This window comes from Phocoena sinus, chromosome 19 (assembly GCF_008692025.1).
Source record: "Phocoena sinus isolate mPhoSin1 chromosome 19, mPhoSin1.pri, whole genome shotgun sequence".
Lineage (NCBI taxonomy): Eukaryota > Metazoa > Chordata > Mammalia > Artiodactyla > Phocoenidae > Phocoena > Phocoena sinus.
In genome coordinates this window covers 26267033-26338246 of record NC_045781.1, presented here as the reverse complement: position 1 = coordinate 26338246, position 71214 = coordinate 26267033, and the positions used below count along the sequence as shown (strand labels likewise).

The 71214-nt window shown below is 48.0% G+C and overlaps 1 protein-coding gene and 1 long non-coding RNA gene across 2 annotated transcripts; one reads left to right on the top strand and one right to left on the bottom strand.

The window, feature by feature from the left end:
• Window positions 1-34335: 34335 nt before the first annotated feature.
• Window positions 34336-38942, bottom strand: LOC116744487. The gene is made up of 2 exons (XR_004347062.1): window positions 38520-38942; window positions 34336-34562 (listed from the first exon to the last, which is right to left on the bottom strand). It is a non-coding gene; the product is annotated as an uncharacterized LOC116744487 (long non-coding RNA).
• SALL1 (spalt like transcription factor 1) lies at window positions 37731-54706 on the top strand. The gene is made up of 4 exons (XM_032614302.1): window positions 37731-37775; window positions 39410-39502; window positions 48540-51976; window positions 53126-54706. The coding sequence occupies exons 2-4, from the start codon at window positions 39427-39429 to the stop codon at window positions 53564-53566; spliced, it is 3954 nt and encodes a 1317-aa protein (XP_032470193.1). The 5' UTR covers window positions 37731-37775; window positions 39410-39426; the 3' UTR covers window positions 53567-54706.
• The last annotated feature ends 16508 nt before the right edge of the window (window positions 54707-71214 follow it).

Sequence of the window (71214 nt, the reverse complement as noted above, 5' to 3'; positions counted from 1 at the left end):
GAAAAGAATTCGAACATCCTCAAGGGAACACAGGGTTCTGTTACTCTGCAGACCCATGGATGACATTGAAGGCACTTGAAAAGCGCACAGTTGTATTGGGAGCACATCTGGCATCTACAGGTGAAGAGGAAGAAATTAGACATATGGACCCTTTGGGATTGCAGGTGGACCTTGCAGGGGCGGGCAGAGGCCAAGTTTTCTGGCCATGCAGAGCACTCCTGACTGAAAGTCAGATGACTTAGGGAGGGTTCCCTCAAAGCCCAGCCTGAGACAGGGATCTGATTGCATGGGCTCTGTTGAGGGAGTGCTTGGCGTGGGGGAAAGAAGCAGGAGGGAGAAAGGAAAGGGGCTGAGCAAGGTTATGGTCTGGAGCTGGGTCTAAGCATGGCCTGTGGAGGTGAGGACTCTGAACGCTTTACTCTCTCTTAGGGCTATCTGCCCCTGAAAGGGCCTGCTGTCCACTGGCCATGAGCTGCTCAGGGAAGGTTGGGTGTAACTCTCCAGGGAAGGTGGCAGCTCTGAGCCATTGGCAGCCAAAACTCTCAGTAGCTGGGGAGGGGCTGCCCTGACGCAGAAGTGGGAACCTGGACCAGAACCCCACATCACCCCCCATGCAGAGCTGAGGTGTGCATTACTGAAGTACTCTCTGTGGCAGTACTTTATCACTAATGCTAGAATTGCTGGCTTACGGTGATAATAAAAGGAGACCACTTTTAATTGGTGTTCGTTTTTAAATTCTCTGTAGTCAATGCACCCCCTGGTTGCACCCACCCCACCCTTGGTATACCCCTGCACACCCGGGCTTCCTGAGCAGAGAGGAAGCCAGGGGTTCCTTTGCAGAAATGGCCAGGAGGTGTCCCATGGTGCTTCATGAAGTTCAGGACTCTGTTTTTTCCACCACTCGCAAATCTGCTCCCCCGGATATCCACAAGGGTGGTTTGAGGCCTTGTCCTCAAAGAAGGTGTCCAGCATCCTCACCTCCAACCTCTCCTTCAATAAGAGAACAGAATTTCTATCCACAGGAAGAATATTTCAAATCACACCCAATCTGACCATGCCTCACTCTTACTTATGGAAGTCATGAAATCCAAAACTCTAATTCGAAAACATACAGGTACCCCTATGTTCATAGCAGCACTATTCCCAATAGCCAAGACATGGAAACAACCTAAATGCCCATTGACCGATGAATGGATAAAAAAGCTATGGTATATATATAGAATGGAATATTACAGCTGTTAAAAAGAATGAAATAATGCCACTTGCAGCATCATGGATGGACCTAGAGATTATCGTACTAAGCAAAGGAAGCCAGAAAGAGAAAGACAAATACCGTATGATATCACTTATATGTGGAATCTAAACTACGACACAAATGAACTGAACTACCGAAGAGAAACAGACTCACAGACATAGAGAACAGACTTGTGGTTGCCAAGAGGGGCTGGGAGGAGGGAAGGATTGAGAGTTTGGGCTTAGTAGATGCAAACTATTATACACGGAATGGATAAACCACAAGGTCCTACTGGATAGCTCAGGGAAGTAGATTCAATATCCTGTGATAAACCATAATGGAAAAGAATATATATATACATATATATGTTTAACTGAGTCACTTTGCTGTACAGCAGAAATTAATACAACGTTGTAAATCAACTGTACTTCAATAAAAGAAAAAAGTCATGAAATCAAATAGCCCCATTTCTGACCTCTAAGAAATGGGGCTTGAGAGGGCGACATTCTGATGTCAGTATTCAGTGAGTTCAAAAACAGTGTCCACATGGCTCAAGGATGATCTGGATCAGAAGACACACACACCTGAAAGATATATTCTTACAAACATCAACCTCGGACGGACGATCCCTTCCTCTCAGGACGGAAAATTCTGACATCCCCGTGGTGGTGTCGCTTCCTCTGTGGACGCATCTCAGACTAACTCAGTGCCAAGTCAAACTGCGGCTGCCTTGATTAAAAAGAGGGTTCCTAGGAAGGGAGAGGGATGAGGGCTGCCTTCCACACTGTGCCAATGAGCCCCACTTCAACACAGACATGCATTCAGAGACAATGGGCTACCGGAAAGTCGTTCCTGTGTGGCAGAGGGAGCTCAGAGTCTTGACAGAGCAGGAATCAGATAAAGGAACGCAGATACAATATGTTTGAAAGGCCAGTGGAGCTTTATGCAAACATACTTTATGAAATGGCATGAGACTCCCCTTTAATACAAAAGCTGTATCTGTAGCAAACTACTGGTCTCTTATACACTGTCCAGAAGAAATTATAATCTGAAAGGAAAAGCATCTAATATTTTAGTTTTCCTGCCCCACCCAACATTGACACAAAAGACATCCTCATCACACAAGCTCCATAATTCTACTTGAACTTGGACCCTCTTATCATGCAAGCTTACCTAGTGTTCCAAAAATGAGGGTCTGGAAGAGAAAACTGCATCATTTCTTACAAAAATGGCTTACAAAAATGATTTTTTTTTTTATCAACCAGTACAAGTCATCTCTTAATGTTGGTGTGTTATTTCCTGAAATTGCATATAATGGGTTTAGAAAAGTTTGGGGGGAAAAAAAGAGTTTTGAAGTTTACTAAATGCCCACCATCTCCATAACCACTCAAATCAGGCTATTTTTTGTAATTCCTTTAAATTAAATATCTTTGATAATAAATCCAAATTAGAGGACAATAAATTATAACTTCTCGTCTGACCAGTGACTAATTACATATATTATAATGAACTTCAGTTTCCAACAGAAGGTATTTATCTCAATAATCAGCCCATATACATTAGCATATCTTAAAGGGATTTGTAAAACAGTCTTTACCATTTGAAGAGCCAGCTAAGCTTCCTCCCCTGGTCTATTGAAAGGGTACAGAGTCAGAGGAGATAGAATTACTTTAAAAAGAAGTTTGGACTAAATATAAGCTGAGAAACTCAGATTATAGCCATAAAACCCTGACTTAAAAATATTTATCCTAGGGCTTCCCTGGTGGCACAGTGGTTGAGAGTCCGCCTGCCAATGCAGGGGCACGGGTTCGTGGCCCGGTCCGGGAAGATCCCACATGCCGCGGAGCGGCTGGGCCCGTGAGCCATGGCCGCTGAGCCTGCGCGTCTGCAGCCTGTGCTCCCCAACAGGAGAGGCCACAGCAGTGAGAGGCCCACGTACCGTAAAAAAAAAAAAAAAAAAAAACAAACATATTTATCCTAAAAAAACCCTATGACTGTCACTAAAGAGCCTTCAGGTTCTAAAAATCTACAATTTCCACAAATCTGTTCAAAAGATCTTTAACCCGGCTAGGCTCTTGTGAGTGCAGCCTTCAACATTTTGGCTTGAACTTTACTGAACTTTATTGAAAAAAGACTGTCCGATTTTTCAGGAAGCCTCTGATCATTCTCTATAAAAATCGACAAGAAGAACCCACTTTGGTGGTGGCAGGATGGATACCACTGATTTCAGTCCTATGCCAGCTCTTCCATTCATTTTAGAAACTTAATTACTTCCCTGGCCTATAGTCGACTGAGATCTTGGGATTATAAATAAGGCCAGGAGAGCCTGCACTGGTTTTCTGAAGCCCAGTGGTCTGACGGCTTTTTTGTAAGTTTCAAAGTTTTGCATTCTGGAGTTGCTATGGAGTTCAGGGGTGCAGTCTAAATGCTCAGGAAAAGGTCCCCGTGGCGCTCCCCCTCCCTGCCTGCAGCTTGCGCTCCTTAGAGACATGCAAACCTCCTCTTAGGGCTTTTTCTCTGATGCTCAGGAGTCTCTGGGGTGAGCAGTTAAGCCTTTTGATACAGCTGGTAATCCCAGCTCTGGCCATTATCGCTGCATTTTCCAACTATCCCTGGGTAATTGTCCAAGGGACTTAGACAAGTCGGACCAGCCAAAGGCACCATGAAGGTCAAACCACAATAGAGCAGGCCCTGATTTTATCCGGGAGATTGATGCTCAAATCACCTTGATTTCGATTTGGCACCGGGGTTATAAAACGCACTTGCAATCACCGATAACACGTAAGCTCAGGCCCAAGAGTAGAACACTGTATTTTACACCCTCTGTGGAGTTTTCCCTAATGCAACCATAAATCAGCCCACAAAGCGGGGCGTTTGGTCCATGCTTATAGACACAACAGCCAGAAACCCTGTGCGCATGGGGAGGGAGACATCTTGGGAACTTGGGAAGGGCTTGGACCATTTAGCTTATGTCAGGGCCACCCAGGTGTGAACTTCAAGGGGGGACAGAGCACAGTGGGGGCTTTAGGGGAAGCCACACAGGATCACCCAGTGAGAAGAATATGCACGTGTCCCCAGGTGCACAAACAGATTTCTGAGCGCTTCAGCAGAGATTCAAAATCTTGACGTGGGAGAAAGAAATACGAAATAGAAAGCAAAGTCTTGCTAACATAAACGTGTGTAACAAAGAGGGAGAGAAAGTAAGCAGAAAATCACCGTTTGCAACACTTTTGGCAGTAGCTACAGTATCCTTCCTACAGTGTCTTTCCCGCCTGCCTCCATGAAAGGCTGACATCAAATTCATATTTTTTTAAAAGAAAGCAAGGCCTTTAAATACTTAAAAACTCGCAGCAGCAGTCAGCATAGTTTATATAACCGTTTCATGAAGTGCCCGGAGTGGGAGGTTTTACTAGTCTTGGGATGTTGAATTCAGTATCAGAAAAAGAAAGAAGCAGCTGGTACCTCCAGGCCCATCATCCCCTTGGCATGGTGGCCTCTGGCTGAAGTTCAGCCCCCAATTCTGCTTATGGAAACTGCTCTGCTCCCCCAATCTTCCAACCCTCCCTAATCTCCCCCCACCAACAAACCACTTGTGGGAGTCCAAGCCAGCAGGCGGCTGGCCTTGCTTGGTAGGGGGGCAGCAGGAATGAGGTGGGAAGCAGGGGGGAGGTAGGGCATGGTGGGGCAGAGTCCAACATGCTTGGTTGGGAGCTACAGAGGAAGAAAAGACAAAATCTAGGTCAGAAAAAAGAGAGAGAGAGTAATTACTTACATTATTTTTTCCCAACATTTTTTTATTCTTCCAGAGCTTCCAAACTTCTCCACACACCTAAAGCAAGTAAGAAAACAACTAATGAAAATGATTCCTCTGCTTGGGGTGACACAGATCACCCGTTCTCCCCCAAATAAAACAGAAATCAACAGGCTGAATTTGTGGAAAATTTTACTCTACCTCATGCAGCTGGAGTTTCCTTCTGCTTAAAGAAAATCTGCTTCAAATCCTTCACATGTCTTAAGCCTTTTGTAAAGTCTCACATTCGTAGTTCTGAATGTCTTTTTTTTTTTTTTTTTTTTGCGGTACGCGGGCCTCTCACTGTTGTGGCCTTTCCTCCGCAGGAGCACAGGCTCCGGACGCGCAGGTTTCGGACGCGCAGGCTCAGCGGCCATGGCTCACGGGCCCAGCCGCTCCGCGGCATGTGGGGTCTTCCCGTACTGGGGCACGAACCCGTGTCGCCTGCATCGGCAGGCGGACTCTCAACCACTGCGCCACCAAGGAAGCCCAGGGAAGCCCTGAATGTCTTTTAAGAGTGAGCACGATTTAGGCTTGAAGTTGAAGAAACTGGAGAAACCCATCCCTGGTTGTAAGTAAACTTACTTTTAAGTAACCCAATAGGGTAGTGTTTCCCGAGCAAAAAGACTGTTTCTTTCATTTTTTTTCTTCTGGCGAATTTAGTATTTTTTTTTAATTGAAGTATAGTTGATTTACGATATCATGTTAGTTTCAGGTGTACAATGCAGGGATTCAGTTATAAATATATATTCCTTTTCAGATTCTTTTCCCTTGTAAGTCATTACAAAATATTGAGTATAGTTCTCTGTGCTATGCAGTACGTCCTTGTTGGTTATCTATTTTATATGTAGTAGTTTGTGTACGTTAATCCAACCTCCTTATTATACTAAGGTAATCATACTAAGTGAAGTAAGCCAGAGAAAGACAAATATCATATGATATCACTTATATGTGGAATCCTAAAAAAACGATTCAAATGAACTTATTTCCAAAACAGAAAGAGATGCACAGACATAGAAAACAAAGGGGAAAGGGGTTTGGGGGGAGGGATAAATTAGGAAGCGTGTTTCCTAACAGACTATCATTCTATGTTTTCCTTTTTCCTTTCATTAAAGTAGAAAACACACACACACACCACGTTTTTAAAAAAGAATTTTTAAACCATGCTTTCTCTGTGAAATCTTATCAAGTAAGAGAGTAAGTTACCAAATGAAAAATTGCATTGAGTTTTAAAAGGGAAAAATCCCACCAATTCTCAAAGCTCAGAGTCTTGAAGGTAATTTACGTTTCTGGTATCTGGCTTCATTGTATACATATTAAGCTCTCCAACAGTTGTATACAGTTTAAACGGACACAAAACAAAATGAAAAGATAAGAATAAAAGGAAACTCCCTGCTGCACTTTGCCCCAGGTCACTGTGTCAATTTGAAATAACAGAATGGAAAGAAACAAAGTAGAAATCACATTCTCCTTCCCAAAAGGGGGAGGCTGTGCTGGGTGATTAGAGAGAGAAACCCAAACCCCTGGCTGTGCAGGTGCCCATCACCCTCCTGCACAAGGTGAAAGGTTTGCGCGCATGTGCAGAACGGGCCACCCCAAAGCCAGGAACAATCTTCTCACCGAGGGTCCCTTGGCCAAGTGGACACACATGGGGCTCTTCCTTCTGCTTCCAGGCCAGAGAGACCTTTCTGGATGGTGCCCCCCAGATTGAAAAGAGAATTCGGAGGAGCCCTATGCTGCTTCCTCCTGGGAGTCTGGACAGCTACACGATTCCCCAGCCGAGGGCCAGGAGGCTGACCTGCTTATAAAAGGTGTCACCTAGACCTGGAGGGGCTGTGTGCATCCTCGAGGCGGTGGGGGGTAGGAAGGTGGGAGGTGGGAAGGAGGCCGGGGCTTGTGTGGGACCATCCTGGAGACCCAATGCAGGCTGGGTTTTAACTCTGTGTCCTTCATTTTCTCATCAACTTCTCTGGGTGGTTGGGAGACCTGATCTAAGCTCATCTGTCACTGCTATGGTGAGCTGTGAGGCCTTGTGTGTTAACCTCTCCGGGCCTCAGTTTCCTCTCCGGGAAAGGCGGTGATGTCCCTGGGCTTCAGGGCCGGCCTGGGCATCCACTAAGCTCGGCCCCCTGCAAGTTCTGTGACAGGGAGGCGAGACCTCTGGCCAGCATCTCTACACACAAATGAGGGAAAAAATAGTTCCTATTGGTGCCATTGAGACTAGGCGGCTGACTGAGATAATGCTTGTAAAATACTTAGGCTGGTGCCAGGCACACAATAAAGCCCAAAGTAAAACAAGTTTGTTTGCATGTGTGTTTGTTTAAAAAAAAAATTATCCTTAAAAAAGGAGGTGGGGAGGAACTCAGCCAATCTGAGTGTCACAAAAGCATGCCTCCCATGAGACACTCTAATACGTTCAGAAGGCACACCAAGCCCGAATGAACTCGATTCATGCCAGCTGTGCGCTCGTAAAGGTTACCAGGTTACCACATCAAAAGGGGGCAGGAAGGGCCTCCCTGGTGGCGCAGTGGTTGAGAGTCCGCCTACCGATACAGGGGACACGGGTTAGTGCCCCGGTCCGGGAAGATCCCACATGCCGCGGAGCGGCTGGGCCCGTGAGCCATGGCCGCTGAGCCTGCGCTCCGCAACGGGAGAGGCCGCAGCAGTGAGAGGCCCGCGTACAGCAAAAAAAAAAAAAGGTGGGGGGCAGGAAATGCACGCAGAATTTTTAGTCATCCTTTCTGGGGGTTGAGACCTCAAAGTGTTGGGGATCAGAAAAGGCAACTTTTCAAGAGAGCTTTACAAGATATCAGGTAAGTGGCAACATGGCAGAGCTCACCAACAGCCGGGGGTACGCGAGGCTCGCCATGAACTCCTGGTGACAGACTACATCACATGTCGGTTCCAAAAGCGTTGGGTGGTGAGCCAGGGAGGTAGCGGTGAATTCGCGGATGATGAAGACCCTGGTGATGTGGAACCAGTGTTTCTAACACAATATATTGCTGTGCATATCGACTTCATATCTCAGCCTAACCAAATGAACAGACTTGATCTTATAAGTGGACATTGGGACGCTGGAAAATTTTACCTTTGCATCAAAGAGTTAATCCAGTATTCTTTACAGATATTATATTTAGGCTCTTATATTCTTAGTAGTGATGCAAAGGTCTGATGGGGATGAGAACTTGGGGGATTTAAAGAGCTGAGGGGGGGCCCCGTGCATGTCACATACCTCTGGTTCTGCCTTCTAGCGTTTGCTTCCTCAGGCGCATGCTTTTTCTGGATCTCTCAGGATGTGCGTGCGTGCGTGTGTGTGTGTGTGTGTGTGTGTGTGTGTGTGTGTGTGTCTTGCTCTCGCGCTCTCCTCTCTGGCATCCTCCCGCCCCCTCCCCTGTCTCTCTCTGTCCGCACCCCCACAGACAGTGTCCCTGATAATTATAGTTTATTGATTCTCCTGGTGTCTGCTGCCCCTGGCACTGTGTTCTTCATCTTAGTTGGGGCACCATCTCGTCATCCATCACAGCCTGCATTTCTTGGGAGGCAAAGTGCTGCGGGTTCCAATCCAGAGCGAGAGCTGCTGCCTAGACCAAGGCCAGGGAGCCTCTCAGAGGTGGGCTTCACCCCTCCCCCAGCTCCCTACCCCTCCCCTCGGCTAAGGCCCTGGGGGCTTAGTCAGGAGGGCAGCTGAAATCATCAGGAGAGCAGTAAACGTGTATTGACACTTACCACAGGCCAGGCACGCTGTAAGTGCTGTTCACCGGCCGTCTCCACATCCTTCTTCTCTTCACTACAAAGGAGGCTCAGAGAGGTGCAGGGCTCACCTGAAGTCACACAGCTGCTAAGCGTCACAGCTGGGATCTGCGCCCTGAGCCTGCACACACAGATCCCCAGCTAGCTCCTAAAAGGCGTAAGACCAATGAGGGGGGTGAAGCAGATGGTGTGAGCTGAAGGGAAAATGCCGCAAGACGCTGGTTAAAAAAAAAAAAAAAAAAAAGTCCCCTGAGACTCGCATGACTGACAGATTCCCCACCCATTGCCACCCAGAAGGAGAGGGTCCCCAGCCAGCTCGAGCTGGTGCCCCAGCTGCTGTCGGAGACGACCTGGCTCCCAGGCTGTTTACTTCTCAGCCATAAACAGGAAGGCCATAAAAGGGGCCCCTTTGGGTCAACCACTCAGGGGTTTCTCTCTCCTCCTCTTCCTTTTCCTCCTCCCCCAGAACGTGTCCCCAGGCAGAGGGAGTGTTTCCTTTAGAAGGCTGCTACCTCCCAAGTGCTTTGTCCCTTTGCTTCGCCTGTCTCCCCTGGGCTGGAAATTCCCACTGTGAAAGTCTGTGCTTGGTGAATAGGGGTAGTCCTGGAACCCACCCCCGAGAGCCCCAGGACACAAGGTGACAGTGACAGATATGCAAGGACCCCCCCCTCCAGTCTCCACTGCACCACCTACTTGTTGAAACTAATGGATAAGTAGAAATGACACATTTCCTGAAGAGAGAAAACTGCCATTCTAAAAGAAAACTGGGGAGAAAGCCTAGGATATTGAGAGGTGAGGAGAAAAGCCACGAAGGAAAAACTAGCCAACATGTTTCAAAGAACATTCTCTGTCCCATTCTTTGCCAAGAGATTCTGGGAAAAGAAGAAGGGATTCCACAGCCAAGCAGGGTGCCATGTTGCCCTCTCGGAAGTGCACGGCGCTCGTGGTTTATTAAAGTTCTAAGAAATCGCTCAAAGGGCCTCGTTTCATCGTGTGACTCGGTTTTCCAAACACCTTGGCCTCCAAGCTTCTATTTCCACTGATGGTCTGTTTATTCTTACGGCATGTCACGTTCCCCTCTGTGCCTTGGGAACCTGGTGGTTAATGCGTGAGGTCAGATGTTCTGGAAGCATACTGGTCTCATCTGACCTTGACTTTTCTTGTCAGAGCCTTAGTGTTAAGAGTCACGTGGACATGACCTTCCTTCTTAACTGCTCATTGTTTCATTCCACAAGAACGTGCTGAGTCTCACAGACAAACAGCGGAAAAAGAGACAAGGCAGATGGAAATACCTTGGGCTCATCAGGGATTTATGAAGGACCTTTGAGTCCAAGCAGATCCCCTGTTTCCAGGAAGCCCCTTCTCTCTTTGACTCAATGACCCTCGGCCATATCTTGCTCAATCCCACAGGCTCACGGTGACAGCCAAGCTCCCAGGTATGCATCACACAGACGGATGAGTGTTTCCTCGAGGGGTACTTGTGTGTGAGGCTGGCAGTGTCACAGAAAAATTTAAATAACCCTAACAAAACATTTTCTACGTTTTTGAGTCCTTGAAAATGTATGTGACTCTCTTTCCTTCCAGGAACAGACCCAAGCCCAGTCATCTCACTGCCTGAGACCTCTCCTCTCTGGACACGGGCATCAGCCTGCAACCCCTCCTGCCCAGTCCTACCAGCCCTCAAAGGCTTTCTCAGACCACTGTATCTGTCCCCGCCCCCTTTCTCTGTCCTTCTCTGTCTAACTCCGTCACTTCACACATACCTGTTCCTGGCTTGAATTTTCAGCCGCTTTCTGGTTTTTTGTTTGTTTGTTTTTGAGTGAGAAGTTGGAGGGTGTAAGGTCTCAAACCGGTGAACCAAATCAGGCTCACTGATGTGCTGGTCTTGCCGTGCTCAGGAAAAGAAAATGACTCCAATCAGCTACCTAAGTATAATAATCAGGATTTCACATTAAAACTCTGGATTTACAGCCTCTCTTTTAAAAAAAATCAGAAGATCTGGCAACAATTGGTTCACATTCCTCTTTTACAACCGTCAGCTGGAGCTGGGTAGCAGCCTGTAGATGGGACAAATATCTTCAGATTACGAAAATGGGAACAACAATAGACCCCTACCTATATCAGTAAGGTTAAGCTAGGAATGCTGTGGTTAAAAAAAAAAATCTCCAAGATCTTCGGGAATTAATTTAACAAATTCTTATTTCTCACTCATGCTCTGTGTTTACTGTGGATGGACACAGGGCAGGGGGAGGGGAGGGGATGCTCTAATCACTGTAGGGATGTAATGACTCAGAGCCCCAGGGCAAAGGAGGGTCCATCTTAGCACACACCCCCATCTTCCATTCAGGGACCCTGAACATCAGGGCTGGGGAGGAAAGTGGAGAATCACACACTGACTCTCAAAACTTCCTCTTGGAAGTGACACACATGAAGTTTATTCACAGCCCATGGACTGATGCAAGTCACGTGGCCTGGCTAACTTCACGGGGGTAGGAACATACAGCCCTAACCTCTGCCGAGGAGGAAGAGGGAACTCAGGCCGACTTACCGTGATGCTTCCGAGCCCTTCTCTTGTGTGCTTTCCAGGACCCTGTACCTAATTTTATATTGGTAACTTTGTATTCCTGTTCTTGAAGAAGGTCCCCAAATCATATAAGCTTCAGGCCCTACAAAACCTGGACCCACCTCTGGCCAGAAACTTCCCCAAGACCTCATGGGCTTGTGGTTGGGATGAAGTGAGTGAACTCAGGGCACTTTCAAGACAGTGTCCAGCAGTGGGTCTGCACTCAGTCAGGGTTGGACTCTATTATTATTAGGACAGAAGTAAGCACGCAGTTCTGACTCATGCTGGACACAAAACACACACACACACACACACACACACACACACACACTACATTTGCTTGGTAAGGAACTCTGATTCATCAGGAGTGATCATTAACCAACATGGGGAATTGCCGTCATACGATGGCCAAGTATTGTGTGTGAGTGTGTGTGTGTGTGTGTGTGTGTGGTGTGTGTGTGTGGTTTGTGTGTTGGGGGGATCCTTGAATGGAAAGTCAGGCCACCTGTGGTCTTGAAGGAGTCTTGTCCCTTTCCCGGACCTCAGGCTCCCCTTGTATCCATGGAGGTGGTGCTGGATGACTTGTCTGCTACATGATGCTAAGGTAGGGGCTGCAGAAGGGGTGGTGGCAGCACAGGGAGGAAGCTACTTGTGGCAGAGAAAGCAGATTACTTATGGCAGCGGTCCCACCTCTGCAAACCACCCATCTGGGAGGTCAGCCCATAGACATTGTTCCTCTCAGTATTATAAGCCTGTGTGTCTTGCTCTCAGTCTTCCAAATAAAGCACCCCTGCCATCCACTTCCAGCAGCCTCCAGGCACCCTGCTCCCACACACTGTCACTGGCTCACAGCTATGAGTCCATTTTCTGACAAGCTTTTCTGGTCAGAGACAAGGGATGAAAGCAAGGACCTTTCTGACGAAGCAGTCAGACCCTTTGCCGGATGTGTCCTCTGAATTATTTTTTTCCTCCTCCTTTGCGAGTTCCCACCTGCAATGTCTCCCAAGGTTCACGTTTTTTCCTATTTGAAAGCAGGAGGAAGTAAAGGAACTCCGCCCCCCACCCCAAGTCACAAATAACAGCCCCCTTCAAGTCGCCTTGCGTGCATTTACTGGCTGAGTGTCTCGGGCCAAGTCCCTCCATCTCCCTGCGTCTACTTCCTTGCCTGTAAAAATGGAGACACCTGCCCTGCCCTGTCTGAGCATCGCTGGCAGGACCTGATTAGACAGAACCTTATAAATGTAATGGGGTAGGGAAGAGTGAACACAGTTCATTCTGCTTTGATTTCTCTGAATCAGCATGTATTCGTTTTTTATTGCTGAACGATGAATGAATTACCACAAACTTCGTGGCTGAAAACAAGACCCGTTTATTGTCTCACAGTTCCTTGGGGCAGGCTCACCTCGCTCTTGGCTCTCCGTGCCAAAATCAAGGCCAAAATCCAGCCGTCGGCCAAGCTGGACTCTTGTCCGGGGAGAGGGGGCTCTGGAAGAATCTGCTTCCAGGGTCCCTCATCTTGTTGGCTCAGTTCCCGTCCTCGTGGCTGCAGGTCTGATGCCCCAACATCTCTGCTGGCTGTCAGCTGGGCATCACGCCCAGCTTCTCCGGGCCTTTCGCATCCCTTCCCACGTGGTCCTCTTTACCTTCAAAGCCAGGGGGCAATGGGACTTCAAACCATCTCGCTCTTTCAATCCAGAGCTCAACTGATTCGGTCAGGCTCACGGAGATCATCTCCCTGTCGTAAGGTCAATGTATTTAGGACCTTATTTCCATCTGCAAAAGCCCTTCACAGCAGTAACTGCATTAGGGGTTGACTGGATAACCAGAAGAAGAGGATCTTGGGAAGAGGGGAGCATTTTTAGAATTCTTCCCACCACACAGTGAGCCTGCAAATGGATTTCACAAGAGTGAGATGATACCAACCGTTCTGTGAAGGAACGAATGCATAGCCAAATAATTTGGGGAAACGCTGGGTTGAGCAGAGTGAAACCAGTTTTGTCGGCTGGGTTTTCACTTCAGGACATAGTACGTTTTCCTGCTATGATACCTGATATTCCTCATAACCCAGTTTGGGATACAATTATCTGATTTTAGTAATTAATTTTAGCTTTCTGGATAGCCAAGGACCAGGGTGATATATAGGGAATTCCTTATATCTTTATTCATCAGTTTTTAGAGACTTGTGACCTCACAATTCTCAGTTGACCCATTGCCTCTCGGTGTCCTTCAAGGCATCATCTAGAATGACTGGTTACCAGAAGAGGTTAATTATCTGTGGTCCTCTAAGGGGTCTCCATCCCCCTTCCTCCGAGGGAGGGTCTAGTTATGCCTCACTGGCCCTAAGAGGGCTGCAGTGTCCGTAGTCTGATGGCACTCACTGCCTCAGAGGCATCCTCCGGCCCCAGAACTCAGTTTGCTTTTGGTTAAGTCTGAAAGTCTAAAGTGAGAGCTGCTCCTACAAAGCCCAGAGGGAAGGGATGGTGCATGTAGCTGAAACTGCACACCAAAGCAGAGAGGACTGCCTTTTCTTGGAAGGTAAATGCCCCTAGCGAGCAGCTCCATCCCCTGCTGCCCCTTCTCCCCTCCCTGGCGCAGGCCTGACACCAGCCAACGTCCCAGAGCTGCAGCTTAGGCCAGACCTGTGGCCACCCATGACTTAACCCTGTACATTCAGGTTAGGAACTTAGGTGCAAGTTTTACATTATCTCACCCGACATTGACTCCAAAATAAAGTTTGTTTTCAGTTCTTATCTGTGACTCCATGCTTCATTTCAACTCGTGGTTTATTTTCCCTCTAAGGATCCACCCAGCCATCTTTTGGGTAAAGAGCAAGTATGTTCTGGGCGCTCTAATAGACTGCAACTTCAGATGGAAGGTCAGTCTTGCTGGAGGCATGTGATTAAACATTTCAATAGTGCCGCAAACTTATCAACAGACTCACGGAAAAAAAAAAAAAGGAAGTGATTTTGTTCTCTCAGCTTGTGTTTCAGAGTATTTTACTACTGGAGTCAAATGTCTGTCAAAGATTTTCAAAGCCCAAATTTGGCTTTGAACAACCTAAAAGGTTCCTGTAATGCACCCTGCGTAATGCCCCCTGCGTAGGGCCCTATAAGCAGCCCAGGATTTTGCCTGTATATGTCTCACTATCTAGTTCAATATCACCATGGCGCCTAAAAGGTTTTTAATACAGATATTAAATATATCCATATCATCACTTCACTGAGAGCCTGGGCTGTGTTTTTTCCTCTGGGGTCTTCCGAGCTATTTGCTGCTGACATACACTATTAAAAAATAAACCTACCCTGAGGAACTAGTCGTTTTACACGGTATTAGGACTAATGTTATCGTTTAAGTAGCTCCGGAGATTTGCCAACTACAGAGGTCCCAGATAGCGATGGAAACATGATCACGTGAGATAATCTTCTGTGCAGAAATGACTTTCATCATCTGTAATATGTCGTTTAGATGCTTATTTAAGACTTACACTATTGAACAAATATTGATGCCTTCAACAGAATAAAAAGCCTCAGTGCCGTGGTGAGATAAAGGATCAGATTCACTTCCGGGGCTTGGGACTGGACTGGGTCTGAAATATCCCTGGCATCTGTGTCGTGATTAGGGAAGAAGGGTGGAGGGGAAAGAAGCTCCACTTCAATTTCTCTACCTTCCCTGTAGGAATCTGCGGGCACTGGTAAGTACAAGTTTAAGAAATCTGCACAATGACCTTATAAAGGAGGTAATATTTTTTAATCCCCATTTTACAGATGAGGAAAACTGAGGTTCAGCAAATTTTCTTAAACTGAAGTTCAAAGAAGGTTTGAATCACTGTTGGGATATGGCAGAACCAAGATTTGAATGTGGTTCTGACTCCAAAGTCCATCTGCACTATACAGGTATCGTCCTCACTATTTGTAGAGGGACCAGGATTCTGACAGCTCGCTCTACTCCGCCCACAGGGCAGAGAAATTTATGATGCAATTCAGCATTTATTCATCCATCTATTCAGGCAACCAATAAATATTTCTTAAACATTTCTAATGCACTAGGCGCTGTGTTAGGCGCAGAGCATATAGCAATGAAAACGGTCCCAATCCCAATGCAAAAGTCAGGTGTCCATATGCAGAGTCTCACAGTTTGGCAGAAATGGGATGCCCACATTGAATGCCTGAACAGCTTGGTAGAAGTCAGTGCCCATGTTGCCTGCCTGCACAGTTTTGAGTAATTTTGACAGACTGGATGGGAACAAAGTCCTCTTCATCCCATCTTCAACCCATAACATCAGGCTTGGAGCTCCCAAGAGATGCAGACACCACTACTCCATACACATAACTAGCTTCTGTGGTTTACTCTTATACACCATGACATCCATCCACTGTCTATCTGACCCTCCTAACAGCCCAGGAGAGTAGGCAATAGTAGCCCATTTTACATATGAGGAAACTGAGGTTCCGCGAGGTGAAATGATTTATCCAAGATGGAGGGATATAGTGGAGTGAGGACCTGGGCCTGATCCTGATTCTCCCTCCTCCCCCCACTCCCTGCCCCCATGAACCCATTACAAAGGATAACATCATCTGAGAGCTTGCGGCTTGCCAGTCCCTTTCAGGTCGGTACTGTTATTATGCCCATTTTAGGGTCCCTTTGAAAAAGGCAATTCGTTCTCGGTAATGATTTGCCAGGTCTGGTCGTGATGCTACTACTGGGGGGACAGAACCCTTATTAAAGGCCAAACATTAAAGAGGATCTCTCTTCTCATCCCTCTTTGCCTCCCTTGCCTCTCAGATGCTCAGATTCCTGCAGCCTCACCAGAGCTGGGGCTACTGAAAGAGCCTTTTCAGAAAAGTATGGGGATCAATTTGTATATGAAAAAGAAAAATAATTTGCATGAGGGGGTCCAGGCGGAGGGGAGAAAAGGGGATGAAGAGAGGACACCAGGCCTGGTTCTGGTGAGGGAGTGGTAGCGACGGGGTGGGCCTCAGGTTAAGCTGCCTAGCTAGTCCAATGGGATTTGGCAAACTCAATTCCTGTCTCATTGCTAGTCATTTTTACCTGATGCATTAGCATATACATATGATATCTGTTATCCTAATTATATCTATTTTCCCAGGTACAGACAGACATACCGCAGAGTTGGGGGCCCATTAGCAGATCACACGGGCCTCTGCAGCTGTGTTTTGATTAGCAGAAAAGGTTCTTTGGCATCGGAGAACTGAAATCACCTTTTAGGGTGTGACAAGTGCAGCCGAGCGTCTCACAAGTGAAAATCAGAGGTTTCTCTGAGGAAGGAACGACCACAAAGAATTAAAAGGAGAATAACCTTTAATGGTTTCAACTGTGAAAGCTCAGTCGCGCTTAAGGCCTGCCATCCATCAGGCAGTGTGGCACTGAGCTCTCCGCGGGCCTGGATTCGCCCCCAACCCGGCTTGGCTTCTGGGAGGAGGGGAAGGCCGTGGGAGCCCCCAGGGGGAGCCCAACCCACCATTTGTCCAGGCTGGGCTCCAGTGGGGGGGGGGGGGGGCGGCGGGGGAGACGGGGGGGGGGGGGCAGGGAGGTGGGTGGCCTTGAAGGTGAAGAGGCCAAGGATGGTTGGAGAAGATCAGCCACTGGCCTCAAATGACTGGTAAAGGATATGCAAATCATTATGCAAATCACCAAAGCCGTCTTTTAGACCCTGAGGCTCGGGATTCCTTTTAGAAGCCATGTAGGTATTTTCTTGTTTGCGTGCTCCCACCATGGACTTCTTGCCCACGCTCTGGCAGCTTCCTTGGGAGGGCTGTGTTTAATGCTACAAATGTGGCTTATGGGTCAATACCTTAGGTGTTAAGGGTGTGAATCCTTTGTAATAGATGGCATGTTCATAAGTTCTATCCTAGTTGACCCTTGACCACTCTCTAAAGGAGTTTGAGCAGGTTTTGTGACCCCAGTGGTACTGAGCCAACAGGTATTACAATGGGCTTCCCTAAGGTCAAACAGCCAGGCTGTGCGTGAGCCCTGCCTTGAACCCAGACTTGCGTTTGATGCTATTCTCTCTACATTTCCCTGATGGAAATATTACACACCAGAATGGTGGAGGGACCGGTGAGGCAAGGAGCATCAGGAGAGGGGATTCTCCATCTTCTTGTGCCCCCTTCCGAAACAGTGGTGAGGTTTCTCACTGGAAAGGTCCAGGTTGGAGAAGGGAGCAGGACTTTGTGGATTGGAAATACTTCTCAGGTGATGACGATGCGTTCCCAAGTACGTCTGATTGAGAGTTACTCATTAATTCATTTTTTCCTTCAACAAATATTTATTGAGGACCTACTATGTGCCAGGCATTGTTCTATGCAGCTTCAGTCAACTGGGGGCAGACGAGTATCAATTGTGCTAAGGGTGATGACGGACGAAAACAGACCAGCTAAAGCCCAGTTAGACAGGACAGTCTCTCTGAGGAAGGGCATCTGAGGCAAGAACTTTCAGGGAGCTTGAGCCAGCCTTGCAGGAGCTGAGAGGGGAGGCTCCTAGCAGGGGAGTATAACACAGAGGTTTGGGAGCAGAAAGGCCAGAGTTTAAGAACCAGAAAGGAGGTGGGCCTGGCTGGGGCTGCGTAGGACACGGTTTTGGAAGAGCGGATGGTAGAGATGAGTTTGGAAAGGGAAGAAGGAACCCAGGGGAGGCCTCAGAGGTCTTTTCCAAAGGTAGTTTAAGCTTCCCCCGACTTGGTGGCTCACAAACAACACTTTTTAAAAAACAACGAAATCGATTAGAATAGTATAATATATACTATGCAGACGTTCTCAAACTTTAGCATGTAACAGAATCACTTGGAAGGCTTGGTAAAGCAACCAGAACTTCTGATATAGCCTGTCTGGGGCAGGGCCTGAGAATTTGCATTTCTAACAAGTTCCGAGGTGATGCTATTCCTGCCGATTCGGGACCACATTTAGGGAACTATTGTGTTAAGCCTGCGGCACCTACATTAAGGGCAAGTTTTGTTTCTTGACACCCTTGTTTCAGTAATATATGTATGTATGTGTACTAGAATCTTGACATAAAATGTATTTTGTAAGAGTGGGTCATGTTCAAAAAAGTTTGAAAGCCCCTGAACTAAAGACTTAGGACCTTTCTCTAGAAGAGAAATCATCATCCTTTCATGCTCTAAAGGCTCTGCTGGAAATCTTGTGACTTCCCTAGAAATGAATAAGCCAGCAAGTATATGAAGAATGAAAACTGAAATCAAAGAAAATCCAGCTGGAATAGGAAACAAGATTCTCCTCGTTCATAGGTCCACCTTGACCTTCATCCTACCGAGCCTTCTAAAATATTGTGTCGCTCTTGGTCCAGAGCCCAGGATCACGCAGCCCCTGTGCTCCCTGGCTCCTGGCTTCCGTGCTCAGCGGCACCCTGGCTGCTGTGGCCCTGCTTTCCTGCCCTGGTACCATCTCCATGGGGCTGCCATTCTCTGGAAGGCCCAGTAGCATTCAGTCCTTAAGGTGCAAACCCACTCACCTGTGGTGTCCTGCGGCTCAGATGGTTTTCCACACACACCTGTCGAATGGCTTCCTCTGCACTGCAGCCCTGCTTCTCCTGTGAGCTGCACTGGGCTCCAGGTCCCCATGAGAAACTGAAGATAAGTCCCAACTTCTCACTCCCCTGGTCAGTTCTGACATCAATTATAAAGAGTGTCTAATCCCCATTCAGAAACAAACTGTCCTGCTGGGGAAGTTGAGGGCTTCTCTCTGGAAGCCCGATAGAAAGGCAGCAGCTTCTGGAATCTACAGTGTTTTAGTTGGCTCAGCCAGCAATGAAAACGTACATAGATCGGGTAGCTTCTCAACTGCAGAAATGTATTTCTCACAGTTCCGAGGCTGGAAGTCCAAGATCAGAGTTCCAGCATGGTTGGGTGAGGGTCCCCTTCCAGGGTGCAGACTACAGTCTTCTCATTGTGTGCTCCACATGGTCGCAAGACAACCAGAGAGCTCTCTGTGGTCCCTTTTATAAGAGCTCTAATCCCATTCATGAGGGCTCCACCCTCATGCCTTAATTACTTCCCAAAGGCCCCACCTCTAATACAGTCCCGTTGGGAGTTAGGATTTCAACATATGAATTTGGAGGGGACACAGTCAGTCCACTGCATAGACTAACTCAGGAGTCTGGAAACTTGCGTTGATTCATTCAGTGTCTTTCCTAAGCACCTACTGTGTGCAAGATGCTATGGCTATCACAGTGGTAAACATGAAAACACAGATCTCATCTCGCTACTGCTCACAATGGGTTCACTTCCAAGAAACTTCCCCAACTTGCTGAATAACCTGGGCCAACCGCCACCCTTCTTAGGAACTTGGCACTTCCTGTCGGGCACAGTAGGGGGCATGAAATGTTAAGAGCTGGAAGGTTTCACAACAGTAACTGAATCCCATCTCCTCTTCCTATAAATGGGAACTTGGGTCACAGTGAAGGAAAGGGACTTGCCCAGGGTCATACGGTGTGCTGCTGGCAGAACTGGCTGCGAGGCTGGTCTGAACCTCAGAGGCCTGCCTCTCACCTGGCTTTCTTACACTCCTGCACGTGGTCCCCCCCGCCAAGCCCGGCCTTCTCTCCTGATCTCCTAGAGCTATTGGGAAGATAAATAAGTTGGTCTAAGTGGAAATACACAAGGTGCCTGCAAGGCGCGGTGGACAGCAGGCAGGTGCTGACTTCTTGGGATAAGCTCTAATTTAAATGGTGTCCCCGATATCGGGCTGTCAGAGCCCAGGCCAGGGGGAGTTGAATCCCCACCTCTCCCCTTCTCACTGATTGCATTTCTTCCCATCTGCTGACCCCTCACGACACAGTTCAGTGGTGCCACATCTGGGATGCCTTTCCCAGTCCTCCAGCTGGAAAGCGCCAAGCTCTCCCCTCTCAAAGTAGCCAGCTTGTGTCTGTCTTTAATACTCCTCTCATTCTGAATGGAGGAGTGTTTATTTGTTCCATCACTTACCTGCCACATCCATGCAAAGCCAGAAGAACTAAGGTCTGGAGCATGTCAGAGATCTAGACACAGCCTAGAAAAAGAAGCCCATGCATAGGTAACTGGCATGGTGCACAGTGAACGTAAGAGCCGAGGTCCTTGGGAGCCCAAATGAGTTGTATGCGTATCTGTCTTCCCCACCAGTCTGTAGTCCCTTGAGAGAAGGGACTGTGCTATATTCATCTGTCCAGCTCTGTTAACCACCTTCTCCTGAAAGGTCTAGCAGCTTTCTCAGAGAATCCTCAGGAGGGAATGGGTGAGGTCACAGAGGCTTCTGGTCTCCTTGGAAAACTCCAGGCAGAGCCAAGTCCACAGAGTCACAAGGAAAATGCCCTTGCTCTCTCCTGCTACCCCCTCCCCCCGATGGCACTAGATGATTGTGATGGAGTCTCTGGGATTGTCTTCCCAGAGCCGCCCTGCTCCCCATCTCCCACTGTTCACATGGTCATCGAGGGAGCCACTCTGTAAGTCCACTGTGACTCCTGAGCACAGGTGACAGACCTGGGGATGGGCGCCTGAGCCTCAGTGAGCCCATCAGAGACCTTTCAGCGATCCCTGAAATTAAAACTGAAAAAGAGCAGCCGGCCTCTTAGAGTGAGGCACGGATTGTTCTAGACGGCCCCACCCCTTCCATGAGGGTGTCAGAAATGGAAGAAGGCCAGTTGCAAGCGGATAGGATGGAGCAGGTGCTCCGTGAGAAGCACAACAAGAGATGCAGCATTCTGACGTCATTTGAGCCCCACATTTCATTGGTTCCTGAGGTCTTCTTGCATTTTTTCAGAGATTCTCTAGTACCTATTTAGGTCCCCTCTTCCGTCTTCCGTAAATTGGTTCAACTTGAGCTTCTGTTGCTTGCAACCTACAGCATCCTGATTAATGTACATTACTGCTCTGGGGAGTCTGTCCACTTGGAAAAAGTCATGCCTTTGGGGCTTCCCTGGTGGCGCAGTGGTTGAGAGTCTGCCTGCCGATGCAGGGGACACGGGTTCGTGTCCCGGTCCGGGAAGATCCCACACGCCGCGGAGCGGCTGGGCCCGTGAGCCATGGCCACTGAGCCTACGCGTCCGGAGCCTGTGCTCCGCAACGGGAGAGGCCCGTGTACCGCAAAAGAAAAAAAAAAAAAAAAAAAGGCATGCCTTTGGTGGAGTTTCTTCTCTGCCCTATCCCAAACCAAGAGTCACTCCGGGATGGTGCCAGTAACTGTGTTAGAAGGAGACAAGCTGTGTTTAAAAACAACATTGAAAAATAAAATGAGCCTCTACAGGTAATGGAAGGTGGTTAGCAAAGTTCCAGGGCAGAGTGTCTGTGATAGGTGAGTCTGGGCCATAGATTGGTCCAGTTCTAAGTCCAAGCTGGAAAGGATAATGAACAAATAATGTATCTTCATTCTGTCTATACTGTAGCTATGTCGTAGAAGTATTTATTAGCTAGACAAAGAGAGAAACTGGATCATAGGCATCAGTATGGTGAAAATATTGACTGGCCTGGGTCCTTGTTATAAGTAGAACGTGAGTTAAACTTACACGCATTTATGGATATTTAAATGCATTATCATTCCCATAGGGGACCATGCTCAGCTCCCCCATATCTGAATCTCTTCTCTGTCATCTTGGAAAAGTCATGCAGTTTGGGGTCTGACTCCAGCTCCAGTGACAGGTCTGAGGTTAATCACAACCAGCCTGTGTTTTAGTTGTGGTCACGTGACCTGGTTCCGGTCAATGAGACCGAGGGAGAGATTTGCTGGAAGCTTCTGAGAAAGTTCTTCCATGCACTTTAGGGAGAGAGAGAATAGGAAAGTCTACTTCCACTTTCCCCGTGAGATACGAACAAGGAAGCAAGGAGCCTGGATGCCTGTGTTTACCACCCTGCAGCCGCGTGATGAGGTTGGCACAGGTTCCCTGACGTCACGGCCGAGGCCCTGGATCCACCAGCGCGGGGTCTGGAGGCTTCCTTACTGTTACATCAGTCTGAGGAGAATATCGTGTTACTGTCAGCTGAGCTCACCCTAACGGATGCACTCCCTACTGCAAGGAAGAGCCACTTCGCGGTTAAGAGCTCAGCGTCTGGGCTCTGAGAATTCTGAGTGCACATCCCAGCTCTGCCACTTGATGTCTGTGTGAAACTGGGCCACCTACCCAACCCTTCTGAGCATGTTTGTTCATCTGTACAATGAGGCCATTAATGTTACTGTGAGGGATATTTGCCAATGGAGGCTCTCTAGAATCCATCACCCCCCAACATTTGACGCCTTTGGGGGGGTTCCCAATGCGGTGTAGTATTGGTGAAAGATAGAGCCTGCCTGGCATTATCGATGCTTAACAGACAAGAGCTTTATTCTCCTGCCCTGGCCTAGCCACATGGCAGGTCTCGATGCAAAACTCAGCAAATCCAGACTGAGTGACTAGGACCTGGACAGGACTGGAAGTTATTATGGTGATTGGAGCAACACAGGGGGCGCCTGGACCAGCTCTCCCCTGCCGCCTGGCCCTCTGGGGCTCACTGGGTTCCTGCCCCTTTCCTCAGCCTTGAGTTCCAGCCTTCTGACAATTACCAATGAGGAAAAGTCTCCTGAAGTGCAAGAGTTATCTCTCATATTGGTGGCCCCCAATGTCCTTCCAAATAAACTCCCTCCTTCTGGAACGGCAAGTCAGCCTGGGTTGTTTGCAGCCAAGAAGGCTGCCAGATAAAAGGGCCTCCTTTGTCAGGCTGTTGTGAAGCTTAACTGAAATTGCATTTGGAAAGCATCGCACTGAATGCCCCGCTCAGTACATATCAGCTCTTGAGATGATTACAGACTCAGATGGCCCCCATGAAGGGATGATCTGAGTTAAACACAAGGTTTGAATTGACCAGCAAGGGTACACAGAATCCTAGTTGCCGAATTGGCAACTCTTCCCTCCACACTCAGACCCTGGCTGCTTGGGTTCTCCTGTTTGCCGTATTCACCGTGAATTGGCGATACAGGATGAACAGGATGGAAGGGTTCACCAGCCCTAACGTGAAAATCACTCCCCGGTCTGGGGACACCCAGCCAGTGGGCAGCATGAGGAAGACAGATGAAGGTGAAGGGACAAGGGCTCGAGGGCAGAGGTCCAGCTCCAGAGTTCAAACATTTATCCCAGGGACACGTCCTGCAACCGCTCTGCCTGGCCTCTTTATCACCAAGCACGCTTTGAAGCGGTCGAACCTGCTTTTTACCTGAGAGGTAAGAGTCATATGAGGCTGTACGTTGTCACCGGGTACATTTCAGACAAAAAGGGACCATTGCCATCGACGACATCCTCATCGACAGCATCTCTTTCTTCTTCCTAACATTTCTGGAGCTATTAGTAAACCCCAAGGGCGCGCGGCACATTTTCCACACGTTAGTTCTTTATCAACCGCCTTGTGAGGCCAGGTACTATTATTGTCATGAATAAAATGATGCTGGGGGAACTTAGGTGACTTGCCCAAGGTCAACTAGCTAACAAGTGATGGAGCCACAGTTCACTGCCAGGATTGGCCACGCCCTTAACTGCTCAGCTATACCTCAGCCGCTTGCTCCAGGATGCCCTCTTCTACACTTGACACTCACACATTCTGACTCTAATTTCAGCCTGCCTTATTCTCAACAGACCTTTCTCTGCAGCCTTAACAGCCACAGAACAGAACTTTTGCTAAAGTACCTTTGCGGTTTTTATTTGGAAGATGCCCTGGTTGGGACTGGTGGTAGATCCCATCTCTTCTACATTGTAAACTCTTATGTACGCGCCATAAACATGGCCCCTTGAGGCTGATGGCGATATATTGATCGTGGCCATTGAATCCCATGTGCAAAGGCAGAGGGTTGGGTACACTTTCCCGCGAGTTTGGGCTGTAGGCTTCGGGTATGTAAATCTCCCCTGGCACACCAGTGCTGGGGGTGCTAACAGAAAGCATTATTTTACGAATGGGATTCTCAGGCGTTTCACCCCAGAGTAATTGCTTTCAATCCTATTTAACAGGGGTCCAATGTGTCAATGGTGGGAAAATGAATCACAGCCACACCACTTTGATGAGGGAAAAAACCAGAAGAGGCATGCATCTTTCTGAAAGGTCATTGTGCAGGCAGGCCCGGGAGGTCCCTGTGGGAGGCACAGACTGGTGGTCCGCCTTGGGGAGCAACCTTGAGGACTGTCCGGTACACGGGCACCCGGGGGGCAGCTGCAGCCACCAGTTCCTCACGGCTGGGCCTGTGCTGCCGCTCCTGACTCTTTACTCCTCTTTCCTTGCTCCAGGGAGGCAGGAGCACAGCCGATCAATAAGATGCGTTGACGGAGGTGCCTGCGGCATGGCCATTTCTCAGCCTGACACGGATGGCATCGTCACTAGCAGTGAGAGGCTGCCGGAAACAGGATGGAGGCTCGTCCCCCGGCAGGCCTGTCTGCCCTCTCTGATAAACATCCCCGGCGCAAGCTCACAGCGAAGAAACCAATTCCAGGAGGCATCGCGCCACCAGCCTGTCACCTGGCCTCCCACAGCCCGGTGGGCGTTTCCTTGTGTTGTCTAACAGCTCCTCCCGGGCTTGCTGGCACTGACCAGCCCATCTCCAAGGAGCCTCCCTCCGCTTTGATTCCCATGGGTCGCGTGGAGAGAGCAGATCACCCGGGGAATGCCGGTGGAGGGTTGGTGGTGGTTCCTGGCTCCCAGGGAGGTGCTGCGGAGACCCAAGTGCTGTGGAAAGGCGTTCCAGATTAAATTACTCCGGGGAGGCCACACCGCATCAGGCCTTCCTCATTTTTTGGAGAGGAAAAGGCATTATGCTGCCAAAGTGTTGCCTAACAGGCTTTTTTCCCCTTCTTCTTCTGTCTTAAAAAAAAAAAGTCTGGATGGTGCAGCCAAGGTGGGGCTAAGCATTCCGTCTCCTCACCCCCCACCCCCACCCCCGGCATCCCTTGCTGCGCTTGGTCAGTGAGATGGGAAGCAGACAAGAGCTCTAGGGCCTCGTTCTGAAACAGACAACACAGGCACACACCCGCTGGGGCCCTTTTCTCCCTCCCTCCCTCCCTGCACATGTTGAATGGGCAAACACAATCGCCTCACCCACAGCATCCTTACTATAAACGGCAGTGGGAATGGCAGGGAAGCTCTCACTGGCCTCGATTTGAACCCATAGCATTAAAAGGCTAGAGACCTTAAAAGTTAAGAAAATAGCATAATGAGATTATTCCACTCCAAAGTCAGTTTCGAGACCTCTAGGGTACTCACAGGTGGAGCTGGGTAGAGTATTCTCTAGAGGAAAAACTATCTAATCCAGAGTTTCTCAGCCCCAGCACTATGACATTTATTTTAGGCTCCATAACTATTGGTCGTGGGGAGTGGTCCTACGTACTGTAGGATGCTCAGTGGCATCTCTGGTCTCTACTCACTAGGTGCCAGTAGCAACCCCTCCCCCAGTCATAACAACCAAAAATGTCTCCAGACACTGCCGCAAGTCCATGCAGGTGGAAACTGCCCCCAGGGGAAAACCACTGCTTCAAGCAAAGGTGCAGAGGTGGGAATGAGTCTGGTATGTCCAGGATCTAGAGAGAGACATTCCAGAGCCACCCAATTAACACCCACATCGTCCAGTTGCCAAGAGAACTAAAAGAGATGGAAAGGATTTCATAAAACAACCCTCATCTACGCAGCAGCTACCTTTTCTGGAGCAACAACCCTCACGTGCCGAGCTCGTGCAATGCCTACCAAGTGTTAGTGGTTATTAACGCTAGCTCCAGGCATGGGTGACTCAGAGTAACGGGCAGCCAGAGGGATCATTTTCACCAAATATGGCCAACGTGGGATACCACCACAAGGCCACACTCACTGCTGCATGAGAAGAAAGGGCATGTGCTTTTTGGACTTGGGATATTTCTGGAACCAGGATGAGCTGGAGAACTGAGCCGTGTTCCTATTGGAAGATCACTGGCCTAGGGGACCCCTTTCCCCCCCACCCCCCCACCTCACATGCCTTGTGCACTTGCTGGCCACTTAGTTCAACCCTCACTACACCAAGAGTGGTCCATGACCTGAAACATCCCCATCAGCCGGGAGCTTGTTAGAAGTTTGGAATCTCAGGCCCCAGCCCTGACCTTCCCATTCAGAATCTGCATTCCGACACGATCCCCAGGTCATTTCTGAATGCACTCAATTTGAGACAACTGCTTCATCCTAACAGTGCAAGGCTGCTAGCATCTGTCAGCATTTTAGAGTGTGCAGAGATGCATAACATTCTCTCGTTAGATTCATTCATTCCACAAATATGTATCGAATGCCTACCAGGTGTCCTGCCCTAGTGGAACCGACAGTCTTGTGGCTCTTCACCACCGCCCAGACAGGTGACCACGCAGATGAAGTCCCTCGGGTTATACAGGAGGGACGTGAAGCTCCAAGAGCTTAAGAGACTTGGGGAAAACCGGAGCAAGGGTTTTAACTCAGACATCCTTTCCCCAGATCTTGGCTCTTTCTACTACACCCATAGCTACTTTTCAACTACAGTCATCAGGGAAAAAGAGAAGAGACAGAAGTTTCTGCCTGTCTTAACTACTGGATCATACTGAAGGCATTGGTGGCTGAGAGATCACTGAGACCAGCTTCAGCTATGAACTCACCAGCTTCAGCTTCAGCTATGAACTCATCTAGAACCAGAGATGGTTTAATTCACTGGGGTGGGTTGGCTTTGCTCAAAGCAATTCACCAGTTTCATCAGTTCCAAATCAAAGGCATTTAAAGACCAGCCGTTAAAAAAAATACAAAACAACTACAGCTCCTGAGATTTTAATGAACCTGCACCCACAAACTCTACCTTCTTATCTTTGAAATCAAGTTAGAGGTCCAGATTATGTCCGTGCTGTGAACTCCTAAATCCCACCCCAAGTCCCTTCCTCACCTGGGCTTCCTAAAACTTGAAAATGCTTTTGTTGTCATTTAGTTCCATTCAGTTCAGTTTAGTTTAGTTTTCTTATAAAGATGTCATGAGACCTGGTTTCAGGCATCGAGCAGCTCCAAAGCTCTGTGGTACCAGGGAAATTACAAAAGAGCCTCAGTTTTCTCATCTATAAAATGGGAAAAATAGAAACTGCTTGCAAGAGTTCCTGGGGGCATTCATGTAGCTAACGCGTGCACTGAACTCCACCCCAGCCCGAGTCCTGGCCCGTGTGCTAAAAATATCAGCTACCTTCTCCCTCCCGTTTTTCTGAGAACATTCCAGGGGGCTGCTGAGGGCTGATGGTCCTGATGAGTCTTCCGAGGCATCCTCCAACACATCAGGTTGAACTGCTAAGAGTACAAATGAGTGCCCTTCAAATGCAGGGGATGGAGCCCTGCAGAAGGGCTGTTGCTGCCCTACGTGCCTACAGGCGAGCTCACTGTCGCCTTTAACAGTGTTCTCTGGGCCTTCTGTGATGCTCAGGAAAAGAAGACGATGGGGGATGAGGCTGTGAGTCTGCAGGGACACCTGACGTTCTGCTGGTTCACCCAGCTCAGGGAACACCCCACTACAAGAGCTTTAGATCACCCCTGGGACAGAAGCTGAAAATGTCAGACATCCATTTCTCCTGCCTCCCTTGCAGCTATGAAGCAGTCACCAAATGCCCCTGCTGACGACTTTGACTTTGCAGCCATGGCCTGTAAAGAAGAGAACCCAGTCTGCTGAGGAGGTCCCAGGAGTGGCAGGGGTGCTAGTGGGGGGGGGGGTTGCCCAGCTTCTGTGGACTCAGCAGTGGGACCGTCTCCAGTGGCAATAATGATGTCTCCCGGGAGCTCTTCTGGAGATCGAATCTAAGACAGACTGAGCCTGACTCTCTTGCCCTCCTAAAGAATCTGTGAGCTCCCCAAGTCCTTTGAGAGGTTATTTCTCTGTTGAAATAAACAGTGCCTCTTGCTGAAGCTAAGAACATTAACAGAAGCATTTTCAGCAAGCCCTGCTCCTGCCCCAACCCCTGCAATTATTTTGCTCGCTGAAGTGTGAGAACCCCTGGTCCAAGGTGCTTCCTATCCTTTTCCACAGAGACCACTGGAACATCTGTGTGGCTCAGTGTGATAAAAGGAAGAAGCTCCTTGTGACCAGAAGCAACTGGCTCTTGGGGGCTCTGGCTCCCCAGGCCCCATCCAGCTTCCCTGAGCACTGAGGGGAAGCGGTATCTCACCACTCCCCTTGTGACCACACTGGCTGCGAGGTTCTGAACTACTCCAGACCTACTCAAACTGTGGTCCTCGGACCAGGGCTTGGTCCAGTTTGTTGTCGGTCTGCCACACCATAACCAGAGAAACTGAGCGAAAGTGGTTAGCAGCTACTTCGGCAGTGTGCCAGGATAATTTCATGTTGCCGAATCCACACAGGTGTACCTTGTTTTACTGCACTTTGCAGGTACTGCGTTTTTTTTTACAAATTGAAGGTTCACGGCAACTCCGTGTCCAGCAAGTCTGTGGGCATCGTTTTCCCAACATGTGCTCACTTTGTGTCTCTGTGTCACGTACTGGTAATTCTCACAATATTTCAAACTTTTTCATTCTTATCGTATTTGTTATGATGATCTGGAATCAGTGATCTCTGACATTACTACTATAATCGCTAAAGGCTCAGATGATGGTTAACATGTTTTAGCAATAAAGTATTTTTAATTAAGGTATGTACATTTTTTTTAGACGTAATGCTATTGTACACTTAACAGACTACAGTATAATGTAAACATAACTTTTATATGCACTGGGAAACCAAAACATTTGTGTGACTTGCTTTATTGCGATAACTGCTTTATTGCTGTGGTCTGGAACCAAACCCACAATTATCTCCAAGGTATGCCTGTAATGCAATTTGGGGCTTATATTTTGTGGGACTCTATTTACTACTCAATTTTTTTTAGTAATATATTTTTATTGTATTCTACAAAAGTATTGGTCCATGACATATTGAAGAAAAAAAAAACTGATCCTTCACCAAAGATGGTCCTTCATGGCCAGCATGGTCTAGGGAATTTCAAAATAATCACCCAATCAATAATCCATAAGTCCGTTTGAATAGCGTTAGTGCCTCAGACCCTGAACTCCGTCTGGATGCACCTGCCAATGGGGGCTGTGACCTCTCTCACCACCCATAGGTCCTCTAATTCTGAGACTGGATTAGGACCTGGCATTCAAAGGACTTTTTATTTGTCTGAGAGTCAACACTACTCAAAATTACGAGGAACTCTTTGTGCTTTTTCCAGGGTCAATGCAGGAGCCAACCCCAGTGCCATCCCCATCGAGCCAATACTTGTTCCCAGAATGAATGTGACTAAGCCCCAAAGAATTTTTAGGGTTCAAGTGTTTAAATGTGACAGTGGCAATTTCCATTTTCTCTTTAAATTCCTTATCTAAAACCTCCATTTCCAACATTGTTTGAAATGAGAAACCTAATTCTTCAACTTTACTGAGCTATGATTTAAGTACACTGAACCGCCCATACGTAAAGTATACAATTTGATCAGTTTTGAAATATGTATATAACTGTGAAACCATCACTACAATCGAGAGAGCAAACATTTCAATTACCCCCAAAAGTTTCCCTATGCTCCTTAACAATCTCTCCTTCCCTCCCCCTCCATCCCCAGGCAACCATTAAAACACTAATTTACTTTCTGTCACTATAGATTGGTTTGCATTTTCTAGAAAGTTATAGAAATGGAGTGATACTGTGTGTACTCTTTTGGTTCTGCCTTCTTTCATGCAGAATAATACTTTTGAGAATCATCCACATCACTGCAAGTATCAGTAGTTCATTCCTTTTTTATGGCTAAGTAATATTCCATTGCATGGATATTCCACAATTTGTTTTATCCATTCAATTGGGGAAAAAAAAATTTTTTTTTAATGATATTTAGTTTCCCTAACCCTCCTGAAAGCATAATAACAAGGAAGAGGAGAGGAAAAGGGAAGAAGAAAAAAGGGCAAACTTCTCCAAGCTCGTTGTCTCCTCGTGCCTAAAATGCCTACATGGAGCATATAGTAGGTGCTCAATAAATGTTGGTTGAATAAATGAAAGAATAAATGAATGGGAAGTTTTGCAGTCATTATAGATTGAATTTTTTTTTTTTAAGTTATAAAACCTTCCATTTTGAGAAATCTCAGAACTCCCTGATGTAGTAAAGATATTTCGGAGGTCACCCACCAACACTGCGGGGTTACTCTTAGACCAACTCCAAGGTCAGGAGGAGAATGGACAGAGCAGCCAAGACATGGAAACCTATTTGATGCAATGGTGAGAAACGCAGCCTGGACTGTCACCACTGCCCTGGCTGGCTCCAGTGCTCACACAAATCATCTGAAAGGCTAAATCATGTTTAAATCCCTCTGATTGTGACCACCAGGAACTATGAAGGACACTCACACATAATTTACATAGTGCCAAGCTCCTAAGAGCCTCTAAATAAAACCCCTGAGAGCCCCCGGGCACTATTTTTGAGGAGAGGACATCAAGTGACAGATTAAATCGAGTCTGCTCCCTCAGCGCTGGGGAAAAAAGAAACCTCACTCCCTGCTTGCTGACATCCGCGACTGTCTTAAACTGCATTTGCTGTCAGCTGCTTCCCAAGGAAGCCGTTATTACACCGAAAACGGGTACACATATGCTATTCTCTCTCCCGTTTTACACAACAGCTCCACCGCTAACAGGTATTTTGGCCCAGACTCTTGCATTCTTTTTCCAGATTCTAACCATAAAATGTGTTTTAATCTCAAAGCACAGGGGAAGGGGGGTGGTTCACAAGAGCACTTTGCATTCCACCAGTAAATGTTAAATTACATTTGGTCACAGCATGGTTATAATACTAATATCAAGTTGGTCCATGCAGCAGCCACCAGAGGTTTTTTTTTTTTTTTTGCGGTACGCGGGCCTCTCACTGCTGTGGCCCCTCCCGCTGCGGAGCACAGGCTCCGGACGCGCAGGCTCAGCGGCCATGGCTCACGGGCCCAGCCGCTCCGCGGCATGTGGGATCCTCCCGGACCGGGGCACGAACCCGTGTCCCCTGCATCGGCAGGCGGACTCTCAACCACTGCGCCACCAGGGAAGCCCCTCACCAGAGGTTTTGTATCCAGAATAGACCAATTACTGGGGAGAGCAGGACAGACTGATAGGAGGATTTTTCCATCCCAGCCATTAGATTTGGCTACGGCACGGTCTATTGTAATGACTATGATTAATTTTTATAATCTGACAAAAATGGATAGCAGAACAGCCAGAAATGGGAGGTCTAAGTAAACACTGTAAGTGATGTAGACCTTTCAAGGAGCCCAAAGAAAAACAGCGTCCGTTTTATTGTTTTGTTTTCCGCACAACTCAGAGGAGTTCACACCATCAAAAAGACAAATATGTGAGCCAAATAAAACAACCAGGTGCACGCAGCCTGGCACCTAAGCAACAGGCCACTTACATGTCCACTGGTGCTTACGAACCTTCTAGAAGCATGAAGATGATCTGCCCCTGGCCCAAAGGACCCACATGCAAAACAGGGCTTGGGTACACGCACAACCTGCTCTAGTTTCAATCTTCTTTATTAGTTGGGACTTCCTATTAGAATGTTAGAAATACCCTAAGATTATGCACTGTTTTACCCTTGTTCCTATACTGTTCCCCTCAGCCCAACACTGAGCCAGGCAATAATAACAGGCTCCCAGGAAATAATCTGTTTGATTAATTGTCTGTAAGCAAGGAAAGGAATGATAGTGTTTGTTTCACAGCTGCTATTCCCCATGCCTCACATGTTACTCTGTAGAGTGAATGAATAAATAGATAAGTGAATGGATGGATGGATGGATAAATAGAGAATGATATTTTAGCCATATTGTATCATTTGATTCCCACAACAAGCCTGTGAGGTAATAACAATAGTAGTTAACACTTACGTTGTGCTAATTATATACCAGCCACTATTCTAAATTCTCCATACATATTAACTCTTTTAACCCTCAAGAGCTCTATGAAATAAGGACTATTATTATCTCCATTTAACAGATGAGAAACTGTTAGAGGCATATGGAGGTCACATTGCTAGGAGGAGGCAAAGCTGAGTCCTTGCTGGATGCTCTTAAGCTCTGTGCTTCCTCTGCATTAGCTGCACTTGATAGAGCAGGAAACAGAGGCTAGTGAAATTAATTTGAACAAAGCTACCCATCACATGGGTGCATACCCAGGACTGTGTTCCCAGGACACTGTCATATGACAGAGCCAGGATGGGAACCCCAGTAGCCTGACTCCAACGCCCAAGCAGGACATGTGAATAAAGCTGGTCCGTGGCAAATATCTGAGATCAGGAGAGGAGAGATTGTCAAGGGGTGGGGGTGCTGAGCTAAGGGGCTGGTTTTCTCAGCAACTGTTCTCCCAAACTGGAGGTACTAGGGGGTCCAGGAGGGAAAGAGAAAATCAAAACAAAGCCGGAAAATGTTTCCACCCCAATTCCCCTGAAATCTTTTTGTTTGGGTCAGAGAAGGAGAGATCTGCTGGCATCTTCCCGTTTGGGGGCCCTGGGAAAAGTCTGCAGCAAGTTTCTAGCCAAGTTCTAAGCAAAAGTTATGTCCATTACAACCTGCGCGAGATTCTGAGGAAGGCTTCCAGGGATTGGGTTTTACTATAAAGTATGTCAAAGAGTCTGGGGGTGGGGGAACCCAGGATGAAAGAATGGAGGCCGGGACAGAATGAGAATTATAAATGGGAAGAGGAAGAAAAAGTTGGAGCTAGTTTCTGACATGACTGTGTATGTGTTGATGGTTTCAGGATTGTAACTTAAGAGATAATTGCCTCTGTTTTGAGAAGGCACCAGGAAGCAGGGAGACACAGGTTTGGAATTGGGACATTTTAGTCTCTTAAATGTAAAACTCCATGTTAAACTGGATATTAAGTTAGAAAGAATTAACTGTGGCTAGAGAGATGAGGATGAACATTGGGAGAAAGAAATATCAGTGCAACAATTTAGAAAATTTCCTTGAGCTGGAAAAGGTGAAAGGAGAAGAGAGGGGTGGGTTATCCCCCCCCCCACCCTTTTTTAACTCATCACACATAAAGGATGCAGGTTTGAATTGCACCGGATGGATGAATTGAACTTTGCTGTGGGGATGGGGTGAAGCTACAACTCTGACTCACTGCAGCCCCAAGAAGAAATACGTCTCTCCCTCAGAGAAAGCCCTTTCTTCAGTAGACAGAAATGTTCCCTAAGAAAGTCATAGCTCAGCTGAGACTTGTGGGGTTTGTAAATTACCCATAATGTGAGTGACAGTCCAGCCTCGCTCACAGGCTGCCAGGCAGACAAGGGCCAGGACCCCAGGATGGTTCTGAAACTCCATGTGGCCATTTGATTAATCAAACAGAAACCAAACGCTGCTTTCTTCTCTGAACGCTGACCAAAGAGAAGCCATCCCGGAGCAAGGTCTCACCGTATGCAGCTTTTTATAAAACCAAGATGCACCTCTCTTAGGCAATTGTCGATCTGTTCTTTTAAAAAGGGACCTTTTGCTCGAGAAAGAGGCAGAATATATATATATATAATATATATAATATACATATATTATATATATGTATATTATATATAATATACATATATATTATATATGTATATAATATATATTATATACATATATTATATATATATATATATATATATATACGGTTGAAGTCTGTTGCAAGAGATTTGCTAAATTAGTTCATCTAGGCGTCCCACAAGGAGGTCGTTGGAGCAGATCTCTTTTATGAATGAAAATGAGCTTCCTGGCAGACCCCCAGTCACACCCCGCAATGCACACAGAGTCCTGGGCTCCAGAGGTCTCACACCTATTCCCAACATATAAGAACTGATTACTATTCACTGGATCCAAAAGTCCTACTTCTTGAGCTTAAAGATGGGAATAAATCTGTGAGCCCTGCTGGGCTTTCTGGACATCCGCCTAATAGGTTCCAGGAATTAGCTACACTCTATTGCATGGTGATGATTTTTTTTTTTTTTTTTCACGCTCAGAAAACCGCAAAGGGATTTTAACCAAAAGGAAGCAAAGGTTTTCTTTTTATAAATTTGATTAGTCTTTTTCACTTTCTCTACCTCGATACATTTCCTTTGGGAGGCATTTTATACCCAGAGACCCCTTAGCGAGGTACTGTTGCTTGCAGAGCGCAGTGAATTTAAGCGCAAGACGCTCATTGTAGACGGAAAGTAAAAAATCACAGGCACTTGGCGGTCGCCAGCGAAGTCAGTTTCTAAATGCCGGCGTGCAGATGGCCCTGCAAGAGAAGAAATACGAAGTTTGCCAGTACTGTGGGACCCTTGGCTGGGATGCGCGCGGCTGGTTACCCAGCCCGCCCTCCGCTCGCCACGGCTGAATTTCCCGCCGGAGCCGGCGCCTGGGCGCCTGGTCCCCGCGCTGCACCCGGCGCCGGTCTGGAGATAGCCCTTGGCTGCGGGCGGCGGGTTCCCCCAGAAAGTGCGCCTTTTCGCCGCCGCCGGGGCTTGGCTGCTGGAGAGCCAGCGCGCCAAGCGCTCGCGGCAGAGTCTCCGCCGGGGCCGGGGGTACCCACCTGAGCCTGCTCCCCCAGGCCTCGGGTTCGAAGCCTCTCCAGTGGCCGAGGAGAGATTAGGATTTGAGCGACAGCAGTTCGGTTAAGGAAGGAGTTTCTGAAACTCTCGGGGAAGCGAAGGACCGGGGCTTGGAAAATAAGCGAGCCTACGGTGTGCTTTCCAAACTTGGTCTTTGCTTTTTATCATTTTTCCTGCCCCCTCCTCCCACCACTCTGGCCCCAACCCTGGAAAAGAGCTTAAGGGCTACGGTACTAGCCAAGTCAATCCTTCCTCCTCCCCCCGCCCCAACTTTCAGACAAGAAAAATATAAATCCCAAGAGTGCTTAATGCGGGTGCATTCAGCCGCCCGCATCCCAACACGCGCCACCGCCGCCACCACTGCCACCACCCACTCCGTCCCTCCCACCTCCGGGTAGGGGAGGGACTGGGAACCTGATCTCCGGGCTCCTGCCCCTAATATTTCCCCATCAATAATGTTGATACCATCGGTGTGCCTCCACCCCCGCCCCCGGGACGCCGTGGCCGCCTTTTCGCTGCTTTCTGCTTGGCACCAGAAAACGAAACCTCCTCTCCTGCCCTCCTAACTTCGGCCGCGGGGCTAGCGGGGCCTGAGGCCGGGGGGCTGAGGAAGCAGGGGCGCGGGGCAGGGCGAGTGGGGCCGACCTTCAGTTCAAGGGTAGTAGAGTGTCCAGCCCGCGCCGGCGGAAAGAGAAGGAGCGTCCCGGGCCCAGGCCAGGCCTTATTCCAGGCTCCATCCCAAACCCGGGGTCAGACTGGGCCAGAATAAGGTTCTTTTGCGGGTGGAAGAACCAGGCCTCAGAGAAAGGGAGGCTCAACACTCTCTCCTCGTCCCAGGATCAGGGGATGAAGGGGAGAGGCCGGGAAACCCCTTCACTGGGAATTCGGCTGTGGCCCGAAGCCTTGGGGCCCAGCTCTTCGGCCCAGCCAAACCCACCAAGGACTCTGTAGGTGTTGGGAAAACTGAGGGAACGTGTTGGTAGAAACACAGGCATCAAGCCCCCCACAAGTGAGTTTGCACAGCTCGCCAATCGCCGCCCCCTGGTGCGGTTCCTGCCGGCCCACGAGGTCACGACCCTGGCGCAGTCGCTGCCTCACTTCGGGCCACCCCCATTCCTTGACGAGGAGCAACCCCTAAGTGCCAGGCCCGTCAGTCCGAGTTCCCCAGCAGCTGCCCCACCTAAGGCGGGGACCCGCGACCCCCAGTAGAGCGCACAGGTCTCCTGAGTGAGCAGGGCGTGGGGACGGGCTCCAGCTCTGGCAACCTCACTCGCACTCCCGGCCTTCTTTCGACCCGCTCAAAAGTGCACATCGACCCCCACTCTCTCTCCGTTTTTATTAATTTAATTATTTCTCTGCCTCGCGGCACACGAAGCCTCACCCGTGCGCCTTGGCAGTACGGCGCCGGTGTCTGCGAACCACGGAACTTGGGCCTGAGACAATGGCCCGTAATCGATGTATTGCCGTCAACAATAAAGACCAATTCTCCTCTCCCGGCCATTCCGACCATTCCCCTCCTCCCATCCCCCCTCCTCCACCTTCCCTCTCCTCTCTCCGGGCCACAGAGGGAAAGAAAACAAACAAGAAATTAGCGGGGGACGCTGCGCACGGAGCGAGACCCCTGCCTCTACGCCTTCGAGGGCGCAAAAGAACGAAAAAAGTTATTAAAGTTTGGATCTCCCCAATTAATTCGTCTCTGTTCGCCCATTTTTAATTAAACACCGCGAAGTTGCTTTTGCGTGTGCATTTCGTTTGGTTGGTTGTTTTGGTGGTTTTTGGGGGGGGAGGGAAAGCTTCCCCCCGCCCTTAATCTTAATCACACACAGAGCAAGTAACGAACACGTGTGAAGCTACTCCCCGAGAGCTTCCCGCGGAGCACGCGGCGCGAGCCGGGAAGAGGGGTTTGCGGGATCGCCAGCTCCGCTTGGTTCCTGGCAGCACGCGGTGCTCCGTAGGCCCGGACTTTAAAGAAGCCAAGATTGTTAGAGACGGATGCGGGGCGGCTCCAAACGCGGGCGTAAGCGGAGAAACGAGCGTGCAAGTGCATACGGCCGCGTTGGGGTACCTGGGAGAGCGCAGGTTGGGGTGTCTGCGAGGATCACAGTTTGCGGAGTGTGTGTGTGTGTGTGTGGAGGGTTTACACGTGCTCCTGCACACTTTCCCGGGTGTCTAGGGGAAGCGAGCGGCTCGCACCCCAGGAGCACGCAGATCCATCTTTGCCGAGGGATCTCTTTAAATATTCAGTGAGAAATAATGGCATTTGAAGCACCACCTATGGAAACATTATTATCTTCATTCTTCAACATCAGCCCCACTGATAGCTTCGTTTGTCTTTTTATCAAAATCTACTGTAACCAACAGGACCTGGGGAGAAAGAGCGAGGAGCAGAGGGTGTGCGCGTGTGTTAGGAGCCGAGCGAGGGCAGAAGAGAGGAAAAATAAGCGGGAGAAAAGGTGAAGAAAGGGCGAACAAGGAGAAAGAAAGAAGTTATACCAAGAAAAATAAAGTCTCCAGGAGGAAAACAGAAACATTCACCCGCACACAAAAGATTTAGGTTTTTTAAAAAGAGGGGGGCGCAAAGAAGCTAGAGAGAGTCATGGGGGAGCGCAGTAGGGTCCGGAGTACCCGAAACTCTACCCGAAGATTGGTGCCCACTTCGCGCGAACCGACTGTGTTCCTCTCCAGACTCCAGGGCGCTCCCGAATTGGGGCGTCCTTATGAGCCCTCTCCTTTCCCGATCGCGAGATAGGGCAGGGATTGTGTATCTGCACCCCCCTCCTCCCCATTACTCAACCGAAGTTTAGTTTGTCCCTCGGGCGCAGGACTTCGGGAACCTTGGAGCGAGGAGACCCTGAAGCGCGAGGGGGAAGAGCTAGGCTGAGACGAGGACTGAACCTCAGGTTCGCGGGCGCCCGAGCCCAGCGGAGGGAGTGCGGGCCCCGGGATCCCCATTCCGGGCTCTGGGGCTCGGGTGGGGAGGCTGCATCGCAGCCTGGGGAGATGGAGCTGGTGCGAAAAGTTTGGGCGCCGCTGTCGGCAAGTGCCTGAGAGGTGGAGGCGAGCTTCTGCCGGGCCAGGCAGCTGCGGACAAGGACCCCCCCTCTCACTCCCGGCTCAGCTCGGTCACCTCGCCAGGAGCCTGGGGTACGGCCCCCTCCCCCAGGTCGGGGAGCCCAGGGGTCCCGGGGACTGGCCTTGCCCGGAGCCCGGCGGGGCAGGCCCGCGCCTCCCGAGGCCAGGGGAGGGTTGCAGCGTGCTGGGTAAGCGGCGGCCCCTCCCCTCCCCCCGGCTGAAGCTGAACTCGGATCCCAGGCCGGTCCCCGCTCGCCGCCCGCCCCGGGATCTGCGGCGCCACGGCCGCCGCCGCCTCCCCGCGGAGTGACGCACCCTGCAGCCAACCCGGGCTGCCGAGGGGGAGGTCCGGGAGGGGTCCTGGGCGGAGCCGGGCCGCCCCCTTATCCCACGGGCTCGGGGCCGCTTCTCCCGAAAACTTCAGCCCTAATTGTCCTGGGAATGTCCGAGGTAGAGAAAGGGAGCGAGGGAGCAAGCGAGAGGCTGGAGGATCGGGGCCCTTTGAGGAGGATCGGGGTGGCGGGAGAGCTGCCCCTCCCCCCCAAAGCCCCAAACCCGTCATGTTCCCAAACCTTTCCTTGGTCCTCTTCTCCGCGCCCCGCGAGCCCGGGATCCAGGGGATGGAGAACTCGGGGCGAAGGAGCGCCGAGCCAGGCGGCGAGCGGGAGGGAGGCCTGGCCGCGGGCGGGAGGCGGACCGGCGTGGGGCTGGCTCTTCCCCACTCGCTTATTTTTTTTTTAATGGGTGTGGGGGTGGGCTGCTTTCTCGTAGCTCTTAAAGAAACGAAGAAACACTCAAGAAACGGGACTTCCTACCCCCAAATCCCGCCACGGGACTCCCTCCCCCCGCGGGCCGGCGCGCCTAGCGCCGGAGTTGGGAAGTTCGCCGCGCGCCTGCAGCCCGGGTCCCCAGGCCCCGCCGCCCGGCCCCACCCCCCACCCGGGGAGGCTTAATTCCGGGGAGGGCATGCTAATTTGGGTCGGCCCAGCCCGGGACGGGGGGGCCGAGGGAGGGAGGGGGGCTCAGGCCGGGGCGCCTGGTGCGCAGAGGCGAGAAGGCAGGCCCCCGGCGGCCCGGCCGCGGAGTCCCTGGCGGTCGCGAAGAGGGTTAACCCAGTGTCGGGCGGCGCGGCGCGCAGAGCCAGCCCCGCGGCCGGCTTATTGGGCCAGCGCGCGGAGAGACAGGGGTCTGCAGCAAATCACGAACTAATTGATTAAGGCGAGCGGGTTTGAATAGCGCTGGCCCGGTGCCAATCGCCTTTCAAAGAGCCCCTCTATGATTAATCGCAATGCATTATTGATAATCATAATTATAGCAAGACACATGCGCGCTGCGCCCGGGGCCGGGGAGCCGGGGAGGGGGCGGGCGGGCCGGCGGGCGGGGGGAGCCGCCGCCGCCGCCGCCGCTCGATTTCCGTAATTTTGAGAAGATTTTTTTTTAGTAATTTTTTATTCTGCCCCAGCTGATGTTTGAGCCAGCATGTCGCGGAGGAAGCAAGCGAAGCCTCAACATTTCCAATCCGACCCCGAAGTGGCCTCGCTCCCCCGGCGAGATGGTGAGTGCTCCGGACCGCGCCGCGGACACACACACGCGCACACACGCACTCGCACTCACACTCACGCGCACTCGTACCCACGCACACGCGGCTGACCCCTGCGCCCACCACCCGGCCGCGGCACCGCCGCCGCGTTCCGAATCGCCTTTTCGACTCCGCGATTTTTTTTTTCTTTTTAATTTTCAATTTGCCTTTGCTGGGCTTCCCCCCTTGCAACGGGGAAAGCAAACACTTCTCCCGGCAGGATCTTTCCGGAGTTGTTGGGTCCTCCTGTGGGGAGGAGAGAGGGCACGCCGGCCTTGCTTCTCCGTCCCGGCTTTTCCGGGGAGCGGAGCCCGGAACCCGCCAAGCTGCGGCAGGGGCCCGGGTGCCCGGAGAGGCGCGGGTGCGGGCAGAGGCCATCGGCCCCTGCCTGCGCTGGGCTCCACGCGCTTCCCGGCCCGCGCCCGGGGCCCCGGCCTGGCCTCTGCCGCCCTGGCCCTGCTGCCTGAGGGAAGGAAGTTTACTTTGTGCTCTGGGCTCAACTCGGAACGTGGGGGGAGCTCCCTGCGCCGCGCTCCCCTCCCCCCAACGCTCCCACTCCTCCTGGGCCCGCACCGCGGAATGGGGTGCCTTTGGGAGTTCGGAGCTGCAAGAAGATGGGGACCTGTGTTGGGGCGCCCGTGCCTGACACACGGGGGTGGAGGCCGGAGTGGACAGTGCTCTTTGCAGCTGGGTGCTCCCCAGACTGAGTGCCGGCAGACGGGGGAAAGTGTCGGTGTCCGGCTACCCAAGTTTATCCCAGCATCTCTTGTCCCAACACATGCATCCCCCGCGCCCCCAAGAAATCTTTAAACTCGGTTGGCTCCCGCTGAGGATCGTGGTACCTTGTACTTCCAGGAGTCGTAAGGGTCGTTTTTTCAGACCTGGGGTGCTATCTAGCCACGAGAGAATCCCCCTAAAACAGAGGCATTGGCTTCTTACGATGGAGACGACAGCTGAGGGGTCCCGAAGGGAACGAACAAGTCCAGGACAAAGTTTGTGTTAGGGAGCTAAGGCCGAGAGTGGGAGAGATCCGGGCAGGGAGTCGAGGGTACAGAGGGAGGACACCTCGAATCCTTCCTTATTCCTAAAGGTGTTTCACTTTAGGGGCCTCCGAGCTCTCAGGCCCAGGGCCAGAGGCGATGGAGCGGCGCTCGGGCTCGGTTCCCCGGGCACAATGCTCGCCCCTCGGCTGCGGAAGGACGAGGGGCAACCCCCAAGCGGTCTCCGCGACTCGGGATGCCTCTCGGGATGCTCCAGTCCCGGGCGTCATTTTGGGGTGTGGAGGAGGGAACTGGACCCCGATAGGGCTCCGAAGCGTGCCCTTTGGTCGGCACCTCTGTCCCCTAAACTCTGCGGCCGCCCGGGCCCCAGGGTGCCGGGGTCCTTCCTGAGAGGCCTGCTTCTCAGCAGAGCTGGGGCGCAGGGACCCGCGCAGAACCCAGGCAGAGAAGCGAAGGGACTCCCACCCTCTAAACCCCGACTGTCCTGAAAGGGGACTCCTGGTGTGGGGGGTCCCTTAAGAAATTGGGGAGAACAGAGACCGATTAAGGAACTTGTTTACAATATTTGCTCCCTCCACCCCAGTACTTTCTGAAGCTTCAAGCCTTACCCAGAGCCTCTGCGATTTCTCAGTCCGCTGAGAAGAAACCCTGATCCCCGCTTTCCACCCCAGGCGAGACCGGGTAGTCGAGGTACAGTGAGGTGAAATTACCCAAGGCCGCTGCCTCGGTATTTTTCTGGGTTTTCTCAGCTGGTCTCTTCTGCATCTCACTCCCACACCCATCTTTCCTAAAGTTTCTGGTGAGACCTTCCTCACAGTAATACTGTTAAGGTTAACAGTTTGTAGAGGACCAAACCTCATGGGAGGAGAGGCAAGAGTTTTTTAAGTCTTTTTTTTTTTTTTTTTTAAATAAATGTGTACTGATTTTCTATATTTTCAAAAAAGAAAAAATAAAGGCTCGGGCTTCCCAGAGAATTGATGCTTGCTAGTTCTTTGCCTTTTTCCTGTCGCCTTCTGAATCCAGAGTTTTTAATAGTTAAGGCTTCTCATAAAGCGATAGCATAAATGGAGTTCACTACCTCTGACCATTATTATTTATTAGGACTTTTTTTTTTTTTGTAGTTTATTTGAGCTTTGAGGTAAGTTAGTTAAGTCACTGAATCAAGTTTCCTTTCTTTCTTTTTTCTCTTTCTTTTCCTTTTTTCCTTCCTTCCTTCCTTTCTTTTTTCTTTCTTTTTTATCCCCAAAAGCTGGTTCATTGTCCTAAGAGGCAGTAAACTGTTAGGGGCACCATAGGAAACACTCCCCTCCCAGCCCCCTTTCTCACCTCTCCCTACCCCCCTCCTTTTCTCCAGTTGTAATGGTTTTAGATTATGACTGTTTTTACATGGTTGAACGATAAGTTTAGGAGAAGCTGCCTAGAGGGTAGATTTTGTAATAGGGTTACAGGATTTAGTATGTTGTAATAATATTAGTACACAACTAATCCTCCTCCATGTCTGATTTACAGGAGGGCCTTACACACTCCAGTTCTTTTTATTTGGGAATAGTTGTGAGATACAGAGAACTGAGAGATCATGACTTGTCTCCAAGTTACCTTTAAAAAGTCACCACCTTTCATGCAGTATATTCAGCAAGGCCACTCTTCTATCCACCCAGAAAATACACTTCAAAGAGTTGTCTGTCGGGTTCTGTTTTTTGGTTTGCGGGTTTGTTTGTCTGTTTGTTTTAATATACACAAAATTGTTAAATTTTTAGAAGATAAACCTTTCCTTAAACAATGTGGTTACTTTTTTCTCTGTCTTGAGATGGGCTTACAATATGGCAAATGAAATGTCGAACATACCAAATGAAATCTAGTCGGCGGTACCCTTAGCAGATGCTGGCACCTGCAGTTTCGTGAGCTCAGCCCAGAGTGGGACCTAGAAAAGTTTGGAGACCCCAGTTACCAGAGCCCTGAAGGAGCGACTCCCAAGGCTGGGAGCAGCCAGGCTTGCTGTGCTGCATGTCACGCCTGTGTGTGTTTAAAGTGTGTGCGCGCATACAAAGAGAATCCCAGCCAGGCTCAGCAGCCTGGAGGATAACTTCATCGGAACAAGTTCAAGAAAACAAGATTATTTGGCCAGTCTTACGATGTTCATATTTTAATTCTACTTTTGGTGCACCTATAAAACCCTAAAATAAACTGGGGGATTTTTCTGTTTCCTATGAAACCAAGATTTTAGCATCTTACTTGTCTCTTAAATGATATTCAACAAGTCTCGAATTACTTGTAGAAAGATGACTGCCATTGGGAAAATTATTTACTGAGATAAATAATTCTGAGGAACGGGCACATTAGAATCTAATGATTTTATATGTGGGTTCTTTACTAGAGATATGGATTCTAGGTTTTGTGTGTGTGTGTGTGTGTGTGTGTGTGTGTGTGTGTTGGGTTTTTCTTCTTTGGGTAGTGTTTTTAAGATTCCTGGAACTACATGGATGGCCCACTCAGACTCTATTCATCTATTAAAGGATTTCGGTGCCCAGTTTTTTCAAGGAAAAGATCATATTGGAAGAAAGATAAAAGCCTGATGAACTGGAGATAACACCCTGCCTCTCATATAAAGTATCATAAAAATTCCTCTTATTTATATTAATAATGAAATTCTATTATTTACCAAAGTAATTTACTCATTGTGAGCATCTTAATGGCAACACATTGATTTCTGGGCCCAAAGGTTAGAGAGAACTGTAATTAATTGCTTTTTTTGAAAAACGGACACCTGCACGATAAGGCAGTTGGAAAGTACTCATGTTTAATCAGGCCTATTTTAAGTTTGTGGCATAATGGAAGATTCTGGTTGAGAAAATGCAAACTGTTTGGCGGGGGGGATTTGCTGCAGGCTGTACACACTTCCAAAAATGTGACAAACACACAAACAAGCGAAGGGTGGATGGACACGAGAAAGCATGTGTTAAAGTGGATTTGTGATACCGAATGTTTTGTGATTTATTTTACATCCAGGTTCACCTATGGTTTATAGGCACGAGTGCCAATTTATAGGTTATTCTTTGGGGGCTTTATTTCATCTCTTTCTACTTTCGCAGGTAGCAAGGTGTCTTGACCCACAGTCCTTTAGAAAGCAGAAACCCAAATTTTTAATGCAGAGATCTTACCGAAAAGCTGGGGGAGACTTAGACCAGCAGTTCAGTTTTTTTTGAAATTGGGAAAAGCCAAGCTCAGTGGAGTAACCAGAACTAATTCCTTCTGTAGACTTAATTCGGTTTTTCTAAGGTACCGCCTGATACAGCTAGCCCAGTCTTCCCAAATATTCTTAGATTACCAAAACGGCAGTCATTGAGCAGTTGAACGAAGGAGATGGTAAATTATCCCAAGAACCGGCACCCCTCCCCCTCCAAAAGAAAAAAAGTCGGTGTGCCAGGCTTTAGAAAACCTAGATGTGTCGAGCTGTTTTAACCTTTGCTAGCCTCCTCCCATGCAGAGGTGACAAGGTCCAGATCATAATATGTCCTTCAGAATCTTCCCAGTGACCCCCAAATTGAGTCTCGCTAGTCACTTAGCAGGAAGTTCGAAGTTTATTTTAGTTTCACCTTATCAGCTTGGCTTCTTTTCCTAACCTTATTCCCCTGTCACCCTCAGATGCCAGACCCCCAAAGGGGAAGATTGACAGGTAGTTCCCATAGCTCAGTTTTACCCTCAAACAACAGGGATTTAGTTTCTTGTGCCTTTGCCAATGTTTATGTAGTCAAAGTTTAGATCTCGCCTTAAGCAGTCTCTTTTACGCGTCACTGGAAGAGGAAAGCCACAAAGAAGTTTTTGAACAAACCCTTGCAACTGGAACCCCATCTAGTGTTCAGTTTGATTCATCCAAGGGGAAGACATTTTCCCCTTTCATTTATTGTGTACATTAGGTGGGCTGGTATCACGATTTTCAAAGGACTGTCTTGTCCGTGTTGTTATTTTTTCAGAGATTTTCCCTTGTATTCTTCCCCTCAAGAATACGCTAATCCCAGTCAGAACAGTGAGGGGACTTGAAGGGGGCCAGTAAAATGTGTCATGTGGTTGCATATCCCATAGAGGAAACTTAAGACATTACAGAAAATATGCAGAGCATATGTGACGGTGTTGAAAATTGCTTTGGAATCTTAAGCTGGTTATTCGGATGCAGGTTTTTCCCAGGTCTGTGAAAGAAAAAGAAAACGAGAAAAGACCAATCAATCAAAAACGTTTGTGATAGCCTTTCGACATTGGTCTACAAAAAGGAACAGCCAGTTAAAATGATAGGTTCCAAAATCACAATCTTGTGAGGCTTTATTAAAAATGTTAATGTGAGCCGAAGGTAATGGGAAGTAAAGTGAAGGGTCTTTCCGGGGAGCTCCAAAAAGGAAAACTCAACATGGTACAGTAGGGCTGTTGTGTTGTTTTGTTTTGTTTTGTTTTCCTGGCTGGCTAAACCTTTCAGTGTGGGGCATAGTTGTATTTTTGTTTTCTCAGCAGACGGATACACTGGAACACTTCAATTTTCTGTCTCCTATTCTGCAATGTTTAGTTCAGATGATGAAAACTGACACATTTCAAATGGGCATCAAGAACCTAAACGGTACAAGGAGAACTAAAACATCTGGGATTTTCATATACATTGGCCGGAGCTATAAGATCACCTCCTCTCCTGACCCAGAGCAGGGAAAAGAAACCCAGAAAATTCCAAATATCTTTTTGTGTGTACATACTTAGAAAACCACTACTTCTTAAATTTTTCTATATGACCACGATTACAAAATTAATTTGTATGCAAAATCCATAGGAGAGGAGCTGGAATATTGTTTTCACCATAGTACAGGGAACAAGGCAACTGGATTTACTATAAGGGGGTCACCAGTTGCAATCCTGTGTAACAGATTATTGAGAGAGATGCAAGATAGCAAATGGTCAGAAAAATGAATTAGAACGTGTGTGTGTGTGTATGTGTGTGTATCTTATCACAACTTAAAATATTTCCTTTGGTAGTTAAAGATTCAAGCTAGTCTTCATGTTTCGTCTTTTTTTTTTTTTATAAAGCTGTTTCATTGGAATTCTGTTCAGAAGGCAGATAGATTTAAACTTAAGAGCTATGATAGTGTAGCGACACCTGCTTTTGAAATAAATCAAAATAGATATCAGGATTTTTTTTTTTTTTGGTGTTCATAAACATCAGGAAATTAAATTAGTTGACTCTACAGTGAGATCAAATGTCAGCTTATTAAAATGTGAAAATCTAAGCTAAAATATAGGCAGCTTTTTTTAAACACAGTCTCTTTCTTAGAAGAAGGCAGGCACTTATCTTTAAATGTCTATATTTTCCATCCAGTTAGCACAACCCTAAATGTAAAAATGTTCAGGTCGAGAAACTTGAAAATTCTCAAGTGAGTCTTGAAACAGCACAAATGCAGAATTGGAGCACAGGAAAGTAATAATCAGCTAAATCCTGTAAAGTAACCTTTTTTATTTTCTCTCTATATTATGAGAATATCAGATGTTTGCAAGTTATAAAGAATTAAAAATGCCCTTTAATCGTGAGCACAGATGTGCTAAATATTTGAAGCAACTGTATTGTAATGTGTACAATTGACGAAGTCAGTTTTCTGATTTCCCTTGCTAGTTATTTAGTTCTGAATCTGTCATTATTTGTCTAAGCCCAGCTGACCAAGCAAAACTGTGTTTTAAAGTGGCTTTATGTTTTGATAAATGTGAGCTGGTTGAAAAGTATTTTCCACTGAATGCAGAGCTTAATAGAACATGCTGACATAATAGTTTTAATGCATTTTGTTGAAAATGTGTGAACAAACAGAATAGCTTTTGTTCCTTCATAATTGGCTGTAAAAGTAGATGGAAACATAACCATTACATATGGAAATGTGCAAAGAGAAAGAAATAACATTTCGGTTGAATATATTAGGAATTGCATTTCCTAGTTTAAAATAAGCATCTGAAATGGATGCATCATTTAAAATTGGTTGTCAAAATAAGAAACTTTAAACAGAATTTTTGTCACATTATTTTCATCCCAAGTTAAGCGACATAACTTTAGCGTATTTTGTTTGCATTATTTTAAAGCAGGGAGAGAGACAGAAAGGGCTTAAAACAGCACCTTGAATGTGCAGAGGAATCCTGTGTCAATTAGGATGATTAAACATTAAATTAAAACTGAATCATTATTGGTATTTTCTGCTCCAACCAAGATTTGTTTGGTATTGTTAATGCATTTTGCACTATACCCTTGCGGAGAGTAAAAGATGGGTATTAGGAAAGCTAGCTTGTTAAGTATAACTTAGCTACTCAAATAACCCTCCCAGTGAATAAAGTGTGCGTGCATTTGGCATACTTTACCAGGGCTTCTAATCAGCTGTGGTATCACTCAAGGCAAACAGAGTTAAGGAATTTTCAGAAGTTAGTATTTGGGTATTAATTATATTTTCTGGAATGCAAAACTACTCAAGCTTTTCTTTTCTTTTTCCTTTTTTTTTTTTTTTTGATGTTTACTACAAAGAGGCAAATGGCAGGCTCTTTTGAGTCAACGCTAAGTTTACTGAAAAAGCAGCATTTTGATTTTGCGTTTATTCATATTTGCAATTAGTTTTTTTTTTTTTTCCCCCTGCAAGTTTTCTGGGAGATTCAATTTGGAAGTCATGGAAACTAACTATTATCTGATTCAGTTCTGCAGAAAAGCACACAGGGAGGTAATCCTTGAATTAAACAGTTTTTTTTTGTTTTTTTTTTTCACAGCCTTCGGAGATGACCACACACCATTTGTACAACAGAAGTTGGTGTTCCCCATGCTGGGCAAACAATGGGACGCCATCCTGTCTTTGAATAGGATGTTAGCTTGGAGTTGGAGATTTTTATGTTTAAAATGGATCTTAGTGAGAAGAAATCTGAGCAACCAGTGGAAACAAACATGAAATAAAGGGATTTTATAATGAAAGGTTCAGGACAATCTGTTAAACAATTGATAACAGTTAAGAGCAAACTGTTTTTAAAGGCATTCAGACAAGGAGAATTGCAAAGCATTTCCAAACTGGAAACCAAGAATTACTCTTCACTTCCCCTTAGCTGCACATCTTTCTTTAAGTTGATGTTTAATCAGAAATGTAAATCCTGTACCAGTCTTTATACATAGAGCACTTTTGTTGAAATATTTAGAGGCGTAATGTTGCCATTTGGAGCATAGTGGCATATATTCCTTGATTAGCGGGATGGTAGCCACAGTTGCATTCTTTAATTTTAAAAATAAACATGCCACAGGGTGATATATAGGTGCCGGGCAGGCCTTGTAACGGATTATGATCATTGTGTTTCTCTCTCGGGTGTGTGTGTGTGTGTGTGTGTGTGTGTGTGTCGCACGTTGCGGTCTGGAGGATTTCTTACTGACGTGGCTAAAGTGTGCTTGTCACGGATCAGACGTAGCTCAGGTTCTAGGTAGCGGCTGGAGGTGATTTTCAAGTTGTCAATCTTCAGCTTGGTGATATGCATTTTTTTCCCCCTTGTCAACCACTGATTGGAACCTGAATGGACTGCAAATTAGTTTAGTGACAGAACAAACTGTCACAGGTATCTTTGAATCAGCTGAAAATGAATAAGGTTGACAGAAACTCAAGAGCCTAATAAGTCCTCAGGATGGTGGCTGGACCGTCTCTGGATGAGTAGACAATAACGTGAATAAAATATTGGAAATCAATATTTTGCTATGGAATTTCATTATGCACCGATGCCTGCAGTTCGCAGTATTTTATATCTTGATGGATTACCTGAAGGTCCCGGCTCTCGGAGACACCAGATTGATAGGAAGTCCTCCAACAGCCTAAAAATTTAATCACGATTGTTCTTAGGGAATATTGATTGTTTTTCAGGGGCCACAGTTTTGAGTTTCGCAGGGAGAGAAGAGTTGATCAACCCCTTTCTCTTTTTTTGAAGTCATGGATGTCTGGGTGTCCTGGCTCCCTCACTAACCCTGCTCCTTTTGACATTTGCAGGAGACACAGAGAAGGGTCAACCCAACCGCACCACTAAGAGCAAGGATGCCCACGTCTGCGGCCGGTGCTGCGCCGAGTTCTTTGAATTGTCAGATCTTCTGCTCCACAAGAAGAGCTGTACTAAAAACCAACTAGTTTTAATTGTAAATGAAAGTCCAGCGTCCCCACCTGAAACCTTCTCCCCCAGCCCCGCTCCAGATCATCCCGAGGAACAGATGAACGACACGGCTAACAAGACAGAGCAAGGAGACTGCAGTGACCTGGCGGAACCCCACGGACCGGACAGGGAAGAGTCCATGGAGGTGGAGGCCCCAGCGGCCAACAAAGGCGCCAGTGGCCCCCTGAGCAGCGGTGGCGACAGCAGTGCCCCCCCGGGCTGTAGCAGCGGCAGCTCCTGCCCAGGTACCTCAGCGATCACAACCTCTCTACCTCAACTCGGGGACCTGACGACACTGGGCAACTTCTCCGTGATCAACAGCAACGTCATCATCGAGAACCTCCAGAGCACCAAGGTGGCGGTGGCCCAGTTCTCCCAGGAAGCGAGGTGCAATGGGGCCTCCGGAGGCAAGCTGGCCATCCCGGCCCTGATGGAGCAGCTCTTAGCTCTGCAGCAGCAGCAGATCCATCAGCTGCAACTGATCGAACAGATTCGTCACCAAATATTGCTGTTGGCTTCTCAGAACACAGACTTGCCGACATCTTCTAGTCCTTCTCCAGGTACTGTACGAACATCTGCCAACCCCTTGTCCACACTCAGCTCCCATTTATCTCAGCAGCTGGCGGCAGCAGCTGGGTTAGCACAGAGCCTCGCTAGCCAATCTGCCAGCATCAGCGGTGTGAAACAGCTCCCCCCCATCCAGCTACCTCAGAGCGGTTCTGGCAACACCATCGGTCCACCCCACAGCGGCTCTTCCCCCAGCGTTCACATATTGGCGGCGGCGGTTCCCACCCCCTCCTCGGAAAAAGTGGCTTCGAGTGCGGGTGCCTCCCACGCCCATGCTGGCAACCCCGCAGTCTCGGCATCTTCCTCACCAGCTTTTGCAATAAGCAGTCTATTGAGTCCTGCATCTAATCCACTTCTACCTCAGCCGGCCCCTGCTAACTCGGTTTTCCCCAGCCCTTTGCCCAACATCGGAACGACGGCAGAGGATTTAAACTCCTTGTCTGCCTTGGCCCAGCAAAGAAAAAGCAAGCCACCAAATGTCACTGCCTTCGAAGCAAAAAGCGCTTCGGACGAGGCCTTCTTCAAACACAAGTGCAGGTTCTGTGCGAAGGTCTTCGGAAGCGACAGTGCCTTGCAGATCCACCTCCGTTCCCACACCGGAGAGAGGCCGTTCAAGTGCAACATCTGCGGGAACAGGTTCTCCACCAAGGGGAACCTCAAAGTCCACTTTCAGCGCCACAAAGAGAAATACCCTCATATCCAGATGAACCCCTATCCCGTGCCTGAGCATTTGGACAACATCCCGACCAGTACCGGCATCCCCTACGGCATGTCCATCCCTCCAGAAAAGCCGGTCACCAGCTGGCTAGACACCAAACCGGTCCTGCCCACTCTGACCACTTCAGTCGGCCTGCCGTTGCCCCCGACCCTCCCAAGCCTCGCCCCCTTCATCAAGACCGAAGAGCCAGCCCCCATCCCCATCAGCCATTCTGCCGCCAGCCCCCCGGGCTCCGTCAAAAGTGACTCCGGGGCTCCCGAGCCGGCCTCGAGAAACCCGGGTGGGCTCCCAGAGGAAGCGGAAGGTTCCACTGGGCCCCCCTCCAGTGGCAAAAGCGAAGAGAGCGGCGTGGTCCCCAGCTCAGCCCCAACCGTGAGCACTGGCGTGCTGAGCTCCCTAGCATCCGACGTTGGCCCAGGCAGTGCCTCGACTTTCACCAACCCTCTGTTGCCGCTCATGTCTGAGCAGTTCAAGTCGAAGTTTCCTTTTGGGGGACTCTTGGACTCAGCCCAGGCCTCAGAGACATCCAAGCTTCAGCAGCTGGTCGAAAACATTGACAAGAAGGCCACTGACCCCAATGAGTGTGTCATCTGCCACCGGGTCCTCAGTTGTCAGAGCGCCTTGAAGATGCACTACCGCACCCACACCGGGGAGAGGCCCTTTAAGTGTAAGATCTGTGGCCGGGCCTTCACCACGAAAGGGAACCTGAAAACCCATTACAGCGTCCATCGTGCTATGCCCCCGCTCAGAGTCCAGCATTCCTGCCCCATCTGCCAGAAGAAGTTCACGAACGCCGTTGTCCTACAGCAGCACATCCGAATGCACATGGGGGGCCAGATTCCCAACACCCCGGTCCCTGACAGCTACCCCGAGTCCATGGAGTCTGACACGGGCTCCTTTGATGAGAAAAATTTTGATGACCTAGACAACTTCTCCGATGAAAACATGGAAGACTGTCCTGAGGGCAGCATCCCGGACACGCCCAAGTCCGCGGATGCGTCCCAAGACAGCCTGTCTTCCTCGCCTTTGCCTCTAGAGATGTCAAGCATCGCTGCTTTGGAAAATCAGATGAAGATGATCAATGCGGGCCTGGCAGAGCAGCTGCAGGCCAGCCTGAAGTCAGTGGAGAATGGGTCAGTCGAGGGGGACGTCCTGACCAACGATTCGTCCTCAGTGGGTGGTGACATGGAGAGCCAAAGTGCTGGCAGCCCGGCCATCTCAGAGTCTACCTCCTCCATGCAGGCTCTGTCCCCATCCAACAGCACCCAGGAATTCCACAAGTCACCCAGCGCTGAGGAGAAGCCACAGAGATCAGGGGCAAGCGACTTTGCCAATGGTTTGTCTCCCACCCCAGTGAACGGTGGGGCTTTGGATTTGACATCTAGTCACACAGAGAAAATCATCAAAGAAGATTCTTTGGGGATCCTCTTCCCGTTCAGAGACCGGGGTAAATTTAAAAACACTGCTTGCGACATTTGTGGCAAAACCTTTGCTTGTCAGAGTGCCTTGGACATTCACTACAGAAGTCATACCAAAGAGAGACCGTTTATTTGCACAGTCTGCAATCGTGGCTTTTCCACCAAGGGTAATTTGAAGCAACACATGTTGACACATCAGATGCGAGATCTACCATCACAGCTCTTTGAGCCCAGTTCCAACCTTGGCCCCAATCAGAACTCGGCGGTGATTCCCGCCAACTCGTTGGCGTCTCTCATCAAGACAGAGGTCAACGGCTTCGTGCATGTGACTCCTCAGGACAGTAAGGACACCCCCACCAGTCACGTCCCTTCTGGGCCTCTGTCATCGTCCGCCACGTCCCCAGTTCTGCTCCCAGCTCTGCCCAGGAGGACCCCCAAACAGCACTACTGCAACACGTGTGGCAAGACCTTCTCCTCGTCGAGCGCCCTGCAGATTCACGAGAGAACTCACACTGGAGAGAAACCCTTTGCTTGCACTATTTGTGGAAGAGCTTTTACAACAAAAGGCAATCTTAAGGTACCTCCCTCCACCTGTACCTCACCCAGACCCACCCCTAGCCACCCTCTTTCTCTCCTGGCCGTTGACTGTTTGTAAGTTACGTTCCCAGAGCCTTCAGTCCAGATAGTCAGGGAGAGAGTTCTCGAAAGGGAACCTGTTGCACGTGACCGATCTGGAGAAATGTGGGTGCCCGTGCGGGTCGGGATCGCGGCAGGGACTAGGGCAGGCTGCAGCTTGCTGAATGAATGTCACAGCGCGTTGAATAATTTGGTACCTAAGCGAAGCGGCGGCCCAGTCCTGTTGACTCGCTAAGTGCACCAAATGAATTGCCTTACCTACCAAGTCAGACAGCCCAGCGTTGCCACGGGGTATTGATTAAAGGCCTCCATGTGGCCTGCGTGCTGCCCGTATCACTTAATAATTGCAGTTCTCCTCAGCGTTGGCATCTATGTTTTCATAACTCTGCCGTCCAGCGTGGTTTGTCTTTCTAAAAACAGTAACGTCACCACTCTGCTAATGGGCACTATGATCATTGATCATACAACATTTCCTACTGATATGTGTTGGAAAGAAAGCAAATATGCTCAAGTTCTAGAGCAACAGCTGAACGCTCTTGCTGTGTACATTTTTCTGTTGACAGAGTATTTCTCTAGAGATTGCGGCCAGTAATGGGAAATGAATAATTACTTTCTGGCTTTTTCTCTCCACGCACAGGCCCTCCAATGGGCAATCAGTGAGGGGCACTTTCTTCCCATCTGAAAAGGACATTTACAGGGTACAAGGTGTCAGATGCAATACTTACCATGGCAATGAGAGCGGACGTAACAGTTCTAACCCCCTGAAAGGAGCTATCTGTGACTGACTGGCTTGCTTGAGGCCATTATAAGCTAAATACAGGTAATAGAAAAGGAGTAAGTAAGGCATCCTTGCCCAGGCAGAGGAAAGGAGGCCCAGGGCTACAGAGAGCAGACACCTTATTACCAGCGGACTGGAGTGGACAGCTCTTGTTACCCTTCCCACTGTCGGGCAGGTAATAAGAATAGACACTGCGGCCACTTGCCCTGTCGAGTGTTGGGATATGAGTTGAGACAGATTCAACTATTCAGCTTCTCCCTTCTTCTCTCTCCCGTTTTTTTCTCCCTCCTCTCCTCTCTTCCCGCATCCCAGGTACACATGGGCACTCACATGTGGAACAGCGCCCCTGCCCGCCGGGGTCGCCGGCTCTCCGTGGACGGCCCCATGACATTCCTAGGAGGCAATCCCATCAAGTTCCCAGAAATGTTCCAGAAGGATTTGGCGGCCAGGTCAGGAAGTGGGGATCCTTCCAGTTTCTGGAATCAGTATGCAGCAGCGCTCTCCAATGGGCTGGCGATGAAGGCCAACGAGATCTCGGTCATTCAGAACGGCGGCATCCCTCCAATTCCTGGAAGCCTGGGCAGCGGGAGCAGCTCACCTATTAGTGGGCTGACGGGAAACCTGGAGAAGCTCCAGAACTCAGAGCCCAGTGCGCCCCTGGCTGGCCTGGAGAAGATGGCAAGCAGCGAGAATGGAACCAACTTCCGTTTCACCCGCTTCGTGGAAGACAGCAAAGAGATCGTCACAAGTTAAATCCACTCTGGCTGGAGAAAGAGCACCCCCGTTCAGAATGAGACCCATGGTTGCCTCCTACTCCTTGCCCCGTGCCCCCCCACCTTCTGGTCCCCCCAGATCTCTGAACTGCAACATTCTGAAGACGTTCTTTTGTACCTTGTTCAACTTCTAGAGTTCTAAGAAAGCTTATTTATTAGTGATATAATCTGGCTTTGCAAACAGGATGCAAGCGTTAACTTTGGTCTTCTGTATTTTTGGACTAAATACTAATTGACTAGAGTCCTGTAAACTTGCTGTAACATTTATGGCCATTGCAAGTTGCCCTGCTAGGCGGTCTTAATCTGGCATTAACTTATTTTCTATATCCAGTTTAATATGAATCTGGTGTTGATGAAATGCCTCAGTGATGCATTAGATCTCTAATAAAATCTGTATATAAATGTACACTTTGATCCTGCTGGAAAATTTTATCAGCAAACACATTGTCTAATCTTTCGAAACAAATTTAAGGAAAGGACTGAAAGTACAGACTGAACTGTGTGGTTCTTTGAAAGGTTTGGGTTTTTTTGATTTTTGTTCTAAAATTCAATCTGCTTTTTTTTTTTTTTTTTTTTTTGTAGATTTAACCCTTTCCGTTTTGAACTGCTATTTGTATCGTGCTTTTTACTTGAGTCGTCCTCAATGTTAATAAGTTTCTGTACAGTGAGTGATAAGCACGCAGAATTCTCTAGAGAAAATACAAGTGTTGTTTTGGTAGTTGAAACTAAGACGTAACATTTTGCCTTGTAGGTATATTCACAATAGAAAATGTGTGCTGGAATTTCACAATGCTGCTAAGTATAGCATCTTGAACAACCTTCAGTGGAGAAAATGTAGATGCTCTTGTATATACAATAACAGATATCACTTTCATTAAAATGTACATATGTTCCTTACAAGAGCAAATGCTTCTTCTTGATCAAGAGAGCAGGTATAGTGTTTGTTTATTTTGTATTAGGTTATGGAAGAAAAAACTTGGACTGTTACATGCACTTTCTTGGAAAGTTGAAAGGAAAGGGGGGGGGTCCAATTTCTTTAACATTTAATACTTACTAACAACAGAGATACTGTAATTTTACTCAAGTAATCAAATACATTTTTTTTTTGCAACACATAAAACAAAATACTGTGTCTGTGTTTTTAGAGTGCATTTCTATTTAGCTAGGGCCCCGAAATGTATTTTAACATTTCCCCAGGCATCAGTAAATTGGGTGTGTATCTCTCTCTAAATAAGGAATTGTAAAAGGCATAACAGAAACAGGTTTGCATGCGCATGTGTTTTCCTTTTTCTTTTTTCCTTTCTTTTTTTAATTTGGAGGATCTAGATATTCTCCCAATATCAATTGCTTGTTGGCCGCTCCTCTTACAACCCCCCTGCCCCCAAGCAAAAGGAAAAAATGATATGAAATTAAAAGTTGGTATAGGAGGTTCCATCTGGCCAGGTAAGTTTCCTTAAGCAAGATATTTGTGCCCATGGAGACCTCGGCTTTATTTCAACTGTTCCATTTTCACTTCCCTTGATTCAGTCGTTTTCCAGGCGGCTGAGAGAAGCATTGCTGGAGAATTCCCGGGGCAGCGGGGGTTATATAATCTGACTCTGAAACTGGGCCTCAACCCAAGAGGTCAACTTGGTTTTAGGTATTTAAACACACACGCATATTTGAAAGAAAAAGCCCATTGCAAAGGATAAGTGCTGTCGAGTTGAATATTGCATCATCAGAATTCAATCTGATTCCTCCTCTCTCCCTTTTGTTCTAGGGGAAACACGTTTTCCTCCAGAGCACTATTTTGGGGTCAGCAAACGGACGGGGTGAAAGTTGGTGTCTAGAGGGGTCGGCGAAATTTTTCTTCCAGAGAGGCGGTGAACCGCCGGCAGCCGGTGGCCCTGCGCCCAGGTAAGGGAGAAGCGTCGGGGCCACCTTCCAGTAGAGTTTCCATCGGGGCGCAGGCCACTCCATGGCCACTCAGGACGCGCCTCCCCAGGCTGGGTGGTCTGGGGGCCCAGGCGGGGCGTGCCGAAAGGTGGGCGCTGACCCCAGGCCGGGACCTTATGGGGACACGGGCGCCCCCAAACCTTGAGAGGGCAGCGACTGGGCTGTGCGCCCTTCACAGAATCATCCAGACGTTTCAGCACGTTATCAAGGTTCCTCGATTGCGCCTCTCCAGCCTCAGCCACGCCGCCCCCAGAGAGACCCCTCTGTTCAAGCGTGGAGACAAGGCGAGAAGGCGGATTTCTGGCAGCTCTTGTTACACGCAGGCCGGAGGGGGGGACGTTTTCGCTGCGAAGGAGTCGTCCAACCCCTTCCCAGGGCTGGGCACGACGACGACGACGACGACGGTGTGCCGGGCCTTCGTGGTTCTAGGCTCGGGGCGCTTCTCCCTGGGGACCCGCGGGGCATCCGAGGGCTGCGGGCCACCGAGAGGGACGGTCTCGCACACGCCCCTCCGCAACCCCGCTCCCCGACTCCCTCGCCCAACGCTCGCTTCTCCAAAGGGGCCCCGTCGGCCGAGCCCCGACGCCAGTTCGCGAGCACACGCCCAGCGGAGGGACCCAGCTCGCCCGGCCCCCTCCCTCCCTTGGCCGCGGCGCGGTCCCCACCCCCGCCCCCATCCCGGGGCTCCCACCCGCGGCGGGTGCGGGGGTCACGGCCCTAAGCCACCCCGGCTGCGCGTCCATTTCCGCCAGCCAGGCAGACGGGCGGGGCGGGGAGCGGGCGATTTTTTCTTTTCCCTCTAACCACCAACCTCCTCCCTTCTAGCGTTTTCTGATGAGTTAAGGGGAGCAAACGCGCCTTTTCGTTTGGACAGACTTTCCGAGGCGACCGAAGCCCTTAGGAGAAGGTCGGAGCCTCGGGGTCTCCGTCTGGGTCTCTCTCACCTCCCTTGCCTCTCCTCTTTGGTCCCTGCCTATCCATCCATCGATCGACTGCCTTTCTAATCTATTGATCATTACCTGCCCATTCCCCTTTCCATTCATTTCCAAAACAAGAAATCGCCCCCAGCCTGCTGCTTCCTCTCTCAGTGTGAGAAATACACTCAGCCTTTCGGTTCAGCCCGGCGGAAGAGAAATGGATTTATATTTATAAAGCAACAGGGTTTATTTTAAGGCAGATGTGAACGCACCGCCCCACCCCCTCCCGCCAAGCCTCGCCTCGCCTCACTTTTTCGCCTTTCTTTTCCCCCTTCTGAAACTTGACGTGTGTCTTGGAATCGCCGAGAACCAAATTTCCTGGGTTGTTGCTGCCCGGAATGATGACAGCCAAATTCACAACATTTCTAGACTAAAAATATTCATTTTGGTGACATTTTAAAAAATATGACTTGTAAAAAGAAAGCAGAAAAGTACAGCGAATAATATAACCAGCCCTCTTGTGCCCATCCCTCAAAATTTACAAACGTTAGCAACCTGGTGGGGGGGGGGGGGGTCCCGCATTTTTCAGTAACTATGATTTTTCTTTTTCTCGCTCAACTGTGTTGCTGTTATCCTTTCACCTTCTTCTTGTCCCTTCTCTTCCCGTCTTTCCTTCCCTACATTCTTTTGTGTTTTTTCTTGTCTCTGCCTTCATCTTCGCTGCCCCCCACCCCCAGCCTCATCCCCCCCGTCTCCGTACACACACACACACACACACACACACACACACACACACGGGCTTCCCTCTTTCTGGAAAACAGACCTGGAAGAGCAGTTTGGTGATTGACAGGGACCTAGGGAGGAAAAAGGGAGACCAGTGACAGACCCATGCTACCCAAAGCCCCTCAGGCCAGTGTTTGTGGAGGGCGATGGGGTCCACAGAGTAAGGAAGGGGACAGGTTCCTGCAGACCAATTGGAGATACCAGCTGGCTCCAAGCTCACTTGGAGTTCGGGTCCTTGCATCTCAATCCTCCTGTCCCGGGTTTATTCAACTGATGTTTATGGAGGTGGGAGACAGTGGGGTTTTTTTTTTCTTTTTAATTAGGAAAAAAGTGTCATATAGAAGATCCTAAATGATTTGCAGTTGACATAAATTTCTAGCAGTAGATTATTTGCTTATTGTTTTTGGCGTGTTGCAAATGTCAAGAATGAGAGGACTTAAGAAAAAAAAAAAAAGCTCCCACTCTGTTAAAACTTAGCAGTCCTGTTAGAAAAATAAAGCATCGGAGTCTTTTACTAGGAGTTACATACACACTGCTACCCCAAATGAAACAAATGTCAGGGGCGGGTAACAAAGTGGGAAAAAAATGTAAAGTGAATTTCAAAGGGCTCCACAGTCCAACGCAATCTGAGATTCACAGAAAGTGGAGACGGATAAGACAGGAATTAGGTCATCTCGTCCAGACCCCAGGAAATATGTTTAGATCAAAGCCTGCTCCGTTAGAATAAACAAAACAGGGCCCAATGGGCTCTACCAATATTTTCATCTCCGTGCTAAGAGCTGCTAATCTAACCAGCTCTATTTGATGAAAGGGGGAAAAAATTACAACTGTAAAAATGGCTAAGTAAAAAAATGTCCTCTCAAGTATACTAGGAAGATAAAGATTTAGATTTGAGCTAAAAAGTAACAAGATCCAGGCCCAGATCAACACAAACTTCCTGGAATTTTAGCACTAAGTAAATTATCTAATCCCAGCCCATTGTTCCCTCCTTGGCCAACCGCCCCCCGACCCCCGACCCCGCCCCCCGTCCCGACCCCATGCAATTGAGCATACCAGATGATTTACATAAAAAAAATTGTTAAATTTTAACTGCAATCTAAGAACGTTGCAGGAGACAGAGTTTTGGGTTCACTTACTCTGCATTCCTTAAGGACCTACCCCCACCAGTCCCACCGTCCCTGCCCCGAGGCAGCTGGGGCTGCATGCCGGCCTTTATTGTTAGGGATGTTTCTTTAAGCCCGGTCTTCAGGCTTGGTGTCTCTTTCCACTAAGGGCAGATCGACGGAGGCCTGGAGCTTGTGTCACGTAAGACTAGCTTTGGGCGCATTTGTCAGCCGTAGATATTTTAGCAGCTAAACCCAAGCACTGTGTAAGGCTTTCTTTCACTGCAGAGTTGATGGCCTAAACCAACTGCCACTGAACATTTGATAGATAGAAACATCCAAAAAAGGGACAGGAAATCCCAGAGAAGGAAAATTCACCCAGGCTAAATCCAGGGTTGCAGTTCCTTGCTGAGCCTGGTTTCCTCTTAACTGTTTAAACATATGATTTGGCTCGTCTTGTGTTTCTACATCCATCTGAGCTCAAGTTTAACAAAGACTCAGGGACCTCCAGTCATCTTGGCTCAGATCCTCCCTAAAGCCAGGACGACGGGGCCGGGGGATGTGACAGGCCTTTATCCACACCACCAGGAACAGGCCATCTTCTGCGCGGGGAACTTTGGCTACTCACCTCTGCAAGGGCAGTTCCAGGATCAGCTTTTTCCTTACGTGCCGTGGAGGGCTTTGAAGACACGTGGCATGGTGTTGGAGGCCACACAAGTCGGTCCCTCCTCGTAAGACCCAGGATGGGACCCGGTCCAGCTGAATCCTGACCCAGCATGGTCTGTGTGGACATGATGCAGAGAGGCCAGGGGTTACATCAGTTTCTTGTAATCACAGCCACACTCAGTAGGAGGCCCAGTCAGTCACCTGTAAACATGGATAAAGATGCCAACACGGCAGGCAGGCTCCTCTCCTGATGGAAGGGATGGGAAGGGGAATAGTAAGAAGCCTGCAGAGCTGCTTCGGTATTTAGAATTTGGGGTGTTTCCACCTGTTTCATCTCACACCAGTCCTGTGAGACAGGCAGGGCCACTGTCATTTACAAGATAACCCAGAACGCAGAGAAGGAACAGTTGGACCCCAGGAAACCTGGAGCTATGACTTGCTCAATAGCCAAGTCTGGGGCATAACTTTTCTGATCCGTGGACCAGTTTCCCCACGTGTACCCTGAAAGTTTCAATATCCATCAATATTTCCCAGCAGCTTCCATCAGAATCTTACCATGTTCACAATTTCACGTTATCAGAGTCACTTATACTATTACCTGTTTGATCACTTCACTTGAGTTACTCCCTTTTAAAAATGCAAGTATATTTATTTTAGAAGGAAAAGGAAACACTGGATTCCATTCTCTCCAATAGTCTTTCTAGTCCCATGCAGGAGAAATCCTTACAGTTCACACCCATTCGGTGATGTGCCCCAAATCAAAATAATACAGACACCTCCTGCTGCTTCAGTAGCTGCATCCTTTCTTAGTTTTCTTCTAACCAACCCCCTCTTGTTTTAGACAAGTGTGAGGTCTGTGGGTCTTAAAGAGTTTTGTTTCTCCACCCCTCTACCTATCGACACACACCTTGGAACTGGCCCAGAGTTTTTCAAACTATGGGTTGGGACCCTAATATTAGTGCATTATGAAATCAATCTAGCAGGTTATGCCAAGCACCATTTTTTAAGGGTAATAGAATAAGAAAATCAGTGTACATCACACTCTGTATTAAAGGGTTAGTAGTGTCTTATGAAGCTCTGTTTCAGCCACGTATGTGTGTGTACCAGGCTGCAATGATCAATGTACTTCTTAGCGAGAGTTGCCATCAAAAAGTCTGAAACCAGTGGCAAAAGCTTGGTTCTCCCCTCTTTTTCTCATCTGGAATCACAGAACCAGGGGCCTTGGAGAGGGGGCTAGGGGGCCAGGTTTGGGAGTGAGAAGAGTACTGATGAAAGCACAGGTAGACCAGTTGCCCAGTTCTCTTTGTACTCACATGTCCATCGATGCAGAGTTTCCTAGTTGCTGATTCTGCAAGCAGAGAGGCCAGCGGCTGGGCTCGGCTGGGCTCTTGGTGCTGAAGAGCCTGTGTTCTCCTCTCCTGGGCTGCTTCCACGTGGAGAATTTTAAAAGCATTTTGCCATAAAGGGGGTTCTCCTTAAACACACGTGAGTGCAAAAGAGAAAACAAAAACAGAGTAGGAAAACTTAATTTTTGCAAAAAGCCACACTGTCCCTTTAAGAACCCTTCCCCCTTGCTAATTGGGCCCCAGCTCTGGAGTAACTAAGATAACATCCCTCCCAAATCCTGCCATTTCTGAGCATCCTTAGTCACTGTGCTAACTAGGGAGCTTACCATAGCCTAATAGTACATCATCCTGAGTAATCATTTCTAGAAGAGTTCTTTTAGGAATGCTGCCCAAATAGGGAGGTTTTCTGTAGACTTAAACAAAGATCAGATTCTATCTAACATGTGTACACACACACACACACACACACATTTACCTAAAGCTTCAGAGTTAAGAGTGGCCAGGAAGGAACTTCTTTGGCTGTATAGAAGCTAGTGTGAGAGCCGGAGCCTGAGTTAGTTAGATAACTACATAGATTGCACCTTCTCATTCGGGGTGGAGGAGTGATTTGCCCAAGGTCAGCTGGTCAGTGGAAGATCAGGATATAATCTCTCCACCTGGATTCTCAGTCTAATACTTCTTATGTAAATTATAATAAAAAGAGTTACTATGGTAGTTCCCATGCTTGGTTCTTCAGCCCTCTCTTATCCATAGCCTTTGCCATGTCACTTGCACTGCTGCCCCCCAGGGCAGGGTGTGTTTCCCTGCCTCTTTGGGTCTGGCCATGTGACTTGACTCAGTGGTGTGCCAGCACCTAGCCTGGGCCCCAAGATGCCTGCATGTTTTTGCTTGTACCTTTGTGCCTCTGCCATCACCATGAAAAGAACATGCCCACCCATCCTGGGAAAAGAATAAAAGCCACGTGGAGCAGAGCAATCCCTTGCCAAGCCCCACCAAGATCAGCCAAGCCCCAGCCAGCACCTGAGTGAATGCAACTGAGCAGAGCCTTCCCACAGATCTAGGGGAATAGATGGGCGTTGTTTTAAGCCATTGAACTTGTGGGTGGTTCCTTACTTAGCACCACTGGGGCCACAGTCAACCGTTTCAATAAGATGTATTCAGCAATTAGAAAGTGTCGGATGATGTTTCAGAGGGTTTACTTGAATTAACGCACTTAATCCCTGCAACAGCTGCATGAGGTAGGTACTGTCATTGCACCCATTTTATGGATAAGGAAACTAAGGTACAGAGAGGTTAAGTGAAATGTCTAAGGGCACAGCATCTGGCAAGAATTTAAACCCAAACAACCCAGCTCCAGGGCACACATGCTCAGCTCTTAACCATTCTGCTCTCCTTTTGTCCCGTCAGAAATCTTCCCAAGAAGATTGAGTACTGCCAGTCTCTCCCTAACTCAACCCCAGGCCCAGAATTCTACAATAAATAAGTTAAATCTCTGCACCTTCCCCTTTCCCTACTCATAGGTCTCTTGAGAAGTAGAATCCTCTGGGATTCACAGGAAGTGATCTGCTCTCTCACCTCCTTCTGACAGGAGAACCCTCCTGACCAGGGTTGTTCGACCTCACCATGCAGTGTTGACAGAAGTAGCAGGGATGCACACAGATTGTGAATCCACACACTAACCCGAGTACCTTCCTTCAGCAAGCACTGGATACTTTATGGATGCGACAATCATTATCTACCCTATAAAGACCCTGTTAATATTTAGAGATCAAATTATTTTGATATCTTTTCCACAGAGGGAACAGTGCCTCCACCTAGCAGTGTGTGGGGCTTTATTCCCCATCCCTTGCCCTCTCTCACGGGGAAACAAGTCAACTCTTTCTCCTATGCTTTTCACAGACTGTAGGTCTCGCAATGTTTCACAGAGCAGGGAAATGTTGCATCTGAATTGTCACAGTGGAGAAATAGTTTGCAGGCGTGAGCGGCTGGTATATTTTTGTTTCCCTGTAAAGAGGATCAATGAGATTCACATTTTTCTTTGCACACGAAGCTAGATTTGAAAATTCCTGGAAAATCGAGGAAACATTTAGGGAAGTAGTTAACATTTTAGGAAACTTAGGAAATCAGCGAGGAGGGTAAGGTTTTCATGGTCTGGATGTGCTATGAGGGAGGGACGATGATGGTGGCCCGTCTTCCTTCCTCTCTTGGTGCCCACCCCCTGATTGGCCAGCGTATTAGTTCCTAGGGCTGCTATAACAAATACAATGACAGAAACTTAAGCTTCCCACAGTTTTGGAGGCTAGAAGTCAGTCAGGGTGTCGGCAGAGGCACGTTCCCTCTGAAGGCTCTAGGGGAGAAACTGTTCCATGCCTTTCTCTTAGTTTTTGATGTTGCTGGCAATCCTTGGCTTGTAGACACCTCACTCCAGTCTCTGCCTCTGTCGTCACATGGTGTTTTCCTTGTCTGTCTTCACGTCATCTTCCCTCTGGGCTTGTCTGTTTCTGTATTTCTTCTCCCCTTCTTATAAGGACACTATTCATATTGAATTAGGGTCCACCCTAATGACCTCATCTTAATTATATTTGCAAACACTCTACTTCCAAATAAGGTCCCATGTGTAGATAGATACAGAGGGTCGGAGGGAGGCTGTCACAGTAGCTCAAGGTGAGACACAAAGAGGACCTGAGAGGAGAGAAAAGGGTAGAAGTTGCTTGGGGTATTTTCGAGCAGCTTTCACAGCCCAGAAAAGCCACGGCTCTTAGAGCTGAAAGGAGGCTCGGAGACCTCGGGCCACAAAATGGAGACTCAGAGGCTGAGTTCGGCCTGCATACGTGTTTTATCTGGCTCCCAAGGCACATTTAACAAATTTGAAAACACTGCCAACATTTGAAGGTCAGGAGGTCTCATATAAAAGTTCAAATTTCCAGATTTTTTTGAGTGTCAGATGATGTGGTGTTCTCGCCTTCCCACATTTCAACAATTGGCTGGCACTAAGGTGCCACTGTCCCCTTTAGAGGGAGCAAACCCATTCTCCACTTTTCTTCCATTCCCGTTTAGATCACCTCACTCATCTGCCAGCCTGCTGGCCTCTGTACGGATTTGACTTTTCTCCCTAGATGAGGTCCAATCGGCTCATTTCGCAAGGGAGGAAAGGAAGGACACAGGGCAGGACCACCTTACATTAGGGGTGGGTGCAACTACAGACTGATTCAGCAGAGGAAGTTTGGGGTAGAAGGACAGGATGCAGATGGCTTCAAGGTCAAGAGAAGAAGGTAATCCACAGCACGAGGACATCTCAGGAGAAGGCCCCCACCAGGAAGCAGATCTTTGGGTTCAGACAGGACCCTGGATTTCCTACAAATGTCTCTGCTGGAGATGCTAGATACCGAAAGGGAAAGAACACGATGGCTTTAAACTGGGCCTGAGGTTGAGGAAAGGAAGTTTCCCTGATCATCCTTTGCACGCTGGAGGCTTTATGTTTTACAAAGCACTTTCACGTTCACTGTTTCCCTTCACCCTACAGGACAGAGCTGATGGTAACACCATTCCCTTTAAACAGATGAGGAAACCAAGGTCTAGGGAATTGAATATGACCTTTCCAGAGGGTTGTATGGTAAGTGGCGGAGAACTGTTTAAATCCAGCGTGTCTCCCTGCTAGCCCAATGCTCTTTCTAATGAAACACTCCCTATTTTAGGAGTTGTAATTGCCCTCTGGCCAAAACGTTCTCCTGCTGCTGAGTTTGGAAGGTTCAGTTCAGACCCAGCCATAACAAAGACTAAAAAAGTTTAGCTTCCCGGGATCTAGATGGTTATTAAAAGCTTATTAGACTGTGAAGCACCCCTAAGTACCAGGCAGTTTAGGGAGCGCCAGAGTCACCCTCTGGTGCTTGCATAGTGGTGGAGCCCACAGTGCAGTGAAGTGCGCTAGAAATCTATACACAGGATGGTGAAGTGTAGCTCCAAAAGGGATGGGGAGTCTAGAAGTCATCTGGGAATCTGCTGGCTTGCCAGGTGGAGTTCATTTATTCATTAATTCAGCAAACATTTAGGGAGCACCTGCTCCCCTCCGGGCACTGTTCTTGGTCCTGGGACACATCAGTGAACAGTGCAGAATGGCTATCTGCCCTCAGGTTGCTTGCACTCGTGTGACATGGCTGGAGGAATGGCTTGTGCGGCTTCAGGTTGCTACTGCTCTAAAAGCTGTTGTACCACCAACTACTAATAGCACCGTTAATAGTACTGATAACAACACTGATGCCGTAGGATATTTGCATTCAGCGTCATTAGAGAACGGAGCAACGTCACAGCCAACGAGATGAGAAGTAGCCCAAACCGCCATAGGCCACGTACGACGTACTAAGAGAGTTGACCGCATTTCCCAGGCCTTCTGCTTCTGGAAGTCTGGAGGACAGGCAAGCCCTCCTGCTCTAGAAGCTCTAGATCCGGGAACAGCCCTCTCAACAAGAGTTTAACCAAGACAGCCACAGACTGCACCCAGACACCTGAGAAAACAGCCCCCATCGCTGTTCCGGGTGAGGTGCCCTGCTCTCCTTCCTGTCCTAGTTACCTCCAGCGGGGTTAGGGGCAAAGATCAGATCTCTTCCAGAAGAAACATCTTTATGACCGATGCAGGCAGAAAAGCAATAGAAGCAGCCGCTGCCTCCAAATAAAGAAAGTTAAGAAGGATAGCACTCCTTACCTATGAATCCTTATTTGTACTTTGGGGTAAATGTGTGAAACACCCTTCGGTAGGCGGGGTCAACCATCATCACCGTGGGAGGAAGGAGCCAGCTGGTGAGTATGGAGAAGACACACTTTGCTTCTGTTCTCAAGCCTTGCTGCAATATCCTTTCATAAAATAGAGAGCCGGTAGAAATTGAGACCTTCCTAATTCTAGTTTTCTTTAACAGAATGTAGCACTTTGGGAGAAAACGGAGTGTTTACTTGAATTAGTGACGGTTGCTAGAAATAATAGCTTTCGGCTTCAAAGGACAAAGAGATAAAGTTAGGAGCTGTGGTCTGCTGAAAGAAAAATCCCTTGATTAGAGAGAGCCAGAGTAAACACAGGGCTCCTGTAAACGTGGTCGTTTCCTGACCACTGAAGAAAAAGTAGCAAGACCCGTCCTGGAATTAGTGAAAGCTGTTGCATTAAAAAAAAATTAAAACTCGGGCTTCCCTGGTGGCGCAGTGGTTGAGAATCTGCCTGCCGATGCAGGGGACGCGGGTTCGTGCCCCGGTCCGGGAAGATCCCACGTGCCGCGGAGCGGCTGGGCCCGTGAGCCATGGCCGCTGCGCCTGCGCGTCCAGAGCCTGTGCTCCGCAACGGGAGAGGCCACAACAGTGAAAGGCCCGCGTACCGCAAATAAATAAATAAAATAAAAACTCCGTGTTAATGAGAAACGAGAGAGACAGAGATTTTGCAGAGTAAAGGAAGAATGTATAGATGCACACAAAGTGCAATGAGGTCAGTAAAGTATTACAAAGCATGCTGGGTAAGAGGAAGAGGGACCGTGAATAAGACTGATGATTGTTAAGGGTTAACGATAGAAGTCTCTACTGATACAATAGTACAATAGAAATACGAATAATAGTTCCTATTTCTTTGTCTTATGTATTTTTAAAATATAGAATACTAGTAAAACATAGTAAATGTTTATGCTTAGTTGCTTTAATAAAGAATTTCCCTCCCTTTAACAAAAACCTAAATGATAAAATAATTTTCAGTGTCTATTACTCAGTCAAGTGCATCTTTTTAAGCCCACAAGTTCAGATTTCAAGGCTTCAGTTCAGACACTACAGTTCAGTCTAAGGAGGTTTAACGCTGGCACAACCGAGAACAGATTTTTACCTGTTTTTTTTCCTGGTGCTCCCTAATACCAGAGAAGAATGATAGTATAATCAGGTATTTTGTTGCTATCTAATCTTTTATCACTAAAAATCACAGTCTCCATTTTCTTCTCTATAGAAGATTTACTGTAATGTGTAATGTACTGATTTAAGTCGGTGCTTCTCAAACTTCCCTGTAAATCACTTGAAATGTGGTTGAAATGCAGATTCCGATTCAGTAGATCTGGAGGAGGGGCCTGAGAATCTTCATTCGTGATTAGCTCTCAGATGATGCTGGAAATGCTGATTCATGGGCCACACTCTGAGCAGCAAAACTCTGAATTAGTTCACTGAACACCTCTGTCAAAGCACTCCCACACTTTTTGAGAAAAGTGTATACACTAGAACGATGGTTCTCAAATTTTCCAGTGCATCAAAATCACCTTGAAAGTGTGTTTTAAATTTCAGATTCCAGGGCTCTGGCCCCAAAGATTCTGATTCACAGTTGCCACCTTCCAGTGCCCCTAGACCTAAGCCTGGCTGGACCAAGGCTGTCTACTCAGGGACCTGCTAACTTTCCAGCCCAGGCTCCAGCTACTCTTCCCCTTGCTTGCAAAGCTCCAACCTCAGGGGCCTTCCTTCTCTTCTTTGAATGTTCCATGCTTGTTCTGTATGTTTGGACATAAAAATGCATGCTTGAAAAACAGCCCCTAGATCTTCCCCATTTCCCCAAGACGCTCTCCTCTTGTTCATTAACTCTCAGCTCAAATGTCACCTCCTCCGAGAAGCCTTCCAGGACCACCCAGTCTAAAAGAGTGCTTTCTCCATATTCTCTTTGACACATCACCATGTTTTATTACCATCACAGCTCTTTTAACTAGCTGGATTACCTTGTTCATGTATATGTTTATTGATTTACTGTCCATCGTCCAAGAAAGAAGGAACTCTACCTACCTTGTTCCCACTGAATTCTCAGGACCCAGCACAGTGCTGGGATATGGAATGAATGAGTATATCCAGGTTGAGAAGCAAGGTATAAAACAAAATAAGCAATGTCATGAATTCTGGCCTTAGAAACTTAAGGCTGCAGAGTGAAGCAGATGTGAAAGATTAATGAGCAAAAGGATCAGATGAGTAGGAAAGGAATTGCTATGCTTCCTTCAGGGTGTGGAAGAAGATTAAACTAGGAATAGACGATGGCGGTGTGTTTGGCGCTTTTTGTTCATATACCATGAACCTGCTTTATAATGCAAGACTCCTTGTCCTTTTTCTGTGTCTGCTTTAAAATTATAAAAATACACGTTCATGGTAGACAGTTTGGGAAAACAGAAAAATTTAAATAAGAAAAGATATACTGCATTATCCTAACACCCATAGACAATCATGGTTTTCATTATTTTAAGGTGTTTTCCCTTTAGAATACTTTCAATATTTAAAAATGCATGTATCTTATAGAATACGTACATGGCAATATACTCTTATGTTCTGCTCTTTTATTACTTAACATTGTAAGGTGAGCATATTCTCATGCTTATAAAGTATCTTTTAAAATGTATTTTAATGGTTGTTCAACATTCCATTAAATGGGTGGAAATACATAATTTATTTTCTTTATTTTCTTTTTCACTCCATTTCCCAGAAAAGCACTCTAACTCTGTGCTCTCTTTGAAGTGGAATAAAAAGGTCTAATAAATGAATCTTCCCCTTGATTAGAGTAGCAGTGGTTCTCAGCTGGGAGCGATTTTGCCCCCAGGAGACATTTTTGTTTGTTACAACGGAGTTGGGAGGTGGCTGTTGGCACCTAGTAGGTAGAGGCCAGGGCTGCTGCTAAACATCCTACAGCAAGAACAGTCCCCACAACCAAGAATCATCTGGCCAGAAGGTCCATAGGGCTGAGGTTGAGAAACTTGCTGTCCAGGACAGTGTCAGGGTTAATATTCAACGTCCACGTAAAATTCAAATTAGCGTTCTACCATTAAAGTGTAGGACTTTGCCCTGGAATTCTGCTTTAGAGTAATTAGAACTCCACGTACTAGAATCTGGAATAACTGTTATTTTACTTCCAAAATTTTGCTTTCATTAGAAAATCGTAAATGACAGTAAAAGAATATGAAACCAGCTACTGTATATTTTTTAATTAAGTTCTAAGGATGAACTTAACAATCCAGTAGTTCATCCCCATTGGGGTCCATATTGTCACATAGACCTGGAGGCTGGGGAAGGTACAGTCCCAGGCTGTTAGTGGGGCTCAGTAGAACACACTTTCTAAGTCAGAGAAGTGATTCAACCGATATAGAAATAGAGTTTCTAAATTCCCAAGGGGGGTTTGATGAGCATTTAGTTAAATTCAGATATTTGGAATCCTTTTCTCTGCACCTTTCCCTGAATGGAGGTTTTCCTCCTTTACACCTTTTGCAATATGTGAAACTCGTGGGGGAATTCCCTGTGTAGTAATCAAAGTTATCCAAACCACCCCCCTTCCCTCCTGTTGAGAAATGTGCGCCTCCCCTTTATCCCAGATTTTGATCTTTGGGACTTTACCCGACCTTCGCAGAGACGACTGTTAGAGATACAACTTGTTATGATACGTCCCCGAGGATGATCCAGATACCGTCGGTTCAACGCAGAACAGAGGAATGTTTGCTGAGCCTTTCTCTTCTACCCGCATTCTTTCTGGGGTTTATGGTGAATGGAAGACAAGTTTACCTTGGAAATGTGTGGAATTGTGTTTTGGATGTTTAAAAGATGAAATAGAAAGTCTTCCCAAACAGATGCTGGGTAAGATGTAAAAAAATGGAATCAGGAATCACTTTCTAAGCCGTAACAATGGAAATGCGATCTTTAGTTAACAGGGACTCAATTTAGAGCGGGGTGTGCGTGGGCGGAGGTCAGTGATTCACGCCTTGAGATCGATTCGTGCCTCTGACCTAGATCCCTTCTGTGTGCTGCACTTGTTGGCAGCCTCACCTTCTGCAGTATTTTGTATGGCTCCTCTGCAGAGCCTCAGACCTGCGGTGAGGGGTCAGTGGGGCTTTGCTTGCCGTCAGACCATCTTCCAGGAGGAAGACATCTCCCTTCTCCTCATCTGCTCTCCCCAGGGTTGGCTGAAGACAAGAAGCATCTCTGGGCTCTCATGGGCTACGTGGCTAATGGCACAGACTGTATCATTTGGGAGGCCTGGGAGAAGGGGCGGGTGGGGAGGGAGGAGGGGACAGGGAAGTTAGAGGCTCGGAAATGGAAAACAATTTAAAATAAGCAATCAGGGGCTGAAAGAGAATATGTTGGCTATAAAATAAGTACAGGAATACAAGAGATGGATGGGAAGTCAATTCCTAGGTCTCTCTCTTCTAGGTGATGTGCAGTCTTTTTTTTATTTTTCTGCCCTCGGTCGGCAACCTTTGGTTTCCAAATACTCATTTTCTTTGTAATTTTCCGTTAAAATATTGATTCAGCTGCTGCAAACGATATAGCCAATGCTCTCAAGAGTTGCAGGGATGTAGAAAGGCAGGTCCACTCCTCACTGGCAAGAGATACAGATCTGCAGACCCAAATGCACCCAAACATGCAGGTGGCAGCACAGAACACACACACACACACACACACACACACACAGAGGCATACAAACCGGAGACTGCCATAAACTTAGGCAGTGTGGCAAATGTGATTTGTTCATATTTAACTGAATCCAAGATTCAAATCCTTGGGACTGGAATGGATGCAGGTGGTAAGAACAGCAGGTTGAAAGGAATAAACTTCAAAACATGTACAAACATACTGCCTACCGCAGAATGCCTCCAAATAGTGACTCCAAGCCAAGTAAAAGCCAAGAGGTTGGATCTTGATTTATTATTTCAATCAATTTTGTCTTTGATTGAACAAATACTTAGGCAGTATCTCTCTGCCTGCCAGATACCGCGGTGATGCCCCGTGAATATGATAGCAGCGTTGCCCTCAAGAATTAATCTAAGCGGGGTATAGTACAGTTTTACACATAGCTACGACATAAGTTATAACACCCCAGTTCTGACTGACTTTTTAATTCCAAATAAGAGTATTGGAAATAGCACCTAAGTTTCCTTTCAAGTAGCGCCAGTCCATGCAGCTGGGCCTCCCAGTGGACCAGACAGTCCAGGTTGTGGGTGACACTTTTTTCCTCACCTATGGACAATGGGATCTGTGAGTTGTATTCTTTATTAAGACAAAGGGAGCTTCCTTACCAGTGGGGTTGATAGTACTGCAATTCTAGCATTTTTAGCCCTAGAATAATTTTGCCTGACGTTAAAGGAAACAGACCTACGAAGGGTTAGTGATGCTACCAAGGTCACACAGCTAGTTATTTGGAAGGGTTGGGAGTAGAACCCAGAACTGCACGTTTTTTTCCATTTTCTATGTCTTCCTGCCATGAATGCATGCTGCATTCATGTCTAGGAACCTAGTAAAACAGGGATCTTCACTGCATTAGGCTTATGTGCCTAAAGATGTGTCCTGATTCAGGTGGCAGAGATGGAAGAAGATTCCATTGAGATAAACCGTGTAAAGCCTGTAAAGCCTGCTACCTAACAGCCCAAGGGACACGAATGCCCATCCTCATCTCCATCATCTGCCATAGTTCCAACTTCATTGTGTGTCTTGCTTTTTAAGGAAATCCAATCTAGGCAAACGTATACTTCAAAAACCAGTAAACTCCCTTCTCAGAAAGATTCTTCACTTTCCAAAAGTATCTTCATTGGTATTCATTTAAATGTTGATCTGCCCTCCAAAAAGTTGACACAAATGGGTTATTATTATTTCAAGGAAGATCTATTTACTCTCAACCTGTGTACATATTTGCATCACATAAGCAATGTAAACTAGATTTTCATTTGTACTGTCCACATGACAGTGATAATAAAAGATGGCCGTAAAGAGTGGAAATATATATATTAGTTGTTTTTAAGACTGAAGATATTCTTGACTACATTATTTATATTTGCCTATGTTTCCAGACTTTATGGACATCCTGTAGATCATAAACACAGTAAACAAGAATAAATTGCTTGCCATTTTGGAGGA

What these genes read in the sequence shown, in the direction of transcription:
- SALL1 (XM_032614302.1), top strand. Translation starts at nt 39,427, where the DNA reads ATGTCGCGGAGGAAGCAAGCGAAGCCTCAACATTTCCAATCCGACCCC. An exon ending in CTCGCTCCCCCGGCGAGATG is followed by an intron (nt 39,503 to 48,539) that starts GTGAGTGCTCCG and finishes TGACATTTGCAG; the next exon opens with GAGACACAGAGAAGGGTCAA. An exon ending in CAACAAAAGGCAATCTTAAG is followed by an intron (nt 51,977 to 53,125) that starts GTACCTCCCTCC and finishes CCCGCATCCCAG; the next exon opens with GTACACATGGGCACTCACAT.